At 42.5% G+C, this 72,089-nt stretch overlaps 2 protein-coding genes across 2 annotated transcripts in view; one reads left to right on the top strand and one right to left on the bottom strand.

Annotated features, from left to right (window-relative positions):
- Nucleotides 1-5,284, top strand: part of LMNB1 (lamin B1) — a gene marked incomplete at both ends in the record, with an annotated part of 21,122 nt that extends 15,838 nt beyond the window's left edge. The window contains 5 exons of the mRNA XM_082013308.1: nucleotides 1,045-1,255; nucleotides 3,393-3,497; nucleotides 3,937-4,056; nucleotides 4,787-4,900; nucleotides 5,276-5,284. Of these exons, the coding sequence (XP_081869434.1) occupies nucleotides 1,045-1,255; nucleotides 3,393-3,497; nucleotides 3,937-4,056; nucleotides 4,787-4,900; nucleotides 5,276-5,284 (559 nt within the window). The remainder of the gene's footprint in view (nucleotides 1-1,044; nucleotides 1,256-3,392; nucleotides 3,498-3,936; nucleotides 4,057-4,786; nucleotides 4,901-5,275) is intronic.
- An 18,920-nt stretch (nucleotides 5,285-24,204) lies between these two features.
- On the bottom strand, nucleotides 24,205-49,070 carry MARCHF3 (membrane associated ring-CH-type finger 3; the record flags this gene model as incomplete). The annotated part of the gene is made up of 4 exons (XM_082013050.1): nucleotides 24,205-24,363; nucleotides 30,689-30,898; nucleotides 44,983-45,190; nucleotides 48,883-49,070. The coding sequence occupies 4 exons, from the start codon at nucleotides 49,068-49,070 to the stop codon at nucleotides 24,205-24,207; spliced, it is 765 nt and encodes a 254-aa protein (XP_081869176.1).
- Nucleotides 49,071-72,089: the final 23,019 nt, after the last annotated feature.

The raw sequence follows: 72,089 nt of genomic DNA, 5'->3' as shown, positions 1-72,089 counted from the left end.
CCTGGTAAATCACAGCTGTCATTTAAAGCAGTTTGATACTTCACTGTTTTCTCAGTGATATCCTACTTCACTGATTCCTCTCAAGTGTAGAGATTAAACAGCAAAAGTTCTTGTGCCATTGGGTTTTTGCATAAATTTCCTACAGTTGCTTATGTCCCCCTAAGAGGTTTTTTCTTTACTTATTTGACCTATCCAGGACTGCATTCTTTAACAAATGCATAGAGATGCCTTTATGATCTTAATTTAGTAGTCCATCAGTATTCTGTGCTCCAAAAGCATTAATCAGCTGTTTGACAACATTGTATTCAATTCTTCAAAATGTACCTAAGGCTTCACTTTTTCATGTGACGTCCTTTGTTTAATATACACCTGTACATTCTTGCTGTATCATTGTCGTGCAAGACCAACAAAATATGTTCTAAGAAAAGTTTAATGGGGTCAGGAAAAAGGTAAAATGATCAAACTGAACAGGGATCTTATATTACAAACACTTTGGCAGACACAACTTATGTACAGTTCTAGATGTCAGTTGGGAACTAATGCTACACACTGCAAGCTTAGACTCTGAGCTTAGAATGATGACACGAAGTGTGTGTAACACCCACCTATAAGGCGAGGACTCTCAGCTCCCAGGAACTCAGTCTCTGGATGGCTCCAGCCACAGACCCACTGCTCAAGGAGAACCACTCATGGGGTCTCCAATGGGGCCTCATCTATAGCCCAGCTCAGACCTGAACTGTAGTCACCTGTTGGTCGTGGTCACATACGATTCCTGTGGTGGAGGAACTCCTAGGCGGACTCATTGGTTGAGGGGGGTCTCTGGTGGGGTCAGGTGTCTGGGGTGAATTGCTGGGGGTAAATGTGCACAGAAACAGACGTCACCAAGGGCCCCGTGCCCTGCTGTTAGACCTGCAGGGGCTGCTCCTGCCACAATAATTCTATGGGAAGAAGAGGAGAGAGGAAAAAAGTTTATTAAAAAAAAAAAAGTGGAAAAAGTAAAACCAAAGTGTGATGTCTGCATATTTCTTCCTTTCTGTGATACAGATTGAAACATTCTCAATCTTCCCAAGTGGCAGTTTCAATGAGCCGTAGTGTGCATACAACCAGCAAGAAGAGGAAGAGGATTGATATGGATGAATCTGAAGCCAGCAGTAGTATTAGCATTTCCCACTCAGCTTCTGCCACTGGAAATGTCTCCATTGAGCAGATAGACATTGATGGAAAATTCATCATCTTAAAGAACACCTCTGGACAGGTTTGAAAATGCTCACGTATCATGACTTTACAATGGACTGTTTAGAGATAGAAAGCATCCTCATCACCCTTTAAGCCCTCAGGCTTCATGTTGACCTTGATGCTAAAGCACACTTTATAAGAGATGGCACTAAGCAACTAATGTGTCACAAAATAAGCTTTCATACAGTATTCTGGATTAGTGATGACTTCTTTGTAATGATTTTTAATTCTTTTCATAGCAATTGTTTTACTGCTAGTTTGCCCACCCACCAGAGTGTTACATCACTCTTCAGAGTTCTGCCTGGCAAGTGATCTGCATGTCAAGTTTTATAGATAACATTGTAATTGATAGGAAGTAGTGCAAGCAGACATTAAGCTACTTTAAAAGCCTTTTAAGAATTTTCTCTGCCTTAAAATGCCCCAAAAGAAATACATGCTGATGCAAAATAAATGCCTAAATCTAATTAATTGTGTCCCTTGTACGTGTATATAGCTTCTCTAAATCATAGTTTTCCTTCTCCCTTGGCTTGCATCCACAGTTTTTAGGAGCCCTCAGTTCCCATACCAAAGCCACCTTTATGACGGCTACTCAGATTATTTCATTCTATGAGTAGGTTGGAGTTTGTATTGGGGGGAACACACATATCTATTTATCAAAGGGTACTTCATTTGACTAATAACCAAAGCTCTTCCTTATGTTGCCCTCAGTGGATGCTAACTGTATATTCCTTTTGCTATATTCCTACACACTTTCCCTCCTGCCGCCCTCCCTTCCCCGACATTACTTGCAATTTCTGTTTAAGAAAAAAAAAAGTCCCATGCTATATACAGTTCTGTGAGTCAGCAGAGGAGGAGTTGGAGGCTGGGGGCTATAATTTCTTAAATCCTTTACCTTCACTAAAAGGCAGCTCCTCTTGATGTTTAGATGATAAAGATTGGTCTGGTTCCCAGTGCCTCTGTCCCTTCCAATCAATGAAGAGACAGACTCCTCCAGATGGTGATACATATGTATCTTAATTACCTGCTTGGGGTGTTGGCTGAGAATGCTGACTTCATATACTGAATGGAAGAAACCGTGATGACTGTCTTGGTCTAGACAGCTAAGCATTTTGATTTGTCTCAATTTAGTCATCTAAGACTACTTCTAGTGAGTCAGGACCTGCCATTTTTTTCTTTTTTGGGTTTTTCAAGCTTATGGGATTTCTCCCCTCCTTTGTGTACCATGTGGGTTTCCCTCCCTTTTATTTAATTTAACTGCACATTCATTGTTCCATGGAAGGACCATCAGTTCTGTTAAAGTAGCCATGGATGGTTCATGGTTATAGTAGTTTGTCAGGGGTCTAGATTTGAGCAACTGTCTGTAGTGCAGTGTAATAAGTTGTACTTGGGGAATTTTCACAAGTGTTTGACAGTTTGTTTATACAGATAGAAAATATATAAAATCCTCTTTAAGTATGGTATGTTTTGTTACAACGACCAACTGAATGTCAGTACCCATTAAGATAAATCAGATTGTTTATTCTAGATAATCTTAACTGCCTGTTTTCCAACTCCAATGGCAACTATTTAATGTTTAGAAACTGTCTGTTGGTGGGAGAATTTAGAAAAGATCAATCCTTGTTTTGAAATAGTCATTCTCTAATGCTGACTTCTATATGTTTTTTTATTAGATTTGCTGGTGCTTTTTAGGTAATTGATAGGCAAAAAATAATGGAAAGGAAATGTAATGTAGGTCTTGCAAAGGAGTATGTAGTGGGATGTGTGCATATGTAGGAACACATTTTATGAAGACTGACGGGAATATTTTGTTTCCTAAGAAGCCTGCTTGTCATTCTGTGCTTCAAAAAATCTATTTGTAAGGGGATTTTAATATTTATTATTTATTTTTCTGGACCAAGCAATTACAAAACTGATGCAACTCATAAATGTTAGTTAATATAACATCAGAACTGAAAAGAAGGATGTATTAAGCTTTAACTTGAATAAAAGGTAAGACAAATTTAAATAAAATTATTCTGATTGCATGCTGAAGATCAAGTGATAATAAATGTTTTTACTGAAAATTATATGTACCTCATGGCCTTATATGTAAAATACATACACATGGAAGAGAAAATGACTGCTGATGGAAGTTTTTTTCTCTCCTTTTTTATTAGGATCAACCTATGGGAGAATGGGAGATGATCCAAAAAATAGGAGACACTTCAGCTAGTTACAGATATTCACCAGAATATGTACTACAGGCAGGCCAAAACGTCACAGTAAGTTGTCAGTCTTCGGCTGTTCAGTTAAACGTGCTTTAGGCCAGCTTGTGTGTGTCAGTAAGACACAAGGTTTTTACTTTTGACCTTTCTGTGTACATATTCAGAAAATAATCACCTACATTTTTATTGGGCATTAGTTGTATCAGTTGCTGGGAAGAAGTTGGACAGAGACATATTTTTCAGAAACTTTTCTATATGGAGCAATAATTTTGACCATAAACAGGTGCATTTACATATTCAAAAGTCTCCACATTAAAAAAAAAGCAGGAGTGTTTTATTGTAAGCAGCTTTGGAAGTAGGTAGGCAGAGACTTGTATTTTCTTAACTGGAGGAGATTTATCAGTGTCACTTAAATGGAATACATTAACTCAGTAAATAACATGGAAATGTATAAGACAAGGAAATAATGCTTACATGTGACTTCTCCTTTTAACAGGTCTGGGCTGCAAATGCTGGAGTAACTGCTAGCCCTCCCACTGACCTCATCTGGAAGAATCGGAATTCTTGGGGCACTTGTAGAGATGTGAAAGTTGTACTGAAAAATTCCCAGGGGGAGGTAAAGTACTTCAGATGTGTTTAAACTTCTCTTTCTGCATCCCCTATAAAGATGCAGGTAGAACCATTGTTAGGACTTTACTAAACACTCATGTGCATTCATGTGTAAAGTTTTGTCCTTTTGCTTTCCCACCAAGCATACTGTACCCCTGTCTGTCTTAACTGCAGTTTAGGAATGCCATCTATTGAAGCATGTGACATTTTTCCCCTATATTGAGTATAAGAAGTAGAAGAACGATTTGTTCAGACACTGCCCTCATGCCAAGAACTGCCTTAGAACATGCTTTGAAAATAAAAGGTTTTTGTAAACTCTTCAGTGATTTGTCTCTTACACTGTTTTAAGGAAAACTGATTTATTTATGGGGAGTGGGGAATGCTACAGTGAAACTCACTTTAAGCAATGAGGCATTAATTCTGGTAAGGTGGGAGTTAAAACTTTGGGTAGAGCAGTCATTATGACATCTTGCAACTGAAGGAAAATACTTAAATTATATTAGAAAAAGCAAATTTTGGGAGAACTTGATGAGTGTCTTCTTAGAAAGACTCTTTTTAATTATGCAGAGCTTTTAAACTAGGATGTTATGAATGCTGTTTATGCACAGCTGTACATGAAAAGTGTATAGACAAATCAGTACAAGTAGCTTTCCCAACAGCTAACTCCCGTTTCTCAAAATCTGAGTAGCACCAGATCTGTAGAGGAGTCAAGTCTTAAAAATAAAACTCTATTGCAGGAGGTTGCTCAGAGAAGCATTGTCTTTGAAAGCGCTGTATGTGAAGGGGAAGAAGAGGCACTTGAGGAAGAAGTAGTTGAAACTTCATCAGAAGAAGACCTTTACCACCACGAGGTATCTTGGTTAACAAGGTTATATAGGTTGAAAAAAAGGATATACAAGTCATGAATTTTTGGAAAAATATTATCCCTGTTTAGGTGTGGATGTTCTTTTATTTTTGTTTTCTTTAATCAGTAATTTAATGAGAGCGTGAAGCTGTGTTATTAAAACCAGTATAAAAATATTACTTCACGTATTCCCCTGATGGAGGGAAGTAGATTTTTCTTAAAACAAGGTTTTAAAGCTTAAAGATTTGAGGATTTATTCTTAAACTCTGTTCCTCATAAGGTTTCCCCCAGGCCAGTTGTTTATGGTAAAGTTTGGCTTAAGCAGGTACACCTAAATTTACCTGATGTTTTGAGGACTTACATCTCTCATTTTCTCTGATAGAGGAAATGAGAGATTTGAAGACACTATCAGAGAAAATGTCTCTTGCATGCTGAAGAAATGCAACTCTGAAGGCAGTGGAAAGGTGTGAACTTGCAGTGACAATATAAAGTTTTGAAATATAAGGGAAAATACTGAGATATAACATACTTGATTGTTCACATTCTGAGTTTTGTCCATTGCCTTACTGTTTTGACCAGTTCTTCCAAGAAAAAAAAAAAGAAATGTAACAAACATAAGTTCCTGTAATGCAGTGTTCAAATTTGCTACTGTACCTAAAACTTAGCTACGTTTCAGTTAGTATATATCTTAAAGTCAGATAGAAAAGATAATATAGAACAGTAATTAAGTGTGTATATGTAAACAGACAAAAAGTGCAGAGAGTTGGCTGTACTGGAAATCGTCTTTTTTGGCAACCATGGTTTTTGACTTATAACTGAATCATAACTTTGCGGCATTTAATATAGAGTCAGGTTTTTATTGCAGTTACGCAAAAGCACTGAAGTGCATCCAGCTGCTTTTGTGGTTTCTGGGATTTTGTAGTTCAGCTAAAGTGTGTGTCTTAGTAGCTTTACTTACAAAAATGTTACGGAGAGATTAGATTTCTTTAAATAAAAACTCTCAAGGTACTTGTATATGCTCCCTGCAGTATTTACCACCCGTCTAAACTCAGTGATACTTTTTGACTTGAGATTCAAATATGATAATTAAATTGTGTTTTTTCTGGTACACGTCCTCCATTACCTCTCATAGGAAGGGATATCTATCATTGGTTTACTTACAGGGGATAACAGGTTGTACAGCTTTTCATGCTGACTCTTGCTTAGACCTTGCCAGGCTAGTAATTTCATATATTTAAAATGTAGAGTATATTATTTTGAGTTGCTGCATCTCTTACTGCTGGATTTTTTTTCAAACATGACTCTATCTATTCATAACAGGAAGACCCATGGACATCTAACAAAAACTGTGTGACCATGTAAACTTCCAGTCAGCCAGTTTCCTCAAATCATAGTAATCCTTGCCTACAGAACAGGGCCTTCTCAGAAGCACAACATGTTTCTGTATTTTCTGTATGTCAGATTCTAAGCTGCGAGTGTGATGGCCTTTATTTCCTTTGCCACTGGAAAGGAAGTTTTGTAAAAGAAGTATCTAACTTTCTCGCAGGATGTGAATTGTTGACCCTGAACAATGTACTGTTTGAAAAGTTATGTCCCCGTCTCCCAGATTTCTATGCTAGTGTTTTGGGATCAATTTTCTCAGATTACACCACTCTAGACTAGCTACTTGCTGTTGATCTCTTTGTACCTAGGCACTGTTGCGGAAACGGAAGGCATTTTTGACACTCTGAACTCTTTTATACTGCAGACTTTTTTTTCCTACAGTGTGATCAAGGCTATAAAACTTTTTATATAGAGAAGGACACCTTTGTTAAAAAAAAAAAAAACAACAAGAAAACCAAATGAAAAGAAAAACACAGAAAAAATAAGAACGTAGCCTAGCTGATCATCTGAGCACTCAGAGGATGAAGGATGCAGTAGAGCTCCTTATTGGTACTCTTTTTGTCTGGAGTTCTTGTTCTGGAGAACTATTGTTAGACATGTTATCTGTGGCATTACGATAGTGTAACGAGCTTAAATTTTCTTACATGATTTTTTAACAAATAGAAGGCTGTATGGTATGGACTGCCTGGCTTGTTTACAATCTGTACGAACAAAAAGTAGACCAGACCCCTAAAGACTTCATCTCTATGGCAAACAATTGTAATTTTGTCAATGTGAAAAGTTTTTCTGTCCTTTCTCCATTAATCTAATGTCTGAAAAAGCTTGGAATAAAATGCCTCTGTTTAAGATGCTATCAAGTAAAGCTTTTGGAATTTGTTTCTTGCTAGAACTGAGCTAAAAGTTGAGGGAGTGTTGAATACTTGGAACTGATAGGCTTTGAAGCTGGCAAAACATCCATGCAAATGGCATGGTGGTGTTGTGGTTTAGCCCCAGCCGGCACCTAAACACCATGCAGCCACTTGCTAACCTCCTTGCTGCAGGTGGGATGGGGGGAGAGAATCAGGGGAAAAAACCTCATGGGTTGAGATAAAAATAATAGGACAGGAAAAGAAGAAGAATTAATAATGATAATATTACTGATAAAGGAATATACAAAAACAAGTGATGCACCATGCACTAATTGCTCACCACCTGGTGATCAATAGCCTGTCCCTGGGCAGTGATTCCCACCCCCTGGACAGTTCCAGTTTTAATACACCGAGCATGATGTTATGTGGTAGGGAATATCCCTTTGGCTAGTCTGGGTCAGCTGTTCTGGCTGTGCCCCCTCCCAGCTTCTTGTGCAGCTCCCTGCTGGCAGAGCATGGGGAGCTGGAAAGTCCCTTGACTTAGTATAAGCACTACAACTACTTAGCAACAACCAAAAACATCAGTGTATTGTCAACATTATTCCCATACTAAATCCAAAACACAGCACTATAGCAGCTATTAGGAAGAAAATGAACTCTTAACTCACCCAAAACCTGGACAGTATCCACCCCTTATTCCATACAATCTATGTTATGACCAGGTCCTACACTTCTCAATACATTACAATTAATCATCACCACTTCTCCTGTCTTTTAATATATACACACAGGTATCATTCCCTTACCCGATCGGCCATCCCTCTCAAATCTCCATTGAGTTCATTTGGTCTATGACTTTGGGCTCCATCTGTCATAACAGTCTTCCAGGCTAGGGCAAATGGTGTGTGGTGTTGGATTGTTGCATGTTACAGCTAGAGTTTGTAGCCGGGATATCTGGGGTGGCTCCTGCCTATGGTCTGCATGTTGAAGATGTCAGTCTTGAGGAAGTTACTGGGTGCAAGTTACTGAAGCCAGTTCTGGTTCCACCATTGCTGCACTTTGCCCGGTTTCATTAAAGTTCAGTCCTCATTAATCTGGGTGATTACTTACTGTAATACCATTGATATGGTGTATAGCAACCATAGTAGGAGTGGCACACAGTACCGTGTAGCAATTAACATCATTCAATTCAAATCTGGCTGTTTTCACCCCAAATCAAATCTCCCTGAGGTACACATTCTTCTGCATTACCTGCCAAGCACTTGCAGGTCATTGAGCAAAAGCAATCACACGGATGGGTTTGCCTTTGCCTGAAACAGGAATAACCCAGACTGTCTTCTCCAGCATAATTTTTACATGCACCACAGGGACTTCCTGACACAGCTGGTGAGTGAGCCCACCAGGGGAGGTGCCTTGCTGGACCTGCTTTTTACAAACAGAGAAGGACTGGTGAGAGATGTGGTGGTCGGAGGCCGTCTTGGGCTTAGTGATCACGACATGATAGAATTCTCAGTTGTGAGCGAAGTAAGGAGAGGGGTCAGCAAAACTGCTATCATGGACTTCTGGAGGGCAGACTTTGGCCTGTTCAGGTCACTGGTTGAGAGAGTCCCTTGGGAGCAGTCCTGAAGGACAAAGGGGTCCAGGAAGGCTGGACATTTTTCAAGAAGGAAATCCTAAAGGCGCAGGAGCAGGCTGTCCCCATGTACCGTAAGAAGAGCTGGCGGGGAAGGCGACTGGCCTGGCTGAACAGGGAGATTTTGCTGGGACTCAGGGAAAAGAGGAGAGTTTATCACCTCTGGAAGAAGGGGAAGGCAACTCAGGAAGAGTACAAGGATCTCGTTAGGTCAAGCAGGGACAAAATTAGAAAGGCAAAAGCCCAGCTAGAGCTCAGTCTGGCCACAGTCGTTAAGGATAATAAAAAATGTTTTTACAAATATATTAACAACAAAAAGAGAGGCAAGGAGAATCTCCATCCCCTACTGGATATGGTGGGGAACATTGTCTCCAAGGACGAGGACAAGGCTGAGGTACTTAATGCCGCCTTTGCCTCAGTCTTTAATAGCCAGTCCAGGTATTCACAGGGTATTCAGCCCCCTGAGCTGGAAGACGGGGATGGAGAGCACAATGTACTCCTCATAATCCAGGAGGAAGCAGTTAAGGACATGTTAAGCTACCTGGACACACACAAGTCTATGGGGCCTGATGGGATCCACCCGAGAGTACTGAGAGAGCTGGTGGAGGAGTTTGCCAAGCCACTCTCCATCATTTATCAGCAGTCCTGGTTAACAGGGGAGGTCCCAGAAGACTGGAGGCTTGCCAATGTGACACCTGTCCACAAGAAAGGCCGGAAGGAAGATCCTGGGAACTACAGGCCTGTCAGCCTGACCTCTGTACCGGGGAAGATAATGGAGAGGTTGGTCTTGACGGCGCTCACAGGGCATCTGCAGGACAACCCAGCCAGCATGGATTCATGAAAGGCAGGTCCTGCTTGACCAACCTGATCTCCTTCTATGACCAGGGGACCCACCTAGTGGATGAGGGAAAGGCTGTGGACGTTGTCTGCCTGGACATTAGTAAAGCCTTTGACAGTGTCTCCCACAGCATTCTCCTGGAGAAACTGGCGGCTCGTGGCTTAGACAGGTTTACTCTTCGCTCCGTGAGGAACTGGCTGGATGGCTGAGCCCAGAGAGTTGTGGTGAATGGCGTTAAATCTGGCTGGCAGCCGGTCACAAGTGGTGTTCCCCAGGGCTCGGTTCTGGGGCCGGCCTTGTTCAATATCTTTATAGATGATCTAGATGAGGGAATTGAGTGTTCCCTCAGTAAGTTTGCAGATGACGCCAAGTTGGGTGGAAGTGTTGATATGCTGGAGGGTAGGAGGGCTCTACAGAGGGGTCTGGACAGGCTGGATCGATGGGCAGAGGCCAACTGTATGAGGTTTAATAAGGCCAAGTGCAGGGTCCTGCACTTTGACCACCACAACCCCATGCAACGCTACAGGCTTGGGGAGGAGTGGCTGGAGAGCTGCCCAGCAGAAAAGGACCTGGGGGTGCTGGTTGACAGCCGGCTGAATATGAACCGGCAGTGTGCCCAGGTGGCCAAGAAGGCCAACAGCGTCCTGGCCTGTATCAGAAATAGTGTGGCCAGCAGGAGTAGGGAAGTGATCGTGCCCCTGTACTCCCCACTGGTGAGGCCGCACCTCGAATCCTGTGTTCAGTTTTGGGCCCCTCACTACAAGAAGGACGCTGAGGTGCTGGAACGTGTCCAGAGAAGGGCAACAAAGCTGGCGAGGGGGCTGGAGCACAAGTCTTATGAGGAGTGGCTGAGGGAACTGGGGTTGTTTAGTCTGGAGAAGAGGAGGCTGAGGGGAGGCCTTATCACTCTCTACAACTACCTGAAAGGGGGTTGTGGCGACGAGGGTGTTGGCCTGTTCTCCCAAGTAACTAGTGATAGGACAAGAGGAAATGGCCTCAAGTTGCACCAGGGGAGGTTTAGACTGGATATTAGGAAAAATTTCTTCACTGAGAGGGTGGTCAGGCATTGGAACAGGCTGCCCAGGGAGGTGGTGGAGTCACCATCTCTGGAAGTGTTCAAAAAACATGTGGATGTGGCACTTCAAGACATGGTTTAGGGAACATGGTGGTGCTGGATCAATGGTTGGACTTGATGATCTTGAAGGTCCTTTCCAACCTAGTGATTCTGTGATTCTGTGTGACTTCATCTGCTTCTACAATATATAGAAGTTTTGACTGAGCGGGACTGGCGCTACTGGCAGACCCCTAGTGTCGACTAACCAGGTGGCCTTTGCTAAATGTGCATCACGATGTTTGAATGTCCCACCACTCATAGCTCTCAGTATAGTCTTTAACAGACTAGTGTATTGTTCAATTTTCCCACAAGCTGGTGCATGACAGGGGATGTGATATACCCACTCAATGCCATGCTCTTTGGCCCAGGTGTCTATGAGGTGAGTTTTGGAAATGAGTCCCATTGTCTGACTCAATTCTTTCTGGGGTGCCATGTTGCCATAAGACTTGCTTTTCAAGGCCCAGGATAGTGTTCTGGGTGGTGACATGGGCCATGGGATATGTTTCCAGCCATCTGGTGGTTGCTTCCACTATTGTAAGCACTTGGGACTTGCCTTAGGTTTGTGGGAGTGTGATATAGTCAATCTGCCAGGCCTCCCCTTACTTGTATTTCAACCATTGTCTTCCATGCTAGAGAGGCTTTAACCACTTGGCTTGCTCGATTGCAGTGCCTGTTTCACATTCGTGGATAACCTCTGCAGTAGTGTCCATGGTCAAGTCCACCCCTTGATCACGAGCCCATCTATAACTTGCGTCTCTTCACTGATGGCCTGAGGTGTCATGAGCCCCACCAAGATATAAATAGTTCACCCTTATAGTGCCAGTCCAGATCTACCTGAGCCATTTCAATCTTAGCAGCCCGATCCACCTGCTGGTTCATATGCTGTTCTTCTCTGGCCTGATTCTTGGGTGTGGGCATGTACATGGCATACTTTTACAACCAGATTCTCTACCTGGGCAGCAATATCCTGCCACGATTCAGCAGCCCAGATGGGTTTGCCTCTGCTGCCAGTTGCTCTGCTTCCATTGCTGTAGCCACCCCCACAGACCATTTGCCACCATCCAAGAGTCAGTACAGAGATAAAGTACTGGCCATTTTTCTTGTTCAGCAATATCTAAAGCCAGATGGATGGCGCTCACCTCTTCAAACTGACTTGATTCACCTTGTCCTTCAGCAGCTTCTGCGTCTCGTCATATAGGGCTCCATACAGCAGCTTTCCACCTTCAATGTTTGCCTACAACACAACAGGACCCGTCAGCGGACAGGGCACATTGCTTCTCATTTTCTGGCAGTTTATTATATGGTGGAGCCTCTTCGGCATGCGCCACCTCCTCTTCTGGCAATATTCCAAAATGTTTGCCTTCTGGCCAGTCCATGATCACTTCCAAGATTCCCGGGCGATTAAGGTTTCCTATTTGAGACCACTGTGTGATGAGTGTGATCCACTTACTCCACATAGCTTCAGTTGCATGATGCGTAGAGGGGACTCTCCCTTTGAACATCCAGCCCAACCCTGAGAGCCGGGGTGCCAGGAAGAGCTGTGCTTCAGCACCAACCGCTTCCAAAGCAGCTCTAACACCTTCATATGCTGCCAATATCTCTTTTTCAGCTGGAGTATACCTGGCCTCGGATTGTCTGTATCCCTGACTCAAAGACCCTAAGGGTTGACCTCAAGTCTCCCCAGTGCTTTCTGCCAGAGACTCCAGGTAGGGCTGTTCTTCCCGACTGCAGTGTAGAGCTCATTTTTAACATCTTGGCCTGCCCAGACTGGTCTAAGGGCTACTGCATGAACTGTTTCCTGTTCCATTTGTTTGAAGGCTTGTCGTTGCTCAGGACCCCATCTAAAATCGTTCTTCTTCCGGGTCACTTGATAAAGAGGGCTTACAATCAGACTGTAATTCAGAATATGCATTCTCCAAAAACCCGCAACACTTAAGAAACTTTGTATTTCCTTTTTGATAGTTGGTGGGAACATAACTGTTATTTTCTTGATCATATCCATTGGGATCTGACAATGCCCATCTTGCCATTTTATTCCTAAAAACTGGATGTCCTATGCAGGTCCTTGACCTTACTTTGTTTTATTGCAAAGCCAGCTTTCAGAAGGATTTGGATTATTTTCTTCCCTTTCTCAAAAACTTCTTGTGCTGTGTTGCCCCAGAAGATGACATCATCAATGTATTGCAGATGTTCTGGTGCACCACCCTGTTCCAGTGCAGTCTGGATCAGTTCATGGCAAATGATAGGGCTGTGTTTCCATCCCTGGGGCAGTCGATTCCAGGTGTACTTTCACTCCCAAGTGAAAGCAAACTGTTGCCTGCACTCTGCTGCCAAAGGGATTGAGAAAAACATGTTAGCCATATCAGTTGTGACATATCACTTGGCTGCCTTTGACTCCAGTTCATATTGAAGTTCTAGCATGTCCAACAGGCAGCACTCGGTGGCAGCATGACTTCATTCGGGCCACGATAGTCTACTGTCAATCTCCACTTGCCCTTAGACTTTCGCACTGGCCATATGGGACTGTTAAAGAGTGGGCAAATCTTGCTAATCACTCCTTGGCTTTCTAGTCAATGAATGAGCTTATGGATGGGAACCAGGGAGTCTCAGTTGGTGCGATATTGCCACTGGTGTGGTGTTGTGGTAGTGATCGGCACCTGTTTTTCTTCTACACTCAGCAACCTCAAACCAGAAGGGTCTTCCAAGAGACAAGGCAAGATGGACAGCTATTTAACTTCCTGTGTCTCCAAGGCAGCTATGCCAAAAGGCCATCAGCACACTTTTGGGTCCTTGAAATACCCTCTCCTGAGGTAGTCTATGCCCAGGATGCATGGAGCCTCTGGGCCAGTCACAGTGGTGTGCTTTTGCCACTCATTCCCAGTTAGGCTCACTTCGGCCTCCAGCACAGTCGCTGTTGGGATCCCCCTGCCACTCCAGAAATACAAATGGGTTCTGCCCCTGTATGGTTTGATGGCATTAGAGTACACTGTGCACCAGTGTCCACTAGAGCCTTACATTCCTGTGGGTCTGATGTGCCAGGCCACCGAATCCACACAGTCCAGTAAACTTGGTTGTCCCTTTCCTCTACCTGGCTGGAGGCAGGGTCCCTCTAGTCCTGGTCATAGTATTTTTTACTTACTTCATATAAATGTGAATCAGAAGTCCCTCCAAGAGAATCAAACCTAAGATCAGGCCTTCTACTCTTGTCTGGGAAACTGCCCACTGGAAAGTGGAGCAGCAATTTTCCTGGAAGAACCCCAACTGCTATCTGTGAATGTTTTTCCTTGCAAGGTAGATTTTCCATCCCGTTTCCTCACGTCTGGTCTGTGGTCATGCAGGTAAAACCACAGGGTGGTTCATGGTGTGTACCCTCTATAGCCTCTGTCTTGAGCAGAAGAATGCTTACTCCTAATAGCTGAGGTGGGGAGTAGGACCTATCTTCTTTGAATTGTTGGAACTCCTGGGACAGTTTTTCCACAGCCGAGACACAGGCCTGTAGGGAGGAGGAGATTTTCTTCATATGTCTGGAGTTGGCCAGCCAATTCATCCATTGTTGGTCCCTCTTCATCTTTCCAGGTCATTATTGCTAATGAGTTGGCATGTGATGATGGTGCACTCCATAAAAACTTCTGCCACATGTGTCTTGATTTCATCTCAATCTTTAGATAACAGCTCATCGCTCAGGTCATCATACATCACCGCCAACATGGCTAACTTCCTCAGGTGCTGGATACCTCTCTTCACAGTGCTCCACTTGCCTGGGTGACATATAACGTCTTCCTTGAAGGAGTACATTTCCTTCACAGAGGCTGAGGAATTGTGCCCCGTTTTCCAATTGCTTGTCAATGCCCCCTTCCATAGAAAGGGATCCCAAGCTGCTTGGCTTCCCTACCCTCTAACTCCAGGCTACTGGCCCTGTTACCCCAGCATTAGAGCAGCCCGGTGACAATGTGGTCACCTGGACAAAGGCTAAAATCCTTTTGCATATCCCGCCGCTCAATCAGGAACAGAGATCGGGTGGTTACCATCTCATTTATGAGCTCTTCCTCTTCCTCCTCTCCAAGCAGCAACCGCCTCTCTTCCCTCTCCTGTTCTCGTGATGGCTCTGCTTTGGACTAGTCTACCTCCACCATTTCTTCCTCCTTCTCTCTCTTAGATAAAAGCTTCTTCATCTCTTACTGAACAAGCTGCCTTTGCTTCCAAGATTTTTTCTTTTGTATAGTGGTGATATGATACCGGGATGGGTTGATTCTCTGGTTCAGCTGCGGTGCCTGTTGCAGGATTCGGAGTAGCCGCAGTGCCTGTCGCATTGTCATCAGATCGAGAGACCCTCTCTTCCCTTTGGAATAGCGTTAGACAGGGCTCAGTAGACATGGGCCAGGCCCCAGCACATTGCAATGATTTCTGTCTCCTTGGAACCGCCAGCGCGACAGCATACTTCTTCCAAATACTCTGCTAGTTTTTCAGGATTCTGCACTTCTTCAGGTATAAAGTTCCACCTCCACACTGGGGGTGATGACTGTCCTAAGTGTTTGCCTGTGCTATTCCACACACCCTGCCATTCGTAACTACCCAGCCTTGGGGCAGATCTCTGGATGATATTCTTAAATTGCTTGCTAACCTTAGACAAAACCAAAACAGTGTTCCCAAGAGGCACAAATAGAAGTAGTTTAACTACCCAAGAGTGTTTAAGGTAGTGAAAAGTTATTTTAATGAAGGAGGAAACATGATGGTAGAAGGCAGCAAAGGTGCCATTCTTTATTTCCTCCATAAAAAACCTGAGGAAGAAGTATAATTGCTAGTTGTCTCCACGAGATGGCAACCGAAATACAGTAATGGCTTTTGTACAAAGCTCAGATGCCACATTAAACTTCAGGTCAGTATCCTAAAAACAAATTTCTGGGGCAAAACATCACTAAACTTTGCAGCGTACCGCAGCCTGCAAAAGCCAACACCAGACTTTAACATGTACAGCAAAGAGGAGAGCATGACGCAAATCAAATAAACTAATATTGTGGCCCCAGGTGTTAACAGATATACACCCCTAGCACACTCTGATTGATCTGCTGTTATCTCAAACCCTTCGAGCCCCACGTTGGGTGCCAAAAAGGACTGTCGTGGTTTAGCCTCAGCCAGCAGCTAAGCACCATGCAGCTGCTCGCTCGCTTCCACACCACAGGTGGGATGGGGGAGAGAATCAGAAAACAACTTGTGGGTTGAGATAAAAACAGTTTAATAGTACAGCAAAGGAAGAGGAAATAATAATAATGATAGTAATAGTATTACTGATAAAGGAATACACAAAACCAAGTGATGCACAATGCAACCGTTGCTCACCACCCGGTGATCTGGTCTGGGCCAGAGCAGCGATCCCCACTCCCCAGCCAACCCCAGTTTATACACTGAGCATGGCGTTTTATGGTAGGGAACATCCCTTTGGCCAGTCTGGGTCAGCTCTCCTGGCTGTGCCCCCTCCGGCAGAGCATGGGGAGCTGGAAAGTCCCTTGGCTTACAACAAGCACTACAACTACTTAGCACCAACTAAAAAAACAGTGTGTTGTCAACATTATTCCCATACAAAATCCAAAACACAGCAGAATACCAGATACTAGAAAGAAAATAATTAACTCTATCCCAGCCGAAACCAGGTGCAATTGACTTGTAAAGGTTCTTTGTAAATAATGGGGAACATAACTTTACATTTGGAAAATTGATTCTGTAGAGCTTTATTCAGAGTCTATTGCATAACTATTTCTGCATCATCTTTGCTCATGTGTTAATTCTGGTTGGAATGGCTTTTACTATACCATACAAGTACCATGCTGAGCAGTTGAAGCATGACATGACAACATAAACAGAAATTTAGAAATAGTGTGTATAGATATTTTCACCTTAGTCTGGAGTCATTTTAAATGCATGGGCAGAATTTTGGAAGTTGATTTGAGCTTTTTTCTAGCATTAGTCTCATGACAAATTTAAGACTTTTAAACATGTCTCTCATCTTGTATAAGTTCCCTTTTCTGGTGAACTACATGGCTTTTCAACCTTGTGCCAGCAGAAGGTGGGGGCTTTGTGGCCAAGACTTATACAGATGATTTTTTTGACAGTAATGCTGGCTTAAATAACTGCATTAAAACACAATGCAATACTTGATTTCCTGCTTATATTTGAATGTTTACATAGTATAAATATTTTCTTATCTTTGAAGTGTCACTCTGTATCCTGTAACATTCTGAATACTCCCCAATTTGATCTATAGGAATGATGGCTTTCCATTCATTGTAGTCTCGGACATCTGTAGGCATACACCATATATATGAACATGCATGTTGTAGGAAATGTTTAATTCCATTCCTTGTTGTTTGTTTTCAAAACTAATAGCACAGGCTAGCAATGTATTCCAGTAAAGACTTGATTGGGGCAGTTAGATAGGACTGTTAATCTCTCCAATCAGTAGTAAAGAAAAATACTCTGCATGTAAACATCAGGTACCTAATTCTCAATTTGTAGTAAGAACCTGCCAGCATAATCAAGCATTCTTGGTTATAGTTTTTGTAGAGCCTGTTTTTTTGTCACCAGGGTGGTGAGCACTGGCTGTAACTCTCTTACCTGAATGTGTAGGTAGGAGCTGCTATTTGAAACTAATTTTCTCTTTTACAAGAGTCTTGTGAATATTCTGGTAAATCAGCGCTTTTGTGATGGATGACAATGGGAGAAATGCTGGTTTTAGAAAAATTATTTTGTTGTTATTTAAGTATTTTTGTAAACTAGCATAAGGACTGTTGGGAAACACAAATGATCCTTCTGGGGAGCGCATGTGTGTTCGCTCTAACCTCTAGAGTGAAGCACCCTACCATCAGGTGGAGATCTTAATGTTCAGGTATTTTAATAAAACCCCGCTAACCCCAAACTTCCTACACTTCCCTGGGAGTTCCATAATAACTTTTGTAAGTTTCTGCTTTATTGAACAGAACAGCTTCTGCTCTCCAACCTTTGCTGCATCTTCCCACACTGAAGTCCAGAAGTGCGTCTTTATTACTGCAAGGTAGCGTGGACCTTTCATTGCTGTACTGAAAAACACCAGCCTGAAGGGGTATGCATTGTGTCACTGTATGCAGTAAATGCAAAATTTTATGGTAATACTATTTTTTTTCTCCTCTGTCACACGTCTAGGAGAGCTCTTGTTCCTCTTAGTTTGGAACTGCATTCAAAATACACCACCTTGGCTCTTGCAGTTACTGACATAATCTACACCAGCCTGGGTGAGAGAAGGCACACTGGTGGCTTTGGTAAAGGTACCTGACCACTGAAAAATGAGCTAATCGGCTATATGTGATGTTACGTGAAATGTGTTCATGTTTTCTGGAGGTTGTTAGGTAATGAGCCAGAGAATAAGCAAACAGTATCCTAGTTAGCTCTGTAGGCGTGTTCAACTTGTGATCAAAACTTTGGTAGGTCTTTTTATTACTACCGTTCTAGTAATATGTAAAGATTACAAAATTTAGGTATGTTCAGTCCTTTCTAGAGTTGGCAGTGGATATGGATCATCATTATTCAATACTTGGTCTGTTACACTGCTGACAGAGAGATACAAATGGTATCATCCTGGCAGGTGAAAACTATTTAGTAACTTACTGCTTGCAACTAGAAATACACTTTACCAGAAATGTGTATGCTCAAATACATTAATTTCTGTGAAAACCAGAGTAAGAATCTGTTTAGGAAACAACTGGTTTGACTTGTACAGCACCAGTGCTGTATGATGAACGCTCTTGAGGCAAGGTATGCAGTCCTGTCAGCTGCTCCCGTTTCTATAGAAGTCGGATTTTTGGGTCTGCTCACAGCAAAAACAGCAAACCTGTAAAAAGGCATTATTTTTTTATTGTGGACAAGTTCGTTAATAAACTCCAGTGGAATCAACTGTAGTCCTGTGGTATAAATTATTTTACATGGTGTAGTCAAGCGTAGCTCTGTGCTACAAATTGTCTTGTACCTCTGACTTCTTTATCCCCGCTGCGTATACCTATGTTGTTTTTGCCCAAGCACACAGCAAAATATATAGAGAGAAATGGATATGTAAATAATGTAAATACCTTTTCTGTTCAATAGGTAACAATTATTTGTCTGCTTCAATAAAAGATGCAATTTTAACTGCTGGTCTTAAATTTTCATGGACAAATTTAACTGTCTTATCAGTGTATCATTTTGATACTAATTTGAGGGTTTCTGGAGCAAAAAGGGTGTTTTTATGGGGATACTCTAAATCTGTGAAACAGTGCCTTTTATATTCATACTGCACTGTAAGCAGTATAGGTACTTCTAGTAGGAAAAAAAAAATGCTGCTGCTTTTGCAGAAATGGCTACATGGTAGTTGATTATGAAGTATTTTTCTCCAGGTGAAGAAACTAAGTAGTTGATGGGGAACAAAAGCTTTTAAAGCTCTTGTCCCAAATAGGACAACTCATACTAACTGGTGATTTTTATAAGGGGAATGGAGGCTATCTATGATGGATGTGAATGCTTATTTAGCCATTGCTGGTATATGATGGTTAACCTCAAGGAAACACTGGGACACTTAATTATTTGTAATATTCAAGTAGATCCATCACAGAATTATGGCAAATGTTAGCTATTTTATCTCAAGTTTTGCTTAGTGTGCATTTATTGCTCCAAGTCCTTTCCTGCTCTCATCTGGTTTCCTTTTTTGTTCATGTAAATACAGGACTTATCCTCTGTGTGATTAACCCTGAAAAAAGAAAAGTTTCATTTGGTGTCATTAGTAAAGGCACACTACAGCTTAAACTGATTGTTCGATAGGATTTTCCTACAGTTATCAATTAATCCTTGGATGTGAATTTTCATAGTTTGTTTGACTGTTGCGTTTTGTAAACAGAAAATACTATTGGCAAGCAAGTCTTGACTTTCTCCATAATGTAAAAGTCATGGAACAAAACTGTAATGTTGGTTTCTCTGCAACTGTAGTGTTTTGGTTCTGAAGGTGGTGTGTTTTATTGCTGTTTGTAATGGGATGTTGTAGATAGAAAGTCAACATTGATTCTGTATTTTAGCAAGTTTTATTCGGAAAGTATTTTGTACACTTATGACAGAGTTGAAGAAAAATCACCATAATTTCTACAGCCTTTCAACATCAAAGGGAGGAAAAAAATGTTTTGTAGTGTTGCCACAAAGTGAGGTCTAAGAGGTTGTCAGTAAAAAATTTGAGAACTGAAAGCAATCACAATACTAAACAACTTGGCAGTTGTTGAGAGATGTAACTCTTGCTTTTTGAAAAAGCCTTCTTATGTGGAAATGCGTGTGGAAATTAAATTCTAAATGTGGACTAACAGCAATGAATTAGTATGCAGTGTGGTGTCACCATCAGTTACGTTACATACTATACACCCATACCGTAGGCTTCCTTGTTTTATGGGCCTGCTAGGTATTTAGAAAGCTAGGGTCCTCTGTTGTACATTTTGCATTGTCTAATAGTTTTTAAAGATACTTTTGAATGCTCTAAACCAGTATTTGGCAGTAAATAGGCAATACTCAATTCTGCTTGCAAGGAAAATGCTTGTTTAATTAACCAGCTGTGTGTTAAATGGAGCTTGGTCTCATAAACAATAGCAGATGAAGAGCTTAATTATTAACTTTTTTTTAATACTTACTTTAATTTGAAAGGGAGAGCTTTTTTAGCTCTCTTTTAGTGCAAAAGTGTTTCTCTCAGTAGCTTTTCATATCTCTGATGGTATCCATTGCATCAAATGCCAGTTACATATATTGGCCCTGATTCACTTTATGTACCGAGTTCTCACGCTGCCTGTGTGTCTTCCCATTGTGAAACTGATGCAAAGCTCTTTTTAATAAATGAAATGTAAATGACAGTTTGAAGTCTCACTCTGCTACAACTATGTTGCTGAGCAAAAAAAACAACCAAAAAAACAAACCAAAACCAAAAATCCTGAAGTATCTTTAATCCTACTTATGCCGTGACTTCCTTCCAGTTGAACAGAAGGCTATGGTCTTTCTGAATCTTCAGTGACATCCTTCTGTATCACTTTTTCTATCCATTGACTGTGTTTTCCTCCATTCTTCCTAAGCGGTTTACACCGCTGCTTCCTCCGTTTTACTCTCTTCACTACAATAGCAAGTGAAGAGTCGTATAGCTTCCTGATGTTGAACCTCGTACCTTTTCAGCATCGTCACTGCTTACTCTTACTTTAATTTTCTGTTGTTTGTTGTTTTATGTAATGTGACAGAACTGGCCTTACAGGGGAAAGGCTATATAGAAGAAGTAAAACTTCTGCACTTTGCGTCGCACTCATCATTAATACTGAATTGTAGCGGACCTCTGTGGGTTTACACACTTAGGATGGCAATCTATCAGCAAGCGTGTGAAAGGAAGGAACACAACTGTACTATGTCTGCAGCTTCTTGAAAGGATTTTTTGGGGTGGGGCAAGTTGCTGCTGCTTTTATCACTCGCAGCTCAAAATACCGATTTGAATACTGCTCCTTCTATATAACTTCTTACATGGAAAAGGAATGTAAATGGCAAGGCCAGCTGCATGAGAATAAAGCATAATGTTGCTGAGAAGGAAACTGAGTGACATACATTATTTAAAAAAAAAGGGGGAAAAAAAAAAGACCTCCCCCTTCCTCTCATTAGTTAACTTTTATTTTTGCTTAACTGGGAACTCTTTAAGGATAGCGTAACAAAGACGTCATTGTATTGCCAGGAGCTTTGCTAGCTGTAGCTACTGCTGCAGTTAATTTTGCCTTTCACATCTATTCAGGTGAAAATTAGTATTGCTGCTGTTGTAGGATATCTGGTGTAATGATACAGTTTTAAAATTGTTAATCAAAATTTGGACTTGGGGTGGCCATAACAGCTTCAACTAGTGGAAGAAAAGGCAATACTCATCAGGAGGAGCCTTCTGTCTGCAAGTCTTCAGAACATAAGTGGGAATAAGAATTGGTATCACTCCCCTTCCTGTTGTTTTAGGAAAAACAAGGAAGAATATGAAGTATGCTTTTTTCCCCTGGGTTTAATGCAAAAGGGTAAGTGTGTGACTGGATTTTTTCCTGGCTTTTTTTTTTTTTGCTCAAGAACGGGAGACTAGTTGAAGCTAGTGACTTCACCAGTCAATCTTGCCGTATTTGTGCATCAAGCAGAGAAATCCGAGTAGTAATGTATTTGCTAAACTGGACTGTACTTTCTCTGGCTGCTTCAATATGCCTTTTTCAGACCAAATAAGATGTCTTTAAACAAAAATTGAAATTTGAAATAACACAGATGAGCTGTGCCAAGTCACTGTGCTGATCTGTGTGCATATACCTTGCAGCTTGATTGGAATAACTGTTTTCCTAGTTGCTACTTAATTCTATATCGTCCTATTTTTTTGTTTCATGAAACAAACCCAATAGTCCTTACTTAAGAATAACACTTCTTTCGTAGGCCAACTTCCTGGGGCAACTCCCAAAGAAGAAAAAGCAGTAACAGAATTCTGAAGAAAGCTTACCTAAACCAAATGTGTAGGCATTAAAACACTGTCTGACAATGTCCTGACCCAGCTAGACTTGCTTTATTTCTGTGCCCCTGGCCAACAGGTTTCTTTTAACCTGAAACTGTCTGCTTACATGCATGTTCAGCCTTCCATCCAGATAGTTAGCTGCCTTTGGGAAGAGGGTTTAAAAAACCCAACACATTACAGGTTTCAGGCCATCAGAGTTTGTAATATTCATGTCTTCAGAATCTTGTATAGTTTCCTCTGGAAGAGAAGCAGGTAAAAAAACATATGACCAACCCCTGACCTTATTGCCAGACTAATGAGTATAGACCTGCAGGTTTATGATTTTCTTACACATCTTGGATTGCTGTGAAACTAGTTTTATGTCTGAACAAGGCTGTTATTGCTTTATATAGGTAGTTGATTCTTATATCCCCATGAAATTGACAGTTACAAAGAATATTGTTAAATAACATAACTACAGCTAGACTGGTCCAAAGACAGAATAAAGACACTAACAGATTTGGTTTTGTGTACCAAGCTTTTTTTCTCCCATAAAGCACACACAACATCAAATAAGCTTGTGTCTGATGGTAAACACCCATAATACCTTGAACAACCCAAATTATAAATTATTGGCCTTCTTGTTGTGTGTTCCTTTTTACTTCCAGTTCCTCCAGAGTTTGGAAAACAAAGCACATGCTGGCATTGCCATCTATGCACATTTCTAAAAAATTATTTTATTCAAAGGGGCTATATGTCAATTTCTAATTCTAGCAGCATTTGTTAATGAAACTTTGTGTAGTTCTGTAAAGTAAGTCTTTCTACTTAAGTGTGTGTCTCTTCTGAGAGTGAAGAATTGCTGAACAATTTGGGCATAAAACCAAGGGGAAATAGATAATGCCACCCAGGAATAAAGTCTAGTTTTTACACTCCAAATTCAATTTCATCACCATAGTAGACTGTGTATTACAATTTTAAAAAAGAGCCTTAGTCTCAGGGCTACAATGAGAGGTCAGGGTTTACATACTCTGCTAAATCTGCTTGTCAAGCTGAAAATTCTGCAGGTTTAAAATAATGCTAATTTTATGCAAGACAAGTTCCTGCTTCCTAAAACATGTCTAATGATCTCATTCATTATGTATGCAGAGTTTTCCTTACAAAAGTAAGTCTTACAGCCAGGGTTAAATTCAGCTTGGTGTAAAGGCGGAGTAAATTGGCGAAGTTTGAATTCACACCAGCAGAATGCACTTCAGTGCAGAATGAGGTGCCTAATTTGTTGCTCCTGAGTGGAAAAGTACAATTATTTTTTTCCTGAGTGCTATGTGCTAGAATATTTTTGAGTAGGAAGATTGTTGCAATTTGTGTCATTTCTTTCCTTTGCACATGCTAAATTTATTACTGAAGAATTTTCCTATTGGAACCTCCCTACCAAATAGGAAACAGAGATCATTTTCTAATCACTTTATAGTGTTTAAATAATGTGACAATTTGTAGAACTCACTACACACAAATTTTAATAATCCAAAATATTGGTATAAAGGACCTTCAAATAAAACCAACTGGAGGAATGCCATTGCTGTGCTTTAGGAAGAAAAAACAAGCACTGGTTACTGTCCAGTTACCTAAAGAAATAATACTGTAGGAACAGGAAATGATAAAAACAAAGCACTCTTTAAACCTGTTTTGCATTGTTAATTACCACAGTTTAGTATTTTAAACAGTAAAAAAGTTTGCATCACTTGATGGTGCAAGTATTAACACAAGTTTGTAGAATTCCATACAGTACCTGCTAAATAAACAAGTTTGGCAGCTTAGCAAATATCATATGATTGCAGCATCCATGACTTGAATTCAAACAGTGACTTACTCCTCTGCAAAGAGTCTGCAAATCAGAATAGCACACCGCTGGGTTCTGGATGGTGTCTGACCCCAACGGGTTTGAGGAAAATATTTGTAGGGCATGGCCCCTGTGCAGAACTGCCCAACTCAAACGATTGTCTCCTTTGAGTTCCTTTTGAGGGACTGCAGGCCCAGCAGGGACTGCTGGTTGGAGGGGACGCTGGCAGACTTTGGGATCAGGAGTATCACCCGCTGATTGGTCCGACGCCATTCGTTGTATAATCTACAGTGGTACCTAAAGGATACCTGGGGAGAGAAGAGAGATGCACTGTGTTCAGAGTCACTGCGGTCCTCCAAGGAATCACCTGGGCTTTGGGGGGAAATGCCTTCAAGTGGAACAAAAAGCTGAGAGGCAGCCTAATTGGGCAGGATAAAACCAAGCAAAAAGTGTCGGGCAAAAATGAGACCTATCATGTAGACGGTTTGTTCCCCAACTTGCAGGGAAGAAAAGCAGTCTGTGTCCCACTTTCTGCTGTTGCCTACTTCTCATTCACCTTTTTATAACATGAAAAACCAGACATCCTGCCTCTGCCTTTCCCAAGAACCAGAATTATTGGCAGCCACTTACAATGAGAATGAGTTTGGGGTACCATCATGCTGCAAGTTGTTAAACTGACAACATTACTGGCTGGATGGTGAAGGCTTGCAGGTAGCTAAGCTGTGTGCAAACACTGACAGGGTCGTGTGTTCTACCTTGTAATGCTTTATGGCTGAATGCATCAAATTCAAGATTGCACAGACACAACAAGGTGAGTGCGAACCATCTGCCAACATGTATCTCAATTTAGATCGTCTTTGTTTTTTTTTTTTTATTGTTATCAGCTATCCAATTTCAACCTCAGTGTGGTTCTGCTACTACTGGACGAGAAATGACTGACTGCTACGGGTATACAAGATAGCTCGGCCCTATATTTTTTAAAAAATAGTTTACTGTTTATTTTAGTGACAGCCAAGTGTAGTGAGAGTAATGTCTGTGTAAGATGATGTACATGTGCAGTTTTTAGAAAAAAACAAAAATTGTAAACTGGTTTGGGACCTTTTGGGTGAAATGTGCCACATGACACTGTCTTGAGCTGTGGGCAGGAGGGACCCATGCAGTGAGCAGAGGAGGAACCTTGTCTTGTTAGCTGTTCTGTCTTCACCTGCAGCTGGTCATTTGTCACCGATTTTTATGGACCTGTGCCACTTCTGTAGGTCAATGCTATTCAGAGAGCAGAGGGTACCATAAAGGCTGGAGGTAACATGCTTGGTTTGCACAGGTGGGTGGAAGATGATGCTGACTGTCTGCAGAGAAGTGGCTGTGCATGCTGCTGCCAAAAGGGGCTGCGCTGCTTGCTTCCCTGTCCCTATAGCAATGACAGGCTGGCTTTCAGTGAGGTATGAAGGAATATTAAGTAATATACATGCCTATGAATGTATCCTTCAAAACTCTTTCCTTATTGCAAAAAGGGTGCTTTTAACTAAATAAATTATTTACCTTTCTATAAAATCCTACTAGGGACAAGAAAAGACTTTCTAGGTCTTTTTATTAGATCTTTATACAGCTGTCTGCTATTAACGAGGGAAACCTATAGAGCTTTTGTTCACTAAGCAGTTGCCCCAAAGAAAGCTCTTCCAACAGATGAGTTGATTCCCCACCTTTCAATCTCCTCTGCTCCCCTTGAAGGTAAAGCAGTCTGCATCTTCATTTCTGTCGTATATGAAAGAACATGAGAAATCTCTTTTACAAAGGCACTGCAGCATCAGCAGAAATCATGTGGTAGAGTGGGGGCAAAACCACCTGCAAAGAGGAATGCCATGCAAAATGCAGTGACTGCTTCAGAGGAGTGAGCCAGTGTTTAGGCTGAGTTTTCAAGTAGCATCACATGAGATTCTCTGAGGAATGGCTGCATTGTTAATTCAGGTTTTAACTGCTTGTTTCTTTAAGGCATTTTCACAGGATATCCTAGTTAAGATTGACACCCTGTTTACAATTGGTTCTTGCCTGGAGGCATTTTCCAAGTGATGTCAGCAACTGAACTTCAGCAGAGCCAGCGTTACTCACCCTAAGCTGTTACACTGGATGCAAAAGTTCTGAGACCCTGAACAAAGGCCAGATTTACACTGGTCATTGGCACACTAAACACCTTTTTCTGCCTCTTCAATACCATAGCAAGGCAGGTGTCTATCTTTCTAATCTACTCTCAATGAATTTGGGCTCGCCTTTGTTTTAAACCAGCACTTATGTTACACTGGAAGCTATGGTGCCAAATCCTGTTGTATTCCAACCTGCTACTTGATCTCACAGGAGTCAAGATTACCTGTGTGCAAGATAAAGTAGAGTGTGGCCCTGAGTTCTTAGTTTAAACAGCAATCTCCATTTTGTGTCTGAAGTTTTCTTCTTGGGAGTAGCAGGCTTTCTTTTGTGTGTTGTACATCAGTTACAGTGATTACATGCAGAGGAAAAGCAAGAGCATTTTATGGAGATCTTGGCTGTTTTGGGGGAAGGGATAAAATAGCTTCTTGGATGCTTCATTCTCTGCTCACTGGGATAACTGTGGTGTGTGAATAATCTATATGCCAGCTTTTGCCTCCAGAGAAAATAAACTGATTTACAGGAAGTAAAATAAAGTTTTAGTTTTCTTAATTTTCCCAGCACCTAAAGGAGCATTATATCACATATTGTGTGTAATCTACACCACAGCACTCAATATATTCCCTGCACAGGCATAAATAAGTGAGCGGTACAGGATTCTCCCATTTCCTTTAAATCTCCACCTTGACTTTGCAGATCTGCCCTCTGAGAAAGTGTGTGAAAACGCTGTGACTCAAGACGATTGACTTAATCTGCAGATATACTTAAACCTCCTCAAAACTCTTCTATCTAGTACTAATGCTGTGAGGGCAATGAGGGCACGTTCTGTACTGTGACAAGAGCCTGAGAGTCCTTCCCATCATCTCTCTCTGCTCTGCTCCCTAAATTAACCCCATGCGGAACAGGAGGGTTACTATGCGCTGAAAGGCTTCCAGCCTTGCCCTTTCCTGATGAACACAGTGCTTCATTAACCCATCCACCTCCTGCTGGTCTGAATAATAGTGGAACTGTATCTTCCACAACTCAGTGGACATTAAAGATACTGTATTTCAGTTAAATCAACCAAAGTATGCATTTACGTCAGGCTCACTATCACCATATTCTCCAAGTGCCAATAACACACGCCTCTCTATACTCTTCACAGAATGACCGAATCATTAAGGTTGGAAAAGATCCTTAACATCATCAAGTCCAACCATCAACCCAACACCACCATGCCCACTAAACCATGTCCTGAAGTGCCACGTCCACACGTTCTTTGAACACTTCCAGTGATGGTGACTCCACCACCTCCCTGGGCAGCCTGTTCCAATGCTTGACCACTCTCTCCATAAAGAAATTTTTCTTAATATACAGTCTAAACCCACCCTGGCACAACTTGAAGCCATTTCCTCTCGTCGTATCGCTAGTTACTTGGGAGAAGAGGCCAACACCCACCTCACCACAACCCCCTTTCAGGTAGTTGTAGAAAGCAATGAGGGCTCCCCTCAGCCTCCTCTTCTCCAGACTGAACCACCCCAGTTCCCTCAGTCGCTCCTCCTAAGCCTTGTGCTCCAGACCCCTCACCAGCTTCATTGCCCTTCTTTGGATATGCTCAAGCACCTCAATATCCTTGTAGTGAGGGGCCCAAAACTGGACACACTATTCGAGGTGCGGCCTCACCAGTGGGGAGTACAGGGGCACGATCACTTCCCTGCTCCTGCTGGCCACACTGTTTCTGATACAGGCAAGGATGCTGTTGGCTTTATTGGCCACCTGGGCACACTGCTGGCTCATGTTCATTTGGCTGTTGACCAGCACCCCCAGGTCCCTTTCGCTCTCCAGCCACTCCTCCCCAAGCCTGTAGCGTTGCATGGGGTTCTTGTGGCCAAAGTGCAGGACCTGGCACTTGGCCTTATTAAACCTCATACAGTTGACCTCCACCCATCGATCCAGCCTGCCCAGATCCCTCTGCAGAGACTTGCTGCCCTCCAACAGATCAACACTCCCACCCAACTTGGTGTCGTCTGCAAACTTACTGAGGGAGCACTCAATTCCCTCATCCAGGTCATCAGTAAAGATATCGGACAAGACCGGCCCCAGAACTGAGCCCTGGGGAACACCACTTGTGACCGGCCACCAACTGGATTTAACTCCATTCACTACAACTCTCTGGGCTCGGCCGTCCAGCCAGTTCTTTACCCAGAGAAGAGTGCACCTGACTAAGCCACGAGCCGCCAGTTTCTCCAGGAGAATGCTGTGGGAGACACTGTCAAAGGCTTTACTAAAGTCCAGGTAGATAACATCCACAGCCTTTCCCTCATCCACTAGGTGTGTCCACTGGTCATAGAAGGAGATCAGGTTGGTCAAGCAGGACCTGCCTTTCATGAACCTGTGCTGGCTGGGCCTGATCCCTTGGTTGTCCTGCACATGCCCTGTGAGCGCCGTCAAGACCAACCTCTCCATTATCTTCACCGGTACCAAGGTCAGGCTGACAGGCCTCTAGTTCCCCAGATCCTCCTTCCAGCCCTCCCTGTAGATGGATGTCACACTGGCAAGTCTCCAGTTGTCTGGGACATGCCCTGATAACCAGAACTGCTGATAAATGATGGAGAGTGGCTTGGGAAGCTCCTCTGGCAGCTCCCTCCGTACTCTTGGGTGGATGCCATCAGGCGCCATAGACTTGTGTCCAGGGTGTCCAGGTGGCACAGCAGGTCTTTAACTGTTTCCTGCTGGATTATGAGTATTTTATTGTGCTCTCCATCCCTGTCTTCCAGCTCAGAGGGCTGAATACCCTGCAGATACCTGGTCTGGCTTTTACTTCTTTTGAAGGGGTAAAAGTTACAAAGTTAATAGAAGGGATTTTTGCCACTTACAATGCAAATGCAGTAGAGGTGTTAGGGACTACAATTTAGATGTTGCAGAGGTCTTAATGAACAAGGTCAGATATGTGCCTGTGTTACAGGTAATTACTTAGCCAGACTACTCTTTCCAACTTCCAACCACTTTGGTGCTTGTGAGCTATGTATATTGGGTAAATTGGACAGCATTTGGATTTCTAAGAGTGTCATACACAAAGGAAATTTGAACAACTTTTGCTTGAATTCCTGACAGGCATGTCTACACACAGTACTGCAGGAAATACAGGTGCCACCTCACTGCTGGAACAAATAGCCACCGTGTCAAAAGGTAGTACTGCTGCTGCTGCTGCTGCTTCACAGAAAATGGAAGCAGAAACTACAAAAAGAGAAACTGCAGGAGGCTGAGGTAAAACTCTGAGCTTTCCCTACTGTTCTGTACTGCTAAACTTAGCCTGCAGTCCTCTATGGATGAGACAGGGTTTCACTGTTATGAATGAAGTAAATGGAATTTTACTTCTCATAGCTTTCTTGGAGCTAGTTGTTAGGTAGTGTGGGGTTTTTGTGTCTCCCCCCACCTCCCCTTTTCCAAGCTTACTCTGGGGTCAGCATAGGGGTTACTTGCTGTGGGCTAGCTCCACTAATGCAGTTCTTAAAGTGCCACCTCCTCAGCAGCTCACACCGATCAAAAACTCCTGGAAGAGCTCAGCCATACAGCGTGTGGCCATACCCACTAAGGGGGAGAGCTGGGCCGGGTGGTCTTGCACAAACATTACTCTGTTAGTGTGAATGCTCCCCGTTGGCATCCGCTGTTCTGTTCGCCTTCCCCCAGCAGTGCTAGAGGTGTGAAATGTCAAACTCAACAGTAACCTGGGGTTTTCAGTGAACTGCTAGATCATGGCTTGATAAACGCTTATTTTGGCAGCTATCCTCAGCTTTCCCTTCATTTCTGCAGGGCCAACTGTTTGTTGGTGTGCTGGGGCCAGGAACTGGTCTCATTTTAACAACTTGGCACAAAACAAGGGGCTTTTGGGACGGATTGGCATGCAAGTGACAGCACACCTGGGTGCAGGATGGGAACTGGGCAGCAATTTATTCTGCACTGCAAAGGCAGCTACATTTCTACAGACCTGGGTGCAAGATGTGTTCTGCTGTGGACTTCCCACAGTGCCACGAGCATGAGGAACGCACAAAGCATGGGATACACGCACAACTAAAGCTTTTGAATTGTAAAATCGGCAAGGTGTTGTATTAGAATAAACTCTGAATCCTTTGTGGCAGCCAGATTGTTCTACTAGAGCTTTTTTTTCATTGTGCCTTCACCTTTTGCACATTAACTTTGGTTAATCTCCCTCCTGTAGCATCTCTCTTGAACTCCGCCATGTTACTTCCTTGTCTCCCTCTTGCTATTGCCTCTGCTCTTTGGGATTTGGGAATTACGGACCCCAAAGGCAAACTGCCTTTCTGCTTTTCTGGAGAACTCAAATGGCGTGGAACCAAGAGATCTCTTGCAGATGTAAATTAAATTTATCAGTACAGAAGGTAAATATAAGCAATGCTTTGTACAGTGGCCCACGTGCTCTACAGCACTCTGTGTAATTAATTTTCTGATTTGTTCTTTCCCTTATTCCTGTGAGTTGAAGAGAAAACCAATACTTACTAGGGTCCAAAAGAGGTAAATAGTGAAGAGTGCGACAGTGAGTGCAATGAGGCCAACAGCTTCTAGCCTACTACTAAAGTGCAGATGGTCCACCGCTCCTCGTAGACACAACCAGCCAGAGATGGTTGCCAGCGGAGTGATAAACAAGAAGCACACCATGTCTCCAAAGAGAGTCCGTTTCTCGTGTTGGGGGCCTGGGTTCTTCAGCCACTGCAGGCAAAACATAGACAAAAGCAAGTGTCAGCACAAGGAGGATGTTCTACCTGAGACAAGGTGCTTTCTTGCAAAATGCAGACTTGCCCCTTCAAGGAGGGAACATGGACCACACGCAGAATGTGGCTTTGGCTGTCCTGCTGATGAGTACCTCTAGCCATACGTACCTACCACGTTGTTTATTCAGCTGTAGTCAAAGCTGTTGTAAGAAGGGGAAGTGTTTTGCACAGTGCAGCCCCTGGCATTTGGCTGCTGAACTGTTTGAGAAACTCTCCTCTTAAGATGGAAAGACTCATACGCTCTCCTGACAACTCGAGAATGCAGATAATATTAGTTAATATTTTGTATGCTATGTTAAGATTTGTATTTTTTTACATTCAGCTTGTAATATTGGCAAAGCCATTTTCAACTTGCTTTCAGATATCTGCATGTAAGCAGAGTTGAATGCACACAAGGTTGCTTTTATTAAGAGGATACTAATCTTGCAAAGCGGAGTGCCTGAAAGTCAACTGTTGAAGAGAAGGTTGACTGAACAGCTATCAAACTCACACGCCCATGTTTCTATAAACAGGATTTTAGAGAGCAGCGGTGAAAGAAGTTCAGCCTACAACAGTATACTGAGACCTTTTAATAAAAAACCTCATCACTCAAGTCAATATTTGAACAGGAAGACAACCAAGCCCTACAATTTTTGCCAATGATGTAAGCCGTAGGTTTTGGTCAAAACCGCTCAGCAGCATCCTTCAATTTTTTGGTTCTTTGAGCATATACAGCCATACGCACGGTACTACCAAGGATAGCAAATATTTCTTACTCTGGCACCTGGTAACCTCGATCAGCCTGGGAGCCATACATTATTACCCTAGCCACTGAGGGCAAACACAGCATGCACCACACAGGACTGTGTCTGCCCCAGGCAGTCCGCGGTCTAACCAGAGGAGTCAAAGCTGGGAACGGGCAGGAGAGGTGGAGTGGCCCGAGCTGGGCGCAGGGCAGGTTATCGATTCCCAGTCTGGCATGTCCCTCCCAGGCCGTCGGCTCCAAGCGCAGAGGCCATGTTGAAGGCAAGGAAAGTCATGATCATCCAGGGATGGACAACAAGAAACCAAAGCCACTGCAATTCTGTGCCGGCGGACGTGGATAAGGCTCAACGTGTCTTTAAACTGTTCGGCCCTCTCATTCCCCTCAGCTTATTATACGCGGCAGTAGAAGTCCTATCTCTTTAGCTCCAGAAACTAAGTTTGGGGAGGCAACGTCATCCCTTCACAAGTTAATACACTTTGTCTCCAGACACCTCAGGTTTTTTCTTCTTCCCTGTTACAGTGCTACAGCAATGACCCAGAGGAACAGCAGGACTCAAAAGTTTTGACAAGAGGGAGCAAGGCTAAGAGCGTTGTGCAAGCTAATCAATATTTCTCACCTAGGTATCCTACTCCTCTGTTATCTTCAGACTCTGCTTCATCTTCTCCCACTTTGCCCACACCATGAAAACAAATACAGTATTTATTTTGACATCTTCACATGGGGTAAAACAACAGCCAAGAAGCTGAGTGCAACCAGGAACAGGCAGTCATTAATCTGGCACTAGCAGAAAGACACAGATCAGCAGACAAGTTTGCCTCAGCCTCACCACTTCTCAGATGGAAATAATAAATCATCCGCTTCACATGATTTTTGGAGGTTTTACTGCAACACAGTAACTCAGCAGCCTAAGATCCATGTTCATATGTGACTCAGGAATTCAGAAAACAAAAATACGTTCATAAACATTTTTTGCAGCATGTAGGCTTTTAATTTGCTTGAATACTTTTACATTCCTAAGGAAGTAGAAAGTGCTTCATAACTGCTATGTATTACTATAACCAAGAAGTTGTAAGGGAACACTAGTTAAAGAAGTAGGCTCAATACTGTTTTTTTTTCCTTTTCAAGCACTGTCTTAAACTCAAGATTATTTAAAATACCAGAATATCGGGTGTGGTGGGTTCACCCCAACCAGCAGCTAAGCACCCGCACAGCCACTTGCTCGCCTCCCCACCCCATCGGTACGGGGGAGAGAGCAGGAAGAGGCTGCAAGCAAAGCTTGCTTCAGTAGAGCCTTGTACAAAATAAGGAGACATCCATTCACATTTGAACAGCTTTTTATTTTATTGTAACTTTATAGAGAACACTATAAAGGCATGTGTGAAAGGCTCACACCACTTTCCCTGGACCTTTCATTCCATTTACTTAAAAAAACCCCAAAGGTACATGCATAAGAGTTCCAGGTTATATTTAGTTGCTTCTAGACAGGACTGATTGCAACCTTCACCTTGTTCAATTTCCACTAATCTCTGTAATGAGAAACCATCAGGAAAATGAGAGGAACTTTCAAAAGTGCCTGGTAGTGGAGATTCTGCTTTTAAAGATGATTGTGAAAAGGTTTTGTGAAAAGTATTTGTTTAAAAGGTGACCTGCAAGAGAAGTGCTGAGCATCTGCACAACTCTCTGATCTCAACGGGAATTGCAGGTGTCCACCACTTTCCCAGAGCAGACCTTAAAATGCCAATTATCTCCTTATCTCAGCACTATGTAGTGACTGTGTGTCCCTGTAACTGGGTGGTGAAGAACACACTGGAACATTTCAGAGTCCATTTAGTGGAGGCTGCATCCTCAAATTCCCATCTGCGGTGATCCCTTTGGCATCCATGCAGCTCAGCATGCACAAGAAACACCATTTATTGATCTGAGCGAGAAGGAAGAACAGCAAGAATACATACATGTGAGGAAGCACACGCATTAAGGCATGTGTTGTCATCTCTGCCCTATGACTTTCTCGAGACACGGTGCAATGCACTTGAATTAAGACAGCATTTTATGCATGCCGTCTAACTTGATTCAAAGTTTGAGCAGACAAAAATGCTGTGAGACTGTTTCACACGCTGATGGCTCCCTGTACTCCTTATGCCATGTCTGACCTGTAGGAACAAAGAATCAAACCCAAGTGATTTGGGTATTAGATGAGGCTAGGACAGACAAGAGTAGTATTAAGTAATAAATAAAACCCTCAGCACTCCATAGTCTAACCTTAAAAGCTGGAGAAATTTCATTAGCTAGTTCTGAAAGTGGATGTCAAAAGCAACAAATAAGTAATTTCAATGGCTGTCTGGACTTCAGTCACAGCACAAATTTTTCTCCTGAAGCAGTGCACACGTGTTTCTAAATCTGCTTCTGTTTAGATTCCAGCTTTCAGTCCTTCATTTTGGAAATGCACACTGTCAAGTTACTTTATAGCTAAAAAGCCAAGCAAATCCTTACTGAAACACAACAATCCCAACAAAGTGCTGAGCTGATTAATCAACATGGCAGTACAGTAGGGACTACCCTGTTGGCAAAGAATAAGACGTAAAGCCAGATGCAACTGTCAGATCTGCACTATGATATTCTGAAATCTGTCCTATTAAAATGTGTCAATGTGCTCAATCGTTTCTGCAATAGCTTGAGAGTCTCACAGTAATAATTTTTATTTTGGAAAAAAAAAAGAAAGGTCATAAAAAGTGTCATGTTTGAAGCAAAATGTTTGCCCTGCCTGGCAAAGCACTGTTTTATCAAGTGCTATCTTAGAGTGAACAGTGATTCCTGTTCCTGATACACAGATGGAGGACCAGAGTAACAAGACATGCACACCCGAAAGTGGAGACGGGCTGAGGCACCTGCGCAATGTGCCAGCGAGGTGAAGCCTTGCATTTGAAGAAGGAAATCATCAGAACAAGCAGCAACTGAGAACCAGAACACCCTGGAGAAGCTCAGACTGGGAATTTACCTAACGTGACTGAAATGAGCTGCCAGCAGAAAACTGCTGTAAAACACCTCCATGAGTTTGAGCTGCTTCACTGTTGCCAAGGGCCAAATCCTGGAAGCACTCCCCTCCACAGGTCTAACTTCAATTAGATGACTCACAAATGCTAAGTAAGTATGAGCTTAGTGTTTGTCAGATCCTAAGGCTACAACCTGTTTCTACTGGAAAGCCCTTTTTAGTTCACTACATTTCCCTTATGTAAAATTGATTTTACATAAATGTTGCTGGAATTATACCAACAGCAAAGAAGATTCCACAGAGTATGAAGAAAATCTATCAAACTGCTTTTTAGTTAAAGGTATTTAGTTCTCACATATGAAGCTAAGGGGAGAAGACAGGAAAGAACTGTCTTCTCTAAATGTGTTTCCCTTTGAACTAAAAATAGCTTATTACACATCAAACGTATCAGTTAATTTTGTTCTTTTCACGCTGATAGCTCTGCAGTGAATCTTGATGAAAGCACTCTGTACACAAGCAAAACTGCTAGCAATTATTGTCATTTCTGGTTTCATGCCAGCAGTGACCAATGGGAGCATATTGCCTTGGGCTTTACGCACAGAAAGACTGATATTGCCTATTTTTTTAGAGTGTTTCTCTTGAATGAAGGGCATTTTTAAAGACCAGGAGGACCATTTGTTGGGAGGTGGGGAATTACACCTGAACAGTTTTGTTGAAATACTTTTTTTACTTGAAAAATGTAACCTTTTTCAATAAAAAGTTTTGAAACTAAGCTTAACTATGTGTAACTCAAAATAAAGTCTCCCAGACCAGAATGGTATGTATGTTCACTTTCAGTGCAATGAAACATTTCAGGCGACTCCAAACTTTTCTAGGTTAATGCTTTGCCAAGAAAAACAAATATTTGACAGTTAGTTTTCAGTTGAAAAATTACTTATATTTCAGTTTTTGGGTTTCCTGCTTGGATCAAACACTCAGTTACAGGCACAGTGTTAATGTTTTCAGTGGGTGGTTTTAGAAAGCCCACGGTTACAGCTCACAAAGAAGTTCCTTTGCTCCCAGAGACAGAAGCCTGTCTATTTGACAGACAGAAATTAAAAGATTTGATCTCTATAAGTTTATTATGCAGATGTTATGGCCTCTTTGCAACTGAGTCTGTCCTTCTTTAAGTTTAACCATTATTTTAACTCAAGTTCCAGGTAATATTTTAATTGTGGAAGTCTGAATGAGCCAAAGTTACTTTTTGAAATAGCAAATGAATTTAATTGGTATGTTTTTGTAAGTAAGTGGAAAGAATACGTTATTCATTGTAAGGGTGATGTATGATACACCTTTAATTTTAAAAATTTTTTTACAAACAAGAATAAACCACAGTGCAGATAGGAACTAACCCTAGGTGGTAGCCAAGTGTAAGGAGAGTACTGCAGGCTGTTGCTATCACAGCAATAACTGAATTTGCAACCTAGACCTTGGGTATTTTGCCAGCCGAAAAACAGGAGTTTGATAAACAATTCTCCACCAAGTAGTAATAACAAAGTGGCCAGTAGATGTGGTGTTCAGTTTCTGGATTATACAACTTTAATGCCTAAAAACAGGATTAGTAATTCTCTGATAGTGAAACAAACAACAGAGCTTGCTAACTTGTGCTATAAAAATCTATGAAATTTCTTACAGGTCCAATTACACAATATTGTATTCTTTAACATTAGTCTGGCTTACTGCTATTCTGTTTTCCTACTAACAACTTTTAGTTTGCATTTTTGGTGATGCATGTATCAGGTAAAAGATTTCAAAATGTATGAAGAAAAGAGATTCTGTGGAACTCTGGGAGAAGCGGTACTTCCTTTTACCTGTACGTTTTAAAAAGCTCCCGTTCTATTTCGAATTAATGTATTCCCAATTAGGCAGACAAATGTATGCATTCAAGAAAATCAATCAACAAAAATAACATTTTGCATTTTAAATCAAAAGCAAAGCAGATCTGCTATTGGCAACATACACTGCAACACATTGCAAACATCTTTCTGTACAAGCTCAAATATATGGAAAGTAAAGACATGATAGATAATAAATGCTTCCTAGCTCTCTGAAGAGACAGATGCAATAAAACTTTTCATCTTAGCAACCTTTGACTGGCTCCTATTGGTGGCAGGAAATGCTACCAGCAGGACAGAGATGATAACCAGGCAGTTTAGAACTGTATTACAGAATCATGATGTCCAAAGAAAAGTCACCAATACCATTATCTAAAACAAAAATAGCTGTACCTTTGAAAAGCCACAGCTTCCCTCACCTTGCTAGTCCTTAAAGAACAGCATTTAGCCTTTTCCAAAGCAGCTGTTTCCTCTCTGATTGTTCAGTTACTTTCTCCTGGGAAATTTCCTCAACATTTTTTGCCCTTGATCACTAGTCCTTTAGATTTAGGAAAGAGCAGTTACAGATGTGATGGTTTCAATGCACAGTCTGTTCACCGACAAGTAATTTTTGCTTTTATTCTTTTTTTGGGGGGGGGCGGGGGGAAAGGTGGGTTGCCCTTGTTTGCATCCTTGCTGTCAGTACCATGAGAAAGATTTGTGCTTGGGAGAAGTCAAGCACTGCAGCAAAACTCTTCTGTAAAGAACACAAAAAATCTATTTCATTTCTCTTTAAAGGAGAGAGAACAGCTTGTTTTGGTCTCCGTATTTTTCTTCATTAGGAATGAACAGAGTGTGCTATTCTAGGTGTAAAAAGTGTGTCTTGAAGAGGTTATGTTAAAACTCTGTGTGTTGGGGAGGTTTTTTTTTTTTGTGTAATACTTTCTTTAACTAACTCAGACATACTTCTACTGGGAATCTACACAGCTGCTTCAAATTCTCCCTGTGTAACTTGGGTCTTGGGGCGCGGGGGCATTTTTGCAGCAAGGAACAAAAGCATTTACATCACCTTGCCCTTATTTTGCCCTTTTTGGGTCAAGAAGGGATGGAAGTTGTACATACTTAAGTTATCTGCTCCCAGCCCTAATGTGCTGTACTGACAGCTGCAGTTCCTCCAAACTTAGATTCATAAAAGTTTTCTGTGTTGGTGACTATGCTGAGTCACCATTTTTCTTCTGGCTCTAAGAGTGATCCTTCTTCAAACTACGTGCAGCTTGTAATCTGGTGTCTTTTTATTACAGCAGTTTAATACTAATGACTTGCCTCATTGAGCAGCAGAGAGGAAAAATAAGTAAAATTAATCCAAACAGATAAAAACAGCAAGACAAAGTCTTGCACAAAAAGTAATTTCATATCTCAGTGTAAGGCTTCTGGAAGTTTCAAATTATAATGTAAGCTCATCTTAACTACTTCATGCATAGATGTAGGTTTTAGGTTTTTTTTAAATTTATTTTTCTTTTCTAGCATGAGCTCTACAGCCAGCAATAGATTGGGAAAAACTGAAGTTAATTTCTGCTCAGTATTATGATGATTATCCTGATCTTATTTTTTCTCCTGGTCATGCTGTTTTGCTTATGAGTTTTATACTGTTAATTAGTGCTTTGTTTGTTTGTTTGTTTGCAAAAAAATGAACTAATAGATACCAAATCCTGGTTGGTTTAAAACATGTAAATAACTTATAAGCAATATAAGCCTGACTTACATGGTCACGTAACGTTCTTACACCATATTTATGTTGTAGCTGGTTGTTTTTTAACAACATTTTATTGCACATAAATACGTTTGTACTGCCATGTTTTGTGTCTGTTTTGGTACTTAGCCAAGTGGAAGCAACAATATGGAAATTGAAATAAATATGATATATAATACTCATATAAAGCTTGCCTAATCTTTATGCTGAAACATAGCAAAAGCATCTACTCAAATAGTGTCACACACTTCTGGAGTGGATTTCTTTCTGTGGATTAGCTGCATTAAAAAGGCAGCTTATATAGAAGTGGAAGACCTATAGAAGTCACTAACTGAAACTACTGCACTTTGATTTCACTGTGTTTGTTCTGGGATCCTTCCAGGTGTGTCAGAAGAAACATCACGTCTACGCATACCAACAACCATTTTCTTTCCTCCGGCATCTAGAGCTTCTGCTGCTTCAGCCTGGGTCCTCTCTGTCTAGTGTAGCCAGGCTTTCACTGGCAGTGGGGTGACCAAGACATGGGAGAGAGAAGTAGGGACAGTCAGCAGCAGCTGCTTTTTCCTTTGAGATGCGTAATCCCTCGGCACATTCATAATGAGATATCCATGTGCCCAAGCAGGCATCCCGCACAACTCTAATTTCCACCAGACTGAACAGGGGTGCTGCGTATCTCCCACATGGTGGAAGAGTTGGGTTCAGACCTTGCCTGTAATTCTTGAATTGAATTTTGCAGTATCATGAGAGCTGGGACTGAGGGGAACGTGCATGTACTGGTAACGTGCAAATGGGCAATGTCTTCTGGATTACTGGCAAGTAGCTCCTTCTACCTGACTGTAAGGCTGTGGATGTCTCCAAACAATCTCCTTAATCTGAAGGAGGAGCTCTGAAATGAAGTGAAATGGCTAGACTTGCTCTACTGATGCCTGCGCAGAGCCTCAATAGCAACATGTTATCTAGCAAAAATGTGACTCCAAATGGCAGCTCCAAAGATGCTACAGAAAGCTTATGCTCCAGTAGATGATGTCTGATTGATGTTGGCAGTTTCAATTTTCTGTGAAGGAGCTTGCTGGGTTCCTCGCCAGAAGGGTGATGAACAGAAGGACTCAGTGATCTTCAGTATGAAAAAAACCTCTTTTACTATCACAGTCCATCTCTTGCTCCTTTACAACAATAAATCACATTCTCTCCAGTGCAGCTGTTGTGAACAAGTTCACGAGTGACTGTGAAATAAGGAAGTCACAGGTCCCAGTGGAGGGCTGAGGAGCATCAGCCCAGCCTCTGAGCAGAAGTCCCACCAGAAGCAGGGTCATCTGGAGGGAGTGCAACAGTTCCCAGTTAGCTCAGTCCATAAACAAGGCAGTGTAAGCACTGAAATTCAGGCAGGGCATGAGGGGGCTCTCCACTTACCTGCAGGGCATTAGCCACCTATTTAACAAAATCTTAAAAGGCTTAACAGAAAGCAAGTCTTACCAACAACTGTAAAATCACAGAGGGCACATTTAACACATGCAGGCCAACAGTATGGAGACAAGGAACCCTAAAGGAGACCACTCCTTTTGGCTGAGCAACCTTTGACAAACACCTATGGAGGAGGTAAAATTCCGGGTGTGCGCGAATTTGACTTGATGAAGAACAAGACACAGAGTTCCTCCACCCAATGTAGCAGGAGGCAAAAGACATAAATGGTGGATGGCAATCAACAAATCACATTCCTTGAATGCTGAAGGGATTAATCCCCACCATAATGCCCAATTCATGGCTCAGAAACACAATTCTTCTGGGGAAAATAATCTGAGTTAAAAAAAAAGAAGTGGACCAAGAATGTCTAAAGCTTCACAAATGGAATGCTGAGAGAATGGATCTGCCTGACAGACTGTACTACTGTTCCCTGCTTCTCTGGTTGGGTTGTGGGTGTCAGGTAGCAGATTGTATGTTTCTCGGGAGATGTTTCTCCCACAGACAATAAAACATGTCCTGTGGCATAGATAATGGAATGTCTCCCTTGAGAAGTACATAGTTTGAAACTCAGTTGACCAAAGAGAAGCTTATGATGGAAAAAAGATAGGAAAGATAAAAAAGGAAATGGAGGACAAAATAAATGCGGTTTTCCTTTGCTTTTCCTTGCAAAAGAAATCCAGGAAAAAACAGGCTGCTGTGCATAATGTAACTTGGGAAGAGAAAGGAAAGGTGAGCGCTCTGCATTTTTGCATCCTGTGCATGATGTATGCAGGAAGTAGTATGCAGTTCATAGCATCATATAATAGTTTGGGTTGGAAGGAACGATTGAAGGTCACCTACTCCAACCCCTCTGTAATAAGCAGGGACAACTTCAACTAGATCAGGTTGCTCAGACCCCTGTCCAACCCAACCTTGAATGTTTCCAAGGATGGGGCATCTACCACCTCTCTGGGCAACCTCTTCCAGTGTTTCACCACCCCCAGAGTGAAGAATTTCTTCTTGTATCTAGCCAAAATCTACCCTCTCTTAGTTTAAAAACATCACCCCTTGTCCTGTTGCTAAAAAGTTTGTCCCCATCTTTCTTGTAAGACCCCTTGAAGTACTGGAAGGCTGCAATAAGGTCTTCCCAGAGCCTTCTCTTCTCCAGGCTGAACAATCCCAACTCTCTCAGCTTGTCCTCATAAGAGAGCTGTTACATCCCTCTGATAATTTTTGTGGCCCATCCCCAAACTTTCTCCAACAGGCCTATGTCCTTCCTGTGCTGAGGGCTCCAGAGCTGGATGCAGTACTGCCGGTGGGGTCTCACCAGAGCAGAGTAGAGAGGCAGAATGACCTCCCTCAACTTGGCCATGCTTCTTTGGATGCAGCTGGCCTTCTGGGCTATGAGTGCACATTGCTGCCTCATGTCCAGCTTTTCAACCACCAGTACACTGCAGTCCTTCTTGGCAGGGCTGCTCTCAATCCCTTCATTGTCCCAGCCTGTATGATACTAGCAGTTGCTCCAATACAGGTGCAGGATCCTGCGCTTGGCCTTGTGGAACCTCATGAGGTTCACGTGGGCCCATTCCTCAAGCTTGTCCAGGTCCCTCTGGATGATATCTCATCCCTCAGGCATGTCAACCGCACCACTCAGCTTGATGTAATCTGCAAACTTGCTGAGAGTGCACTTGTTCCCACTGTCTATGTCACTGATGAAAATATTGAACAGTACTGGTCCCAACACAGACCACTGAGGGACACCACTCATTACCAATCTCCATCTGGACATTAAACCATCGACCACTATCCTCTGGATGCGACCATCCAACTAATACATTCCTTGAATCTGAGCTAAAGATCTCTTGTTTGAGTGCATGGGCCCACATCCTTAGCGTGAATATAGGCACTTGCTTAAAAGAAGGCAAAAAGCCATCTTGCAACAAATTTTCATGGAGTACTTGCTTTCATTTCATAATGAACTAATGGCAAACTAGCAACATGGTGATGGGGCCATGGGGGAGAAATGCTGTGGGTTCACTAGCCTGTTCTGATCAAATCATGAAGTGCAGCAGGAAATCCTCTGCTGCTTCCATAACAATGTACACAGGGGAGGAAGGAATATGGCTGAACAACCATCCATGCAACTTACTTCGTTTCAAGCCCTCTACTGCTGCAGCCTCTCCTGGGTTTTAACAGTAGGAATGAAGTCAGATATGACATATCTAGATAAAGCAAGTGAAGTACCTCAATTAGTTTCTGTTGAGATTTCCTTCACATCCACAGCTAAGCTGCTAAGAAGCAGTGATCAGTCCAGTGAAGTGATGAGGAGAAAACATACTATCATGTTGTCTTATTTTTTTTGTCCCCTTTAGGAAAGTGAATACGTCTTTCAATAGTCAGAAATACCATTTTTTTCCTGATGGAAATCTCTAGGAAAAAAGATTAATACGATGATTGATTCCTTCAAGCATTTTTATACCACCTGTCATTGACCAGTTGGTGGGATATATTCTCTGCATGAGACAGGGCCTGCTGAGGAGTTACTGGATGAGCTTCTACAGACTACACTCCACAAATGACTTTATGAATACAATAGTCCCTCTTGACCTCCTAAAATGCATTGGTAAGCTCATCATTCACCTCCACTGAAAGGACCATTACTGTTTACCATTTACCTTTTATCTAGTTCAGAGGAATCTCTGGAGAACTAATTATCTTACTAAATGAAGAGAACTTTGACTCCCCACCCCAAACACACACACACAAACACACAGACATGATGGCGCTAAAAGCAGGTGGCCACTCTGGCTTGTCACTCACCCAAACATTACAGCAGGTTTTTGTGAAAGATGGTTCTACTATATCTGATACACCTCCCTCCATGACCTCATACTCTAGGTAATAGAGAGAGGCAGACAGGACAGTGCTTTTAGGACACAGAAGATGGGGGAATCTGATGACTTGCATCTGCTTTAGTCATGCTTTGGGAACTTTCAGATTTGCTGTAATTATTTGCCTCGGGATGTCTTTGGATTTCAAAGCACTGTGTATTAAATAAGTACAAACTTCAAGGACAAACTTAAATTATACGAATAGAAATCAGGAAGTTTGACTGATATCTTTTGGCTTAATTTGTCCCTTGTATACAACTCATTTTAGTTACTCTTTGTCTCTGTTGCTCTCAACTTTAAAAGTACAACTTCAACTCCCTTCTAAACTGAAAACATACTCTTTTATAAGGTCACAAAGGACTTCAAAAAAGTCAGTTGCTTTTTTTTATGACCTTTTCTGCAACTGCACGTAGTTGTTGATTATTGGACTAAAATACTGGGGGTATGGTAGCTGAGAAGCAAAAAAAGATTAGGCAGTGAAGAGGTAGTAAAGAGGTAGTAAAACACTAATTAACAATGTGTACTTTGTCTCAGAAGTGTTCTTGCACCTGGTTCTCATTTGTCCTCAGGTGAGAAACACAAGACAGCTTTATCATTATTATTATTATTGTTATTATTATTGTTGTTCTTGCCATTACTTATTACTGCTTTTGACAAAAAGAAGTCTCACTTCATCAGGGAATGATCAAGCGACCAGACTCCCACAGCCTGGGCAGGGTTAGCTTCGCTTTCAACTTCTTCAGTCATCATTAGCTCTGAACAATGTTATGTCCCATTTGTTCAAAGCAAGCCTCACAAGCAGCTGTTGCAAGGGAACAGCTTGAAGAAGCTGGACTCTAAAATCAAACTGTTTACTTTGCGCTGCCTCAGCATCACTTCTCTTTCTTTTCAGAAGGCGAATTCAGAGTGGCATCGTCCTCGCGCCAAAACCGCAATCAAAAACTGCTTGGCGCGGGCTCAGAGCAGCTGGCCGAAAGAAGATGTTATCTTCACTGGAGAATGCTCCGTTGCTGACAGCCTGAGAACGTTCAACACCATTTCTCAAATTGGGACCAGCTTCCTGGGAGAGGCTGGAGTCCTGCTAGAAACACCAAACAAGCCAGATGCAATCGAACACAGCTGGCCTGGGCTTGCTCTGGTTAAGGCTTGTCAAGACTACAGGTCTTGTGCTAAATATGTGTCATGTATCTCTTTTTTGATGGTCCTAAGGAAGAATAAAGATATCCTTAGGCTTAGACACAAAATGTGCATGCCTAACTTAATCCAGCGTAAAGCAATTCTGGTAGTCTTCAATGTGAACTGCTTACCCCTTCCCTGCACAGGCCCCTGACCCACTTCCCAGCAGCCAGTTTCATCCTATATCCTCTCATCTGTGAACAAGAGGGAAACAAGATGCCTTCCCCTGCCCCTTATTTTAATACCGTATCTCCTTCAGCCAGTTCTGCTACAGTTTACAGGAATGATAAAGATGCACAGCAAGGACATTTTGTCCTGAATCCAAGCTTAGCACGTAAGCCCCTGTGTCACCAACTGGTACAAAAAGATCTTCTCATTACTTTTGTAAAGTGTTATTATTTTTAATTCACTTTTAATTCCAACAATAACCATAATTTTTACATTTTTTTCCAAATTAAAATAGGGGATGAGAAAGATCATTAACAGTATAAAGATAGGAATCTTGGCTGTTTTTCTTTTTTTCTTTTCCTGAGGACAGAAAAAAAAAAAAACCTGGCAAACTTCATGTAGTCACTAAAGCCTCCATAGCTGCCAAAAACTGAATTTTAATTGATAAGGCAGAAACAATTGTCTAGTTCACTGTTGATTCTGGTACACAAGGAAGAGGACGCCAAACGGTCACTCACAAACAGCTAAACATACTGGACACTGAGCAAGAACAATTTGCTTGACATGGAAACGAGGCTTCTAAGGCTCCTCTGTTTGTTACCTCTCTCTTAAAAGCAAGAAAAAAAAAATTCCTGACCTGTATTTAATATGATGAATACGGACGCTTGTCTCGCATTGCACAGAAACTGTTACTTACCTCTCTTCTATCATCTACCAAGCTGGCTGGTACACTAGGAATTCACTGGACACTGTTCCCCAGATCTTCACTCATGTTTACACTGAAGCAAACCCATCAAACTTATTCTTCTTGCTTGTTTCGATTTCATTCAAAATAAGCATTTTGCTATTCCTGCCCTTTTCCTGAGCTCCTGCCCTCAACTTGCCAAGCCCAAAACTCACAGTTTGCTTTGGCTTCGGCAGAGCTGCAAAGGCTTTGTGATGCCTGTATAAAAACAAACATGATTTACTCATTAAAGCTAAGTTTTCAGGGACGTGCCCCATGTACTTACCTCCACCAATGGCCTGGGTTTGCGCTCCACTGCAAACCTGAAGTGGCAGAGTTCACAGTAGCTGGTGTTTGAAGATGACAGCCAGTGCTCCAGGCAGCTGTGGTGAATAGTCCCCAGGGTCCCTGTACATTCGCAGGGGGAAAGCAGGTCTTCCTGACTGCTGCCCTCGTGGCAGATCCTGCACATCGGCCGGTCATTGAAGGGGCTGCTGGAAGAGGTGAGAAAATTGCTGTTCAGTATACAGGACTGTGATCTAGCCCCTTTCTCTTTCTCTCTGTATGTCACAAATTCACTTGCAATCATGTATCAGCAGTCCTGCCTAATTGGGGAGATCCCAACTGACTGGAGGTTAGTGAATGTGATGCCCATCTACAAGAAGGGCCAGAAGAAGGATCCAGGGAACCACAGGCCTGTCAGTTTGAGCTTCCAGTCAGTGCCAGGGAAGGTTACAGAGCAGATCACCTTGATTGCCATCACATGGCACGTACAGGACAACCAGGTGATCAGGCTTTGTCAGCATGGGTTTATGAAAGGCAGGTCCTGCTTGACTAACCAGATCTACTTCTATGCCAAGATGACCTGCTTAATGGATGAGGGAAAGGCTGTGGATTTTGTCTACCTAGACTTTAGTAAAGCCTTAATTCTTTGGCTTTCTCTCTTTTTCTCTGGAGAAAGAGAAAAGTTTCTCCATTCTCTTCCTGCTGGAGAAACTGGCTGCCCATGGCATGGACAGGTGTACTTCTCACTGGATAAAAAACTGGCTGGATGGCTGGGCCCAAAGGATTGTAGTGAATGGAGATAAATCCAGTTGGAAGCTTGAACACAAGCGGTGTTCCCCAGGGCTCAGTTCTGCGGCCAGTTCTGTTTAATATCTTTATCAATGATCTGGACAAGGGGATCAAGTGCACTCTCAGTCAATTTGCAGGTGACACCAAGTTGGGCAGGAGGGTGCATCTGCTGGAGGGTAGGAAGGTTCTGCAGAGGGATCTGGACAGGCTGGATCGATGGGCTGAGGCCAACTGTATGAGGTTCAACAAGGCTAAGTGCTGGCTTCTGCACTTGAGTCACAACAACCCCATGCAACGCTACAGGCCTGAGGAAGAGTGGCTGGAGAGCTGCCCAGCAGAAAAGGACCTGGGGGTGCTGGTTGACAGCTGGATGAATATGAGCCAGCAGTGTGCCCAGTGGTCAAGAAAGCCAACAGCGTCCTGGCCTGTATCAGAAATAGTGTGGCCAGTAGGAGTAGGAAAGTGATGGTACCCCAGTACTCAGCACTGGTGAGGACCCACCTTGAATACTGTGTTTGGTTTTGGGCCTCTCATTACAAGAAAGACGCTGAGCTGCTGGAGCGTGTCCAGAGAAGGGCAATGAAGCTGGTGAAGGGTCTAGATAACAATTTTTATGAGGAATGGCTGAGGGAACTGAGCTGGGGTTGTTTAGCCTGGAGAAAAAGGAGGCTGAGGGGAGACCTTACTGCTCTCTACAACTACCGGAAAGGGGATTGTAGTGAGGTGGGTGTTGGTCTCTTCTCCCAAGTAACGAGCAATAGGACACGAGGAAATGGCCTCAAGTCATGCCATGGGAGGTTTAAAATGGATATTAGCAAAAATTTCTTCACCAAAAGGGTTGTCAAGCATTGGAACAGGCTGCCAAGGGAAGTGGTTGAGTTACCATCCCCAGAGGTATTTAAAAGCCATGTAGATGTGATGCCTGGGGACATGGTTTATTGGTGGACTCAGCAGTGTTAGGTTAATGGTTGCACTTGATGATCTTAAAGGTATTTCCCAGCCTAAATGCTTCTGTGATTCTGTGATTCTATTCTAATTAACAATGTGGGAAACATTTGCAGTTTGTGTACTTTGCTCTGTAGTTAGTACACCAAGCTGCTGGCCTTATGGCTGCAGGCACTTCGGTATTCTTGTTTAAAATGTCTCTTCTGTGGGGGCGAAAAAAGTGGAGAGTGAAAAACACATCAGAGTAGCAGATGTGAGACAGACGACCAGGTGCTTCTGTACCTTTGTATTTCCCACCTCTTCATAGTGTAGCAGAGCAGCCACTTCAAGAAATCTCTAAATGCATCAGTGAAGTTTTAAACCTGCCTCAGCTGTGCATCTCTTATACTAATGATGATCTGTGCCATCCCTACTGACCTACAGGGTAGCATCTAGTGGATGCTAGCATCTATGCTAATGATGATCCCCTGACCTATAGGGCAAGCTGTTTTCAGTGATCGGCAGCAAAGGACTTCTGGGCCTGAAACAACAGCACCTTTCCCTGTAGCGGTGTGAAGGCAGGGCCACAACTTCAGGCAGGCATATGCAGGGAGGAAACTCCTGTCCCTGGGGTTTCCCTCTCTTTCGGACAACACCCCACGAACAGCTCACAGGCTGGAGGAGGACTGCTCCAAACACATCCCTCCCGCACTGCTGCCCATGGCTATTTCTTCTACATTGCCTCCCCCAAAGCACCGACCTGCCTGGTGGCAGGATGCTAACATGCAGAGGGGGACATGCTCCTCCTGCCAGTGAAAACCTGAAGATTCTGATTTTAACTATTGAGATTGTCTATCTTACAGAGGAATCTCTCCAGAAAGAGGAAGGCAGTCATGCAGCTGCCCGGGGTGCTCGGGCTTGGCACAGTGGGAGGAAAGCAGGAGCAGGCTGCGAGCACCAGTGCTGCTGAACCACAGATCCACTTCACCGCAGCTTCAACTCAGCCTCCCTGACTGCTGACGGCCGAGAAGGTTGATCCCTTGGCTGAGGTCTTGGAAACAAAAACTCTCCCCACCACACACGCCACCGTAGGTGATCTCAGAAAAGTAGGTTTTGTCACTGTCCCTGACAAAACCTCGTTCACAGATAGCGTACGATGGCTCACAGCTGTTCCCTCTGTCCCTCTTCTGGCTCTTTCCAGGCTGCCCCAGGTAGACCTCACTCAAGTGTAACTGCAGGAAAAGGTAAAGAAGCCAGCCCGCTTCTTTCCATCCGCCTGGTGAAACAGTATGAAGTTGCGCTCAATGCTCTGCGCACACATCTGAGCTGTGCAAAATGAAGAGCGTTTTAAGAAGTTACTGCAAGTAAAGGGGAAAAGGCCCTTTCAGGCTGCAGCAGCAGTGAATAATCTCACTCTTCGCATGGGTGTAGTGGATTGGATTATGTTTGCTGTTTTGTGACAATTCAGGGCTACTTCAAGACCTGTGCAGTCTTTCCAGCTTCACACCAGTGAGGTGGAACTTAATTTTGACCCAGCTATCATGTCTGGATACAGCCAAACCCACAAGCATCCTCTTTCTTGCTTCTAATGAAAACAAAGCCAACCTGAAAGCAGGCTAGTGTTTCGAAGGGTATAGTTGAATGTATAGTTGAATGTATATTTCACCACTAATCCACCATTCTAAACGGACAGCAGAAAGAGCCTCTCTCGATCGCTTGGATGATGGCTGAAGCGGCGACACTTTTGCGCACACCTCTGCTAGAAATAGCTTGCCAGGCCGCTCAGCACGCTGGCCTGGGAAGCGTGAAGAAAACGTGCCGCCGAAGTGCTGGCGGCAGCACGCAGGCTGAAGGCAGCATCCCGCGCCAGCCAGCGCCCGCCAAAGCCTCCCGCTACCCATCGGGGCAAATTACTGCAGCTGGCGCGCTCGAGCAGCAGCACCCCTAGGCAGTTAGCTTCCGCCTTCTTCAGCGAGTATAACGGTGAGGGCTTAATTACATATGTAGCATAATAATTATGAAGTTGGGATGAGGGTTTAATTACAAGTGTACCACGGCAAGCCTTCGTGAAGCATCACCATCACGTCTTCCCCTCAAGAGCCATGGGACTTGTGGGTGGCAGCTAGGGAGGGTGCACTCCAGCCCAGGCAGGGAAGGGGCCCGGCCCGGCCCGCCACCCGCCACGTACCTCTGCGTGCCGAGCGTCCGCACGACGGAGGCGAGCAGCTGCCCATCTTTGGCCGACACCTGCATGACATACTGCGGGCCGCTGCCGGCTGGGCCGCCGCCGCTGCCACTGGGCAGGGTCTTGCTGTCGGGTGCCGGCGGCCGCTCCGGCGGGACTCCCGGCAGGTGACTGCAGCGGCTCGTCCTCATGGCGGCGGGCGGCTGGTCCCCATCTAGGGAGGAGGGAGGACAGGACAGTGGAGCGGGGAGAAGGGGTATGTCCTTCCCTGTCTGCAACTCCACCACACTGACTGATACCAGGCGTGAGAAAAAACATCCTCCCCGCCCCAGCCCTCTGAAACCCGCTCAGCAGGGAGAAGCAGCTTACAATGTTCTGTGTCACTGAAAAACAGCCTGTATGCCTCAGAAACGGCAAGCCAGGGCTCTGCGGTGCTTTTTGTCTCTGCAGACTCCTAAAGTCACGAGTGATAAATGGAAAGACCGAACCTTTTTAACTCTCCCCTCCTAAACGCTGCAAAGGGATATACAACCTTCACCTTGTGTGCTTTTAAACTTAAAGGCTGCCCCTACCCACCAATGGGGAAAGTTATGTACCGGAGGAGAAAGTGGCCGATCAGCTCCAAATCCCTTGTGAAAACACTCCACTGCTGCTCGGTGCCTTCCATCACTAACGCACGGCAGAGCACGGACCTGGCAAATAATCCTGCACAGGGCTTTTGTCGCACAGACCTACTTAATAACAGCCTGCGTGCAGTAATAATTTATGCCACAAGGTGAGGCAGAAATCGCAGCTTGCCTGTATCTTTCTTCTCTACTTTGCTCTTCCTCTCATCACTTAGAGTGTTATTTGGTATGATGCTTTCAGCTGTGGCAACTGGAAAGCGAGGGTTATGCTGGTAACAAAGAGCCTGGGAACGTACATTCCCGATACCTTCATACGACACTCCTTGCTTGTCGGTGAGAAGAGGCTGCGTGGTTCAACAGGCAGAACACCCGGCTACGCGCCTGCAGGCTTGCTCTCCAGGTCAGTCACCGACAGCATTCATACGGCACGGATTAATCCCTCTGAAAAAGGGGGGGAAGACTTCCTAGCATGCCTTGAGACACTTGGCTACAGCCATATGTAAATGCTACAGGTTATACTATACTATACTATTCACATGTTCATTCACTACTACTATAATATTCACACTTACTAATACTATAATATTCACACTATAGTATTAACACTAATACTAAAATATTCACATGTTGAAACCAGGCTCATTTTTCTGCACCGCATTTAACCCTCAAAAAAAGCATTTTGCATCAGACACCCCTGTTAACATGCGTAGTACCACTACCGCAGTAGGAAACAGAGTCTTTAAAAATGAAACATTAATCCACTCTTTTAAAGAGAGGTACTTCTCTAGGGTTTAAAACAAATTTTGTAATTTATCTCATTGGATTTGAGCAAATGGCAGTGCTAACTTTCTGAACTCTCCTGAATGTAAGGATGCCCTTGGCAGTAAGACTTTGTAGCATGGGAGGACGTGATGGGGGTGCTGGACCACTTGTACCATGCATGTTTTCACGTAGGGACTTAACATTCTTAGAAAGGCATCTAAAATAGGAAAATGCTTGGCAAAGTGTTTGTTTTACAGGATTATTTCAGCTATTTTCAGACCATGCATACCCCAGAGAGTGAACTGGAGGCTGGTGAGATGGCTTACAGGGGATATAGTGTTCAGAGAATGGGGAAGGAAATCAGACTCTGGTCCTCATTTACAATGACAATGAAGCAAATGGCTGATTTCAAAACATTAACAGATAAAAGATGCAGACTTTTTAAGAGAATAAGAGCCACAGACTCTCCAAGGAGACCACGCTATCAGCAACATTTTACTTTTAAAATCCATGCTGAGACTGTTTAACAAGAATATTCAGCAACTGAGTAGCTGCTTCATTAAACTTAAAAGGCCTAGGCAGTACCATGCTTACAGACCCATGCTACAGAATTATATATTTCTTTTCTGGTTGCCTCATTGACCTCATTAAGTACAACAGCGGGTTTATCCTTGCATATAAAGTGACCATCCAAGTCTTTACAAACACATCCATCAGCCACTTGATGAGTTCAGAGCATTTGCTGAAGCATCAGATGATGCAACTAAATGCAAAGCTCTAATGCACTCTAGAAATAATATAGCTATATCTCAGCAATGATGGTAAATCAAAGTTCTGTGTACAGTACTGCACTGATATCCCACTTTGGCATAGCAAATACATGTAACCCCTTCCTATCTCTTTTTTTTTTAAAAGAAAGTTGGAAGTTACAACACATTTTCCTGATTTCAGAAGAATCATTTTCACACAAAATCAGCGTACGTGCATGAAAGTAATACAATTATAGAATTAAATAATATGTGCTTTAATACTGAACACTGTGGTAAATAATGAAGATTAATTGTCCTGAGAAGCACAGAGATCCTAAGCAAATCTGAAGTCAAAGCTGACATTAAGAAATTGCAAATCTTAATAACCACAAAACCCCAAAGTCAGTATTCATCCATATGTATGTATTACGTTCTGTCAGAATGTTTTTCACCTGAAAGAGGTGGAAATCTGTCACAAACATCTTAATAGAAGAGGAAAAATGAAGAAAAAAAGCGGGAAGATGTGTTTAGATGTTATTTAAGAAGAGATGCAGTATTACGTGGGGAAGCCAGAACATCAACATTTATTTCCAATGTCAGAGCATTCAAGAAAAGTGGCTGAAATTGGCACGATGGATATATGTTTGAAGAAATCTAGTAATTTAGCTCTTTTCTTCTTTTCTGTGTTACTACACCCACTCCTCTTGCACGTCTCTTACCTATCCAAAAATCTATTTGAAGATTACCTTACTATTGCAATATTTAAGCCAGACCTTTTCACTGTTCTAGTTTTCCTGTTTTGCCTTTGGTACCAGTCTCTGACTCCCTCTTCTCACCTTTATGACATGAGATCTTCCAATGGGAGGTAGCTAAGTCTAACTGTCTTTTAGGGCAACTCTCCAATTTCTTCCAACTGTCACTGATAAGTGTATAGTTCTTGGTATATGTCTTCTCTTTGCTGTCTTGTACAATTACTTCAACCAGCTATATAAAAATTCCATTTTCAGGGTTGTTTAATGATCAAAAATTGAAAAATCCTGAGATAAGAAGAAATTTATTTTAGTGTCTCACATGGATTTGATGGATGGACCACTTGGTGGATAAGGAATTAGCTGGATGGTCACACTCAAAGAGTTGTGGTCAATGTCTCAATGTCCAAGTGGAGACCAGTGATGAGTGGTGTTCCTCAGGGGCTGGTATTGGGACCGGCTCTGTTTAACATCTTTGCCAACAACATGGGTGGTGGGATTGAGTTAACTCTCATCAAATTTGACAATGACACCAAGCTCTGTGGTGCGGTCAACATGCTGGAGGGAAGGGATGCCATCCAGAGGGACCTTAACAGGCTTGGAGAGGTGGGCCCATGTAAACCTCATGAAGTTCAACAAGGCTGAGTGCAAGGTCCTGCATATGGGTTGGGGCAACCCCCGGTATCAATACAGGCTGCGAGATGAAGGGATTGAGAGCAGCCCTGAGGAAGAAAGACCTGTGGGTGTTCACTGATGAGAAGCTCAACATGAGCTGGCAATGTGCGCTTGCAGCCCAGAAAGCCAACAGTATCCTTCAAAAGATGCGTCACCATCACGTCAAAGAGGTGATTCTGCCCCTCTACTCTACTCTGGTGAGACCCCACCTAGAGTACTGCATCCAGCTCTGGAACCCCCAACATAAAAAGGACATGGACCTGCCTTTGTCCAGAGGAAGGCCATGAAAATGATCAGAGGGCTGGAGCACCTCTCTTATGAAGACAGGCTGAGAAAGTTGGGGTTGTTCAGCCTGGAGAAGGTGAGGTTCTAGGGAGACCTTAAAGCAGCCTTGCAGTATCTACAAGAAAGCTGGAGAGGAACTCTTTACAAGGGCATGGAGCAATAGGACAAGGCGTAATGTCTTTAAACTGAAAGAGGGTAAATTCAGATTGGATATGAGGAAGAAATTCTTCACTCTGGGGTGGTGAGGCACTAGAACAAGTTGCCCAGGGAGGCTGTGGATGCCCCATCGCTGGAAGTGTTCACAGCCAGGCTGGATGGGGCTTTGAGCAACCTGGTCTAGTGAAAGGTGTCCCTTCCTATGGCAGGGGAGATGGGACTAGATGATCTTTAAGGTCTCTTCCAACCCAAACCATTCTATGATTTTACGATATATGCCAGCTTATATATATATACATGGGTTTATGGGTATGAGAGTAAAAGTAAAGATATTGCATGTATTTTCTTTGTACCATAACAGGGGGTAGGAGCAGAGACCGTTAAATTCTCAGAGCTGTCCTGTGTCCTCAGAAATTTCAAATTCCTGGCTGGAAGGAGGTCAGTACAGTTTTTCCTGGTGGGAGGACGTAGTGGAACAGCACTCTATTAGTCGCTGATTAGAGTGTCCTAGTTGTGATTTACTCCTTCCAGTTCATTCACTTGCTTATGGAGTAAATATCCCTCAGCGAGCTCTGCAAGTCTCACATAAGTTCCTGTTAGTTTTGCATTCAGCGCTCTGGTTTACAGACAGGAAAAGCACAATTGTCATAATAAGCCTATTCCCTCGTTCCATTTACATAGTTACAGATGCAGATGATCACAGTAGTTCGCAGTTATTTATGCTATTTCCTCAAAAAAAGTGCAGGCACTATACATACACTTAGTAAATTAAACCTAGCTGTCACTGTGAAGCAAGAAAATAAAGAAGGGAATGAGATGCAGTGTACTCAAGCAAATTACCTGAGGTCATGTTGAAGCTCGGTAGAAGATTCCAGCGCAATGTACATCCTTTGTCCCATAATAATTTATAGGATGCTATTCTAGCAAATGTTAGGGATAACTTACACTCTTTTTTATGCCCTGATTTGCTGGCTGCCAGCCTCAGTGTTAAAATGTAAGCCAACATAATCTGATTCTCTTGTCTCTCTCTGACCTCTCCCCCCTGCTTCATTTTTTAAATCATTCCAAAGTCCAGACTGATTTCTAGGGCTTCAGTAGTTATTAAGAGGTATCTGTGAGTATTTTTCTTCTTGTCATTATATGAATGACCGCAAATATTTTGGAAAAGTGGCTTAGGCCCACAAACAAATGCCATCAAACACTTGCAATCCTTGTTTCAGAGACAAGCTACTTCTGGGCTTAGTCAGCTGCTGATTATTGCTAACAATACGTCCCCCACTGAGCTCTAGAAACATTTCTTTATATGCTGCAAGGTATTTATAGCATATCTCCTTTCCCATCCCAAGAAATATATTTCTTTTAGAGAGATTTATAAATTCTGCATGAAAAAAAAACCATGAGACTCAAGGAACGCCAGGAAGCAAGGCACTGCTACCCTTACTGAATTACACTCAAATATGAGATGTAAGAACTAGCTTTACTGCCCTGAAAAGGAACTTAAAGAAGAAACAATCTGCATTTACAATAAGGACCTACAACTGGAATCCTTGTTGCACTTCCCTACTGTGTGAACTGACCTCATTTCTTAAATCCATAAAGCATTATCGTGCTGATGGGTTAAATTACCACAGTAGACTTTTTTAAGCAGTGGTGCTTTTCTGCTGAAGCTGTGAGTGGCTTAGATTTGCATGAGACAGAAAGATCTTACACTTCAAGCAGTGGGTTGCAAAAGTTAAATATTCATATAGAGATTGTGTGTGAATTGCTCGCTTTTCCTTTTCTTCTGCATCTTTTCTAAGAATAGCATATATTGCATCTCTCATAGTCATGCAGTTTCAAACTTGGAAATCCATTCACCTTTCTTATTCCATGTTCCCAGGAGTCATCCTATTAGTTTCACGAAATGCAACTCAAGCATGCACCTATAAGCTTCAAGACTTAAAAACATGCACAAGACTACTACCTTCCCATTTGGAGACACTTCCCCAAGAAATACTGCATTAGTAAAAAACCACAGCCATTATTAAAAACCCCAGCTTTCAGAGATCTATTTTTGTTTCCTATGTACATACTTTCACATGCCAGAAGACTATTTCTCTTTCCACTGTACCCATGGCCCAGAGTTCAAGATTAAAATTGCAACCCAGTATCAAGTAGAAATGGCAAACGAGTTGTCCTGAAGGCTGGAAGTGGAACTTAGCCACATCTTGACATTGTGTGGCTTGATAGGGCCATGTCTCCTACATGAGCCCGTGACTGCCGCAGTCTGCCCAACAGATTCTGCAGGTACAAACCAATCTCTTTTGCACAAGATTACTCTAGCAGTTTGTCCCCCAGTGACTTGTGTTCATGGACAGATTTTTACTTCAGGACAGGTCAGATTTGGAGCACAGATACAGTTCTGCATGGTACTGCAATCTGGAAGCACAGTGCACCTTGTAGAGGAATGTCTTTTGCCTTTATTTCTTCTATCAATCCTAGTTCATTACTCAGAATGCAAATTGTTGCATTCTAAGTAATGAACAAATTATTGGTTTCAAAAGTTGTCTTTAATATAGTTATCAGAGGCTGTGTGAAAAAAAGTGTTCTTCACTGGCTTCAACTGAGTATTACAGAGTATACTATGTTTTGTTTTTTGAAATGGAGAACAGGAACTCATCTTTCCCTCACTGACGTTTAGACAATATTTTGATGCCATCCTGCCTCTTAAGACGGTAAGTTTTTTTAGTAGTTTCGCAATATAGAGTATGTCCACCTTCCAGTTACCCTGACTTTGCATGATCCTTATAGAGATAAACCACTACACACAAAACACCTCTGCTTTAATTAAACTACTACTAGGCCTTGAGTTACAGCAGGACAGAAGTCAGGACTGGTTGGTAAACCTCTGTGACAAGCTAAATACTTCGGTGGTTAAGTCAGCTGTGACTAAGCCTTCCCCAGTGCAGCTACATTAAGGTGCTCCAGAGACTAACAGGCATTCCAGTAACTGGATGATTTGCTGCTTTGTCTCTCATATTCACCTTCCCATTGAAAAATGGACAAGAACCAAAATTCTCAACTCCAGAGTACTGTGAAACTTCCTGATTTTCTTCCTATTAAGAAACGATGCAGGGTGCTGTGAAGATGGCATGGATAGAACCTTTCTAGAAGAGCAGGGCACCCTGGGGCACCTGAAACTCTTATTTTGGTAATTCGGACACTCGTAAAGGAGTTTTCTGTACAAGGCTGGAAGTGTTTTAAATGTTTCTTGACTCTTCCCTCTGCACTCCACCACACAGAGCTGCATGGATCCCCTCCTGGTTTTAATCCCACTGAGGCTACTGAGTAAAGAAACTCATAGAGTAACTGGCTGTTCCAGCTGTAGCCCTGGCTGCTGCCTGCCAACATGGGGGATAGATCTGTATTTTCAGTATGTTTCTTAGGAATCAGCCTAATTACAGCGTAGGAACCTTATGCCATGGGAGATGCCTGAAGGGCAGGCATGGCCCAGGCTCCCAACCTGCTGCTCTTGTCCCCTGTCACATGCATCTGGCCATGCCCTGTCCCCTCTGTGTTTGCGTCCCCAAGATCCCAGCTTATCAGCTACTCGTATTTTATTTTCTGGACTCAGTGCCAGTCCTGTTGCATGATCCTGTGTGTGTACCAGGGTTGTTCTCTGAAGTAAGATTTTAGAGCAGCTAAGCCCAGAACTCATAAAAGGAAATGCCTGCTCTCCTACAGCCTTAGTAGACGTAAGGATCAGTACAATTGGTACACTTGTTCTGTTTGTTAAAAAATAAAGAAAATAAAAAGGTACAGAAACTTCCAGCAAAAACATCTTAACTCCACAGGAGGTGCACATAAGACCCTTCAGTCCTCCAAAGCAAAAAAGTTAACTTCTGCAGCTTGAGAAGATGAAATAACTCCTACACTCGATAGCCACATGTGGTTTAGTATACAGGAGGACATACAAGATGCTCCCTAACCTATTCACTACGGAGGTGCAAAGCACCCACTGGCATTAAGCCACTGGTGAGAAAGGCAGAGGGGAACCAGCACCGAGGCACAGCAGTTCTGGGACACAATGACAGGAGAAGGATATTGAAGAACATTTTTTATAAGAATCCATACAACATGGTCAACACCACTCAGTTTGTAACAACCACACCACCACCAAACTCTCCCAAGGAGCTATGAGAGACAATTGAATGCTGCAAGAGGAAGGTGTAGTACTTGTTTACCAGTTGAGGAGAGCGGTAAACTTTACACTCCTTGCAAGATTTCACTTTAAAGCATGTCATCATATAGAAAGTACTGCAATACCAAACCCCACTGATATTAGGCAATTTTAGTTTAGCTGTTTCTGCCCACAGTTTACTAATTTTTCATGCTGTAGACAGCATTTTCTGCTCAGCTGGTCTGACTCCAGAGAGCTCCAGGGCCTCTTAAAAGGTACCATGCAGTAGGCAGCATGTGAAGTGTAATTTTATAAACAACTACATCAAAGAGACGAGTGCTAGTCTGAGGCAGCACCACAAAGCAGTTCAGCATGAATAGTCCTTAAGAGTCTTCCCATGTATTTAAAAAATCACCACCCACCCACAAATCAATGTTTTTTTTGTAATGTACCGAACCTTGAACCACTTTTCGTGAGAGCAATGGATTACCTTTTTGGCACTGTGGACTTTAATAAATTGCTTTACATGTCTGCACAGCCACTAACTTAAGTCTTTTGCTTAGATTTTTCTTCTTTTGCTGGTTGTCAAAACAGAAGATGTCACATGATAATACATACCGTAAGTACTTACGTTGGTGGCATTTTAGTCTTGCATTAATAATAAAAATCAGAAGACACAAATACAGTTTGCCACTGATCTGGAAATAGCAATGATAGTTTCTTTCCAAGTATAAAGACAGACATTCTCTTCTAGTATTAGTCTTTTCTAGTGGAAATGTCTTTCCTCATAGGAGCTGGAATACAAGAGCTGTCTCTCTCATTTTTCCTAGAAGACATTTTGGACTACTAGACAAACAGGAGGAAGTTATGATTCAGGATACTGAATGGTGCTGCCAACAGATTTTCCCTCCTGAGCGGACAGACTACTTCCAGGTTCTCTGGAACAACGTGAGTTGCAGAAAACCAGTATTTCCACAACTGCCCTTTGCATGAATGGGCTCCCTTGTGCCTACAGAAGCTGGCAGAACACAGGCACGAATAAAACAGCCTAATGAGCTTAACTGCACCCTTACTAAGCATAATCTGGGAAATAAACGAGTGTTCCTGCATATGCTGCCAATTTTGCATTTGTAAATTCCTAGCAACGGGTTGGTCTTACGAGCCAGACGCCCAGAATAACCACTTCACCTACGCTTGCCGTTGCACACACCGGACGTACGCAGAAGCTCTGCTGAAGCCCGTCGTTCTCTCTGCCTACCTGGCACTCCTCGTAACTCTGCTCCCGCTACCCCAGCCCACACAACCTGGATGTTGCGGCTTCAACTCCAGACGCCGTTTGCTAACACGGGTTCTTCTGGCCTAAGGGTCCCCCGAGGGCTCAGCTCCCCGAAACGGGACGTATGCTGGCTTCCGAACGCTGGGTGACATCCCGTGCCCGTGCGTTGTGCCTGGGCTAGTAGGGAAGGACAGGAGCGTGAACGGTAAAGGTTGCTCTGGAAGGGGTTACTAAAGACAGGCTGCTCTGCGATAAGCACCCTCAGTGAGGAAGAATGTAGTAGTTTTGATGACAATCTTGAGTGGAGGAGTCAAAATGGTTAAATATTTTCCAGCTTCTTTCCACAACCTTCTCTGTGCTGCTCGCCAGTACAAAAATGTTTTTACTAGGCTTCCTTAACTGAGAAAGCTAAGAATACTTGGAATTGGAGGCCAAGGCTTGCCTGTACCTACTTCTGGATGACTACACGCAGGCTGAATCCCTGCAAACGGATGGAGGCACTCACCCTATCACGTTCCTAAATTCCCTTTTTTTCATTGCCACGTCCTCTTCACACGCCCCCTCCCTTCTTTCCCCACTCCTGCCCACAAACTTTCTGCTTATTCTGGCCTCACTTAAACAACAAATTTTGGAGGACAAGGAGACAAAGCTTTCCCCAGGCAGCTCCTTTCCCTTCTGCCAGCCTGGCGGTGGCTGTACCCGGGGAGTAGGACTGACCGCGCACCAACTCTCTGCAGGCTACTGCCCCAAGGGCACGAGCTACCCCTCCGGCAGAAACCCCATGCTACTTTTATTAAAAAAACAAATCTAAGGCTGCAAAATTATGATTACTGCCACAATTATCCTAAGTGCTGGGACAGTGCTTTTCTCCATTTCTTTTGATTAGTGGGTACAAACTGGGAAGTTTGGCTTCCCACAGAAACAGTGTGCCTTCATGAATAAACACAACTTCTGAGGTCTGACCCAGAACAAATCTGACGGGTGGCTTCCCCCAGGGGGGTGTGGGGATGGCACTGCCCTGAATCACTGTTTCCACATGATTTATTCACACCTTGTGGCATCCTAGGACATGACTTAAACTGCAGGTGTTTTCACACTTAATGCACCAAAATGCAGTGAAAGAATTAGTATCTACTTATATGCTGAAAGCTTACAAGAGGCCTGGAAGTTCATTTTTGCACTAGAAAGTAAGTTCCAGATTCTCTTTCCTTTTCCTAAATCATGTCACTTCATACAGGTAAGACAAGCAGATTTTGTAACCAAATGACAGACATGCACGTTTACTTCTTGGCAGAAGGTAAGACTTGCACCATGAGAACTTAATTTCCCTTCGACAAGGGCCAAAGGACATGGGCCAAATCCTACATCCATCCTTTAAAGCCATGATTCATCTCTAAAAATCACTGAGTACCTTGTTCTGAAGAGCTGCAATCTTTTTCTGCACAATACATGTTACTGATACTGCACTTCCTTTAGCACAAGAACTGTAAAACCTTCAGAAGTCCTTTTCTCTGCAAATACCTAGGATTTAATCAGAAAACTTATCTTTTGCAATTTCCAACAGCAGCAGTTTTAACCTGATCAATCAGTGCCTCTGGACTCTCTGTTTGATCAGAAAAAGCATAATCCAAGAGCGCGGGATGCTCCTTCCACCCAGCACATCTCATCGTGCCCTCTGGGACTCAGGCTTTGGGGCAGGCAAGTGCACCAAAGAAACGTAACAGAAATTACACCTACTACACCCTGATGTTTTATAGCTAACTACTTTGGCAACAGATGGTGAGGACTAAGACAGCGTGAGGACCAATGTTTTTGTCAAGTACAAAGTCTTAAAGTCTTTGTTAAATACAATGTCTTAAGAGAACAAGTCAAGTCAGGCCCAACCCAAATGTGCTGCACTGGATGGAAATATTACTACTGACCTCCCCCAGCTTTACACTGGACTCAAAGTTACCGTTCAGCAGCTGTAGGATGAAGTTCAGGGGAAAATGCTCAAAGTTAAATCTTTATGTACTCCCAAGGCCATGTTTTCCCCAGAGAAAATGCAAAAATAGCTCTCACCGTTTCCACTGCAAAGCTAGAAGAAAGGCTGCCAACATCACATGAATTATAGCCCTGTCCCATCTAACAAATCCCTAACTGTGCTTCATTTTCTGGTCACACGGGTAAACATCAGCTGAATTCAACTGCTTATTCCTGACCAGGAAAGGTCAAGCTAAAAATGACATGCTTAAACTGCAAATGGTGTTTAAATATTGCTTAACTTCATGCCTGGGGTTTAGTAATGAATTCCTGTTCATGTAAAGCTTGTGTAAATGAATTCTTTGACAAACAGGATCAGTTTGTAAACCTGTGTTTTTACATGGCTCACAGTGGTCTAGTCCGTGTAAATCTTGAGCGGGACTAGGACGGAGCAACTTCTTTGTACAAGAGTTTGCACGACAAGAGAACGCAGGCGGCACTGGTTGGCAATGGAGGCAAGAGTCTGAAAACTGCAGGGAAAACTGAGCCAGGGATGAAAAGCAAAAAGCAAAACATTTTCATTATTAAAAGGGAATACATGGAGAAATATGGTCACAGCATTTCTACAGACAGCTTAACTAAAATGCTAATTCTTTTGTTCACTGTTGCTAAGCCAATTATTTGCCCATTTTTAGTATATTTGATTCTTCCAGCTCTTGCAGTCAAGACTGCATTCAAATATGATCTCATTAACAACATCACATTTAGTCCTCACCATTGATGGAAAAATAGCTGAATGTATGAAAGTTAAAAAAATATACTGAAAACACTTTCAGACAAAAATAAAATAAAAATAAGTAGAAAATTAAAAACTTTTCTTTTTTGAATAGCTTTGTATTTTAATTCTAAAGTCTAGCAATATTGGCTACGTCAGTGTTATGCTTGCTGACAAAAACTTCATTAGAAGCTCAATGAATAGGACTTCTCTTCAAGATTTCAGTTTTCAAATAGAGAAAACAAATACCCTGAATACCTGTTGATGCATTGCAATTTAACCTGAAATCATTCAGATACCTTTATACTAATGTCTTTTTTCTTACTCTTCATCTGCATAAACATTTAATGTTAACATTTACTTCCTGTACAGAGCACCTCTGTCCTTCCTGTGTGATGCATCCCAAACCTCTTACCCTTGCGAAGCCCTTCAGCAGTGCTCTATGCAAGGTATCTGCATCAGTAGAAGCATCGTCCGGTACTCTGTATTGAAGCCTACGTGCACTAAGTTCAATGGCAGCTTAAGCTGAAGGAAGGGAAGGCTTCTACCTCTTCTCCCCTAAAAACTGTGTTTGTCAGTACTACAATGACACTGCAAACTCCTTGGGGTAAATTCAAGTCTTCTAATGTTTTATTCGGCAATGACTCAGCGGATGACACTTTGTAAATACATGAAACTTAGCTTGCATGTGATGCTTTGCAAAGCATGCCGCAAACAAACATATTTATATGTAAAATACATGCTTTCTCATATTCTAAAACTCTGTGATCACCCCATGTGTTTCTGAAGGTGCCATCTAACAAGCCCTTCTCCTTCACTAAAGAGAATTTACTTTGTATTATTTTATCTTGTAGCGTTTTAGTTGGCAGTAGTTGAGCTTTTGATGTTTACTGATGAGGGAATTAGTCCTCCAAAAATACTGTTTAAAAAATAAGAAAACAATCTTTAAAGAAAAATTACTCAAAATTCATCTCTTTTCCTTTTCCCTTTTCTCTTTTTACCCTTCAGACAAACGCAGATAAAAATACTCACTTGCATTTTCCTCCACAGAGGAAGATACACTAATATGAGAACAGAAAGAGTTTCTTTTTCTCAGCAGAAGCAAAATGTAGACTCCATGCTTTTCTACAACATTTACATAAAGATTTCCCTCTGAATTTGAATTCTGGGGAGAAAAAATCTTTCACCAAACTCCAAGACTTGCACTCTAGAGATCAATCCAGATGTGACAAGCACATGGGAATACTGCAAGTTAACTAAAACCAGTGATAATTCCCTACGGTAACTAGTTTTACATGCACATGTGTTGTGCCGTGTAAAACTATATGCTACAGGGACGGGATAGTCCCATTCCTTTTCCAGCAAAAAGCACACCAAGAATGGTTTTAGTCATTGTCAGATGAGCTTGGCACTGATCAAACAAATCACATCTGACATGCAGACCTGGGAATGAAAAATAATTGCTATAAACAAAGCATATAACATCCAATTTCTAGTCAGTAATTTTCAAGCAAATTACTGAAATGCTGCACTAATGAATCCAAACCACAAGACGGAACTAAATCAAAATGGCATAGGTGAAATTTGACTGGAGAACATTATTATCCTTATCCAAACCCAAGAGAAATACCAACAAGAAAAATAGTAAAAACAAAGAGTTAGAAGTGAACTAGGTGTCAGCCTATGAGAAATCAGGCAATGGAATTTTCCAGTAGGTGCTGATCTCAGTTGAGATTTTAATCCCTGTGTTATTGCAACTTCTGCATTGAAATCAACGCCGAGATGCAAATTTTCTTGCATGCCCATGATAAGCTTGGTACAGCGCTATGATAGTGAAATAGCTTGATTATGACGTTGCAGCTTACGTCAGTGTTGTTAGAGCTTCACAGCAGTCTAATAGCTGTTGTCTAAGTGGTAGACAACACCATCTATTTCTCCAGGGGCTACATGTACCGTATAGTTTACCTGATTTATACCACTATATATCAATCTCAACTGGTGAAATTCCTAGCTAGCCATTGTAGCCAGATTCTGGTCCCCTGTCACCAAGGTAACATCACTTGTGATCTTTACCACAGCTGTGTTCTCCAGCTGCAGTAATTTTCAGCATGGTCTCACTTAGTCTAGGAGATTGCATCCAGCAGCAGTAAGTGCCAGATCCTTGAGAAAAATATCTTATTTACTTGCACTGCGGACTTCTAAAAAACAAAGTAAGAAATACGTAGTTGTCCTTTCTGAATGGCCACGAAACAACTCTTTCAATGCCTCTTAGATCAGGCTACATGCTCGTACTTCACAGGAGTACACCCCATTTTACAATCATGAAGCAATTTACTTACATTACTTTGTCCAGAACAAGTATAAAAAATCAACACATACCCATATCTAAAGGGACAACATTCATCAACTCACAGCAAATATTCAGTCCCATAACCAATGTATACTGAATACAAATTGTTTTGAAGTTTATTTATCGCTTGAAAGGTAACTTTCCCCTTCTCAAACATGAAGCATGTCTGTCAAGCCCAGTGTGCGTAGCAACAGAGAATAGTATTACAGAGAAATGCACCATTACCTCGCCACCAACATGCTCTGGTTTGGACTTCATCCCACATGTATGGATATGATGAAGGGACTCTGGCCAAATTCCATAAGAAGGCCAAGTCCCTTTAGATCTGAGGATGCCATGATTATGGCATTCCTCCAGCCACCCTTTTACAGCAGTGTCTTACTATAGATTCACGTATGTTTCATCAAAACGTATGCACACGTACCACTCTGCATATCGTAAAGCATCACCAATAGCATGGACAGCATCCAGGAGCATGGAAACACCAGAACTTGGCTGAGCACGTTGGCTCTGCTTGCAGGAGAACCTACACAAAATTAGTTGCTGCCAAAGGGCAAAACAATTACAGAGCTCAAGTTTTGCCTCAGGGGCTGCGAAATTCTGGGGTTTCTGGAGAAGTTGTGAACAGCCAGAAGTAAAAGCTAAGATAAAATCTTTATCTGCCTTCAGCACTGCCTTATGCCAACCTACTTCACTCTTAGAAGACAGTTAGACTCCGTAGCTCCTGCACAGGACAAGACTTGCCCTTCTGTTGTTGGTTGCTGGTGAGGTAGGTAAGGAGGAACACTCTGACAGAGGTTTAGAATGTATGATTTCCATAACCTGTTGATTAACTTCCATCTTCCACAATGCAGGATTTTGTGGATCTCCGTCCCCTCCACTACTCTAAACAACTCATTTTCAGCCAGCCCTACCCCACATTAAGAATGTGGAAATTTCTAGAGTCTATGCAGTGACTATCTTCTGTTGTGGCACCTATGCTCCAGTTACTACACACAGCAGCTGAGGAGAGTATAGTTAGAGAAGATTACCAATGAAACCTAAAAACAGAAACCTTAAAAGTCTTAAACACTAGCCCTAGCTAGGTACTCTAGTTCTTTCTCTTAATTGAGACCCATATATAGTTATATAGCCCATAAAATGTGAAGTTTGAGGATCTGGCTTCAAAGGGTTGCATAAAACCGGACACTCTTTAAAAGAATAAACAAGCATGCCACATTTTCTATGAAGAGCACTCTCCTTGATTCAACTAATGCTGAGGCTTAAGCTTTTAAAGCACATTTAACAATAATCCAAATATGGTGAGCAAACGAACAGGATCAAATGACTAGTTTCCAATTCTATCTGCTTACTTAGAACATGATGAGCACTGAACACTGCACTAAGCAACAGAGACAAAAGATGACACTCCCCATCTCAGAAGGCTTCCACGTAGAAATGTCTCAAACTCAGTTATAAAATGGATTCTGTTTGTTCTGGCAACCAGAAAAAAAGCAGACAGACTATTTTTAGCATGGTGCTTCATTATCAGTTTAATGGCATGCCAAGGTTTATCAGCCTGTCAGGTCAGAAAGAAAGTACACCTTGTTAGACGGAAGCACTGAAACAAATTTCGTCTCCCAGTTTTTCCCTATTGCTAGAAGGACCATTTTTCACCCTGTAAGTTGTAAGTTGGATAACTAAGAGTCATTGATTTCCTTTTTTACATCAGGCTATGTCCACCACTTTTACATTTCTTGTTTTTGGCTACTGCATTTTTAAGTGGTTGCTTCTGGGTCTTGATATATTTTCCGTCTGTATTTTATAACAACACTGATACTGAAGTAGAAAAGCTGATCACTTTATGTATCAACATCTTAGTAGACTAGTGAATTTCTGTCTCATCATTTTGAGACTGATGCATTTCCGAAGTTTAATTACATTTCCCATACCATCTGGGCATTGTTCTCAGTTAGTCATACTTGCCCTTACATTTGTTCAATTTTCCATCAAAAGCATCCCCAGTGTTTTTTTTAGGAAGCTTACATCCTCCAACAACTCTCCTTCCTTTCTACCTCCTAGTTTATTCTTACTACAGCTGCAGATGCAGAGTGAATTCCTGATAACACATCATTCAATAAAATATATCTTAATGACCTTGACATACTTGTCTATGTAACAACCTCCAGACATACAATTTATTTGTAACCCTAATGAAAAACACTGATTCAAAAGAGTGACAAAAATTAGTTGAAAGTAAGCCAAAGTCTTGTTCAAACCCCTCCTCAGTGCAGCTCTTCTCCAAAGCTGAACAGTCCCATCCTTGCAACAATTTAAACATGTATGTGCATTTAATGTTTGTGAGATCTGCTTCACACACATTACATTCCTGGCTGCTGATACAGCCAGTGGATGGACTAATTATGGATAAGTGTTTGTGATCAAGTGTTCCCAGAAACCAAACTGAGATTATTTGTCTCACTGCATATAGTCATCAGCTCCTAACTGCCAAGCAGAGCCAAAAAAAGCAGAACAGAGGTAGTAAATTCCCTTTCTCAGCCCCAAAATACTGAACAAGCTTGGCCCTCATCAGAGCTCAGGTGTCTTGTCGAAAGCAAAACAACAGGATCTTAACACTCAACAAAAGCAACTAATTGCAACAGGCCTGTGCAGGAGGAGGTGAGGGAGTCCAGATGGTGGACAAATTCCACGTTTAATTCTTTTGTGCAAGTAGAAGGCAGTAACTGACTCATCGCCATTTGAGTCTTCAGAGAGAAGAAAAAAGACATACCTGCTTATTATCCTGAACATGTTGTGCTCCTAACCAAGTGTCAATAAGAAATGGTGAAGGTCTGTCAGCCACTACCCAAGTGAGCTTGGATGAAGATGTTCCTTTATCATATGGCTTTAACACAAAGTCAATTCCCAGGGCAAAACTTGAGCCATAGTCATTCGAGTTTGTAATTTTTCATTATTCCACTTTGACTTACTTAATAGAAGCTTTCAAGTCAAACTAACCAGATCAAACTCTGCCTGAAACTAGTAAAATGAGCTAGAATATGAGTAAGTGGTGAGAGAGAGAGCGCGAGCAAGCAAAAACAACACGCACACATATAAAGTATCTCAAAGGACTGAGAGAGTTGCCTGTTAGTTTCTAAACCTTAATGGCAGCAGAGCATGATTACAACAATAATGTCCAGTGGAGTACTTCCAGTTCCTCTTCCCCGTTGCACTTTTTGTGATTTGTGTAAAATCCTGGCTGTTCATATGGCTAGCACGTGAATAACAGGTAGTCAAACATCAATTAGGAATTAACTCCATGTTGTAGGTCACAGCTGAAAGCCCACAGTAGCCTTGCAGCTGCCAATTCCTTCCAGCCCAAGACGTGTCCTTAAAAGCAGGATTATCACACCTCTGCAACACAACCCTACAGTCACAATCAGTGACTGACCGACCATTCCTGCGTAATGAACTCAGCTTACAGCTACGAAGTTAGCTTTAAGGGCTTTATTATGTATGAGTTCCTCCTATGCTATTGAAAATACTTTGATCTCTCAGGTTTTAGCACAGCCTAAATTTAAAATAAGCTGCTATAAGGGAAACTATACTTTTATGCTGCAGTTGCGCTGCGTGGATTGAAAGGTTACAGGCACAAGTAGGAGGAAAGTAGGAATGGGAAGATTAGCTACCACATTGATCTTCCTGCCTGCCTTGGCACAGACCCATGCAGTAAGTCAGAGAAACTACAACTTCAGCAGTCATGAAAAAGTGGCTCTGCATTTTGCTGTGAGGGGAAAAGAAAGAAACAGGATTCAGTTTCCAACTTCTTAAGATTTGATCATCTTCAGGGGCTGGTCCTAGAAAACAAAGCCTATTCCCTGTCTTATTAATACTCTCATTCACACTAACTAATAACTTTTCCCCCTGCCACACCAATCTCCCTCAGACATGTTTTAAGCTGTCATACTACAAGCTGCTACTTCTTGTGCATGCTTTAGAAAGGGAGTATCATGAACAACATGCTGGGTGATGGCCACAAGTTCGTCCCAAAGTCAAGCGCTCTGAGCATGCTGGACTCTGACCTGACTCCTTAGCTCTAAGCAGCAGCCTGTGCAGAGGTCTGGGGTCAAGTCAATGCCCGGCACGGCTCCTCGTGAAGCATCTGGGAAGATAACCCCCTGCAAGCTTCTCAGTCCAGCTATGCACTCTACTCATGCCATATTCAGCTGCCGCTGCCCACCGAATTTTCACAACCTGCAGTGCCCAACTGAGTGCCTCATGCAGGATGGCCTCTGTCAGTCGAGGACCCACACCAGCAGCTTCTTCAGCCTCCATGGCCCTTGCATGGTTCACCTTAGGAAGAAGCAGTCTGAGGATCTCTGTAACAGTTCAGAAGGTCTCCAGTGGCACCCAGAGAAATTATTCTGTTTCACAAAGACCCGAGCTCAAAGGGAATCAGACCTTAAAGAATAATTTGACAGTTCAAACAGCCCAAAGGATGAGACTGCAAGGCTGTCCCCGTGTGAAGGTACTACGATGATTTTGTCAATACCAACAGCTTAAAGAAGCCCTGTATATTTACTAATTCCAGCTACAAACACGAACTGCTACAGTGTTTTACTTCCAAACATCTTCGAGATAAATGCATTTGATGCTTCTCACGAATAGCCTAGAGCTAATAAGCAAACAACTAACACTGACCTTGTGTCAGATTTACAATTTCATTTTATTTTTTAAGCCCTCAGAAAACCAATTACCTAAATCCTAAGCTAGTTAGGAGAAAACTAATCTTCTAGTCTCCAGCCCAGTGAGGCTTGTAAAGCATCTGGCTGAGGGAGACACAAGATTGCCCTTGAGTATGATGATGTGCCAGCCGCAGAACAAGTTCTTTCTGCTTTTGTCGCTCCAGCCCTGGCAAAAGTCAGCTCCCAAAGTCCACCAACAAAATCTCCACCAGTCAATCGGAACTGCTACTGGCGTATTATGGAAGAGCAGGAACACTCTGCAGTTATGCTGCAGTTTGCACTTTCAAAGGATCATGCAAATGCTAATAAACAATGGGTCAGATCGCTGATTGACATGATCAACATTACTCAACTTCAGCCAAGGGACATTTTCTCTGACTTGGCAAATGATGGAAAAAAACTTCAAAAGGCCTCAAAATGATGCCAAGGCAATGCCAAGGCAAGTTCTCATGCAGCTCACACACTGATAGGAAGAACCACATGGATAAGAAAGGATTGCAGACTATTGAAGCTTTGACCTTGCCTCATGCTGCTGTCTCTCCTGAGATAAAGCACTGGCCAACTACCATGAGAACTGGGATATCAGAGCTCAGTTTTGATGACAAAAGAAGAATCACAGAATCACAGAATCACTAAGGTTGGAAAGGACCTTCAAGATCATCAAGTCCAAACATTAATCCGGCACCACCATGTCCCCTAAACCATGTCCTGAAGCGCCACATCCACATGTTTTTTGAACACTTCCAGAGATGGCAACTCCACCACCTCCCTGGGCAGCCTGTTCCAATGCTTGACCACCCTCTCGGTGAAGAAATTTTTCCTAATAACCAATCTAAACCTCCCTTGGTGCAACTTGAGGCCATTTCCTCTCGTCCTATCACTAGTTAGTTGGGAGAAGAGACCAACACCCTCGTCGCCACAACCCCCTTTCAGGTAGTTGTAGAGAGCGATAAGGTCTCCCCAAAGAAGAAGGTCTATTGCATGTCACCTGCAGTCCAAACACCTTGGATTATTTCCTCTTCCTTCCCAGCACTGATGGCAACTTAATGGAAGAATTAAGCATCAGTGAGGAACACCAAGCTACAGGTAGGCACCACACACTGACCATCCCAAAGCAGCATTCACCATTTTTGAGTATGCAACTTCAAACCCGTATTAGGTGTTAACCCTCTAACTTGCACATCAACCTGTAAGAATCCCTGGTTAGACATCTACTAAAATAATGAAAAGGAGAGCTCAACAACTGCATCCATCTCTGCAGCTGCACCATACCTCTTGACAGTCCTCAGACTTTAACCCCAGCTGCTGCTCTCCTCAGAAGTTTCTACCCCACCGCGCATGCAGATGTTTGGTTACCCAGCACCAAGAGCATTAGCTGTTAGTATTGTACCCCCAGAGGTACTTAGAGAAGTAAAAGGAACGATGAAGACAGTCCCAATGAGGACTGGCAGTCACTACAGACTGCCTGGGCTGTAACAGCTTCACAACAACATTTATTAATTTGTGTTTACTGTTCGCATCTTAATAAATATCACTGTCAATAAAAGTTTTATGCCAGTTGCCTGTATCCTTTGGCTCACCTTCATCAAAGCTTGCCTATTCATCATGACCGTCATCATTAAGCCAGAAAGATGACTATTCTGCTTACTTTTTCACCATAGTTATTTCTATGCAGAGACCACATTCACCATTTTTAAGTGTTAATTCTTTAATACGTACCCAGTGGTCTTACAACAGTCATTGCAAAGTTTAGGCAGACCGATGTAAATGTAACAGAACATTAAAAAAGCACTGGTCAACTGTAGCTAGTGGAGCTCTTCTCCCAGCTCCCAAAGCGGGGTCTGAGCATGGCCATTTCTAACGTCATGAGCTTGAAAGTTGGGCCAAGTGACACCAGTGGCCAAATCCACTCCCACCTTCCACCAGGAAGCACGGCTTCTACTTTTTTAAACTGTTCCTTCTAAAAAGATGCATAGCATTTGAGTAGCAGCTTATGAAGGTCCTCTGGCAAGCTGCATGACCCACAGATTTATTTAATGGCTTTGACTATTTTTCCACATTCTAGCAATCCTCAATCTTGTCAAGATTGCCCCAGGGCATGACATGTCTCTGTATCTCCCACAGAAGAGCTAACATGAAAAATCAGTAAAATTGAATCGAAGTAAAAAAGCCCACCAGTGTGCTCTATCCAACCCACTCTGCTTCTCTACATGTAACCATGATAGTTAAGACAAAGATATTTGGTTCTCAAACCTCAGCAGTTTTCTGTAACAAATCAAACCGGATTCATTCAATCTTAGAACGAAAAATAAATTTCAAAAAGGGGGAAAAATAAGATGCTTAATCTGCTTCCACAGCTTAGTCCAAATACATGAACACAGGAAAAACACAAAAGTGTTCACATGACTCTCCTGAAAGTGGTTTGTGGTTTTCAGAGTCATTCAGTCTGGAGCAGAAATAACTGCATCAATGTTAAGTAGCTGGCAATTCCATGGGACAAGAAGTGAATATTCATGGCACGAGCTGTGGGAAATAGCACGTGAACATGCCATAGACGGACAGATCATTACATAAATCATTCAGTATATTATTTTGAAAAACAAATATGACAGTGAAAAGTCATGGATGAGGATAATATGTAATGACAGGATAATATCACAGCTGATTTCTCTTGTGCACAAGTGGTTGAGTTTCTGACTGTTAGGAATGTTGACAGGTAGGATGAAACTTAGTACTAAGACCTTCAAGAATCAAAGAAAAAGGATGCAAGATCTGACTTGAGCATTTAGAGATTTTTTTACAAAGTGTTAGACTAAATATTTTCTCTTTGCTTTGGTAACGCCAGCAATGATTAATCACCACTAAATACTGTTGAATATGTAAAAGCAGATGATACTTCTATTCTCTTTTAATAAAATTATTTTCTCTTCCTCATTTTTTTTCTTTAAAACAAATGTCTACCGGTCAGTTAATTAACAATCATTTTTCAAGGATCTGTTCAGAACAGGAATACACTAACTCTTCAGGTGAAAGTAATTTATAGACCACATTATCCTAAGTTATTTTCTATTACTTTGTCCTTGGCAGACCAGTGTTGCAATAACAACCAACAACTTACAGCAGGACACGCTAACAAGCTTGCTCTTTTCCTGAGTTCTGCTAACAAAAAACCCCTCACCACTCTATTAAATAACAATGAATGGCAACTATTACCAATTTTATTATTCTTCCACACAAAACAGACACTACTGATAACCAAATCCGCAGTTCAGTGAGCTATTAATTACTCCAAAGAATAAATCCCAGATCCATGAAACCTCTTATTCTCTCTATTTTGTTTCTTCTTGGATAATGATGTTGCTGTGAAAGGAGCTCGATTATGAATACGCCTTGAGAAGGCACCTCAGACTTCATGAAGGAGCTTCTTTGCCATGGAGAAGCATTTACAGATGAAAAGGTGGGCTCCCTCCCACAAAACTTAATGTTTGGGCATAAACTGACACAGTCTTTTACTTATTTCTGGGGATCACTTCCTCCAAGCTGCACCTACGCATTATCCCACATTGCTGCACACAGGACTTCGCTATAGCCAGTGGGATTTTCACACAGACCCCCTGAACTTATTTTTACAACACAGTAATATTTCCTTCCTTACATACTAATTGGTGTAAATTAACACTGTATTTCAATTAAAAGAGTAATAGAGGAAGAAAGGCAGTTTTCTCAAGCCAAATTAAGTTTTATGCTTCATTTTCAGTTAAATTATAAGGAAAAATGTGACACATTTTGACAGCTAGGACTTTTGGTCACATAAAAGCGATGCCTATATTAACACAATTTTTTTAGAAGAACAGGCTTGCCTGGAAAACTGAGCATGATCTAGAGAGTTGGAGACATGACTGTTGCATCAAGTTACTAATTCACTTCCAATTTAGAAGACCTTCCCAGAATCTCTGTATGCT

Source organism: Phaethon aethereus (assembly GCF_964289735.1).
Source record: "Phaethon aethereus genome assembly, chromosome: Z".
NCBI lineage: Eukaryota > Metazoa > Chordata > Aves > Phaethontiformes > Phaethontidae > Phaethon > Phaethon aethereus.
Note: the sequence above shows the minus strand (reverse complement) of the source record. Positions and strands in the feature narration are given on the sequence as shown.